Consider the following 72089-nt stretch of genomic DNA (forward strand, 5'->3'; position numbering starts at 1 on the left):
TTTACTCCTTTGTTGTTTATTGTTGCTCAGCATGAAGTTCAGAAAACACGTTTGGGATATTAGCAGCAGCTTTAATCTAACATTAGCTCTGCACCAACAGAGATCTACAGAGCGTTGTTCCATCAGACTAATGAGCACGGACCAGTGATGGCAGATCAATGATTACTAACGTTTCTCTGTGCGGGATATGACTCTAGGTTCTATCAGCTGTGGCTGTTTGACTTGAAGTCCTCTCCTGAAGGACCAGGAGCTGGATGATCCTCTCTTCAACATCTGGAGCTGTGGATTTACAGGCTTAGAGGCTCTGAGTGTGTCTGGCTCCAGGTCGTCTCTGGTTTTAGTCCTCCAGCTCTCTGAGGACGACTGATGGAGCAACAACTCATTAGCAGCCTCGTAGATTTAGTCTCGTTCAGGGACCCTAATGGATAGATTTATCTCATTTCATTTGGCGCTCCATTAGATGCACATACAGTAGAGCTGTATGCTTCTGTAGAAACACACACATCAACCACACACTTCATTTGTTACAAACTGTCTCTAACAATAAAGACCAAATCGTGAAGAGACCACTTTGACTCAGAGCAGCTAACAGCTACTGTATGTAGTGAGGTCAGAGTGATCACTCCTTAATAAGATACAAACTAAAAACCAGTCCAGGTCAATAAAAACCAGCTCAAACAATCAGCAGGCCTCAAATCCCAGTAAAACTGTAAAACAATGAAAATAGGAAACAGAGTAAGAGCGTTTAACACTCTTCTCTCAACCCAAACACAACCTGTGAAATGCAGCTCCAGCATCAAAGACACATCTGTGAACAACCACATTAAAGTGACTGAGTAATATTCAGAACAAACTGTTAAATTCCCTCATGAACACACACAGAAACACACACAATTTGTTTGAAATGATCCGTACACAGCTGGGGAATGAGCTTGAATGAACTTGTAGTGAAAATGTGTTTCTTATAAATTTCTTTCAGCGCTCTGAATGAAGAAATATTTTCTTGATGTTAAAATACATTCAAGATCTTCTCCACAGCTTCATGTATCACACAAAGGTCATGCAATACTTTCTGCTTTATTGAAAAAAAGGAGAAAAGAAAAGAAAAAAAGTGTAAGTTTTCTAAAAAGCGGCTCTTTTCCGTCTTGCACTTCTTACAAATGTCCTCTTTTATATCAAAACCTACCAGAGAGTGGAGTTCAAGCTGTTTCTGCTAATATCAGCGTTTCACAGCAGCACAGGACGGCCTTTTCCTCTCAGATCTGTTCAGGACCAGAAAAGAGGGAAGTGAGCAGATTGAGCCTTTGTGGCGTTTTCCCAGAGCTCAGCTTCACTCACTGGATCAAAAGCAATCACATCGACTTGTTCCTGTTAGCTTAGGAAATCACTGCCTGTGTCATTACACCACAGAAGAAGCTTACAGTGCTGACTTTAAGGTGTTAAAATCAGTTTTTATTCTGTTTTATTCACTTTGAAGGTGATAAACTTGATCACATTTCACAGTAGAGGTTCCTTATTTGAACTCCAGGTTGTGTTATGAAGGTTTTTACAGCAGTTTATGAAGCGATGGATGAAAACAGATGATTTTCAGTCTCGTACTTTAAGGGAGAAAAAGCTCTTTTTTAAAAAAGGCAGAACAAACTGAAAAAAAAGACTTATCAAAATATGAGTTTGTCGTTATTTTTCTTTGGTTGAAAAGAACAAAACTATGAATCAAAGAAGTGTTTGTGTCATAAACCTGAAATTTTCCTCATCCCCTGCAATCTTGCTCCAACATGACACACAGCATGTGATTATTGTGTCAGATCATTTGAGTCAAACACCCTGTTTGTGAAAATTACCGTTCACGTCACAACAGGAAAGAAAGAAGATGCAGATTCATCAAGTGGTGGCTACAAACTGCCAAGTGTGTGTTGTTGATACCGTTTGATTTCAGGCTTTCTCTCAAGTCCTTAATGTGTGTTTATGTTTCAGAGGCTAAAGTGATTCAGTCGACCAGTGTTCACTGAATTTGTTCTGGTTTCTAAGTTACTCCAGGTGTTTACTTTGTGTGAAGTCTGGATAAAAACGTCAGGGACACGATCATTTGAAACTCAAAGAGTGAAATTTATTATTTCTGCACATTCATGACTGTGAAGTTAAACAACACAGATGCAACAAATTATTCTATTTACTGTGAACATTTGACTTTTTTGCTCGTAGTCCCAGAAAAAATGACACAATAAAAGCTGAAGTAAGATAACTGTCTCAGCAATGTCTGAGATCTCAAGTGAGTTTTTAAATTATAACCAAAAAAGTGCACTTATTAAAGTAAAGCTTTAATGTTAGGAGATACAGTACAACATTTAAAAGCCAAAACCTTGTGCACTTGTCCACTGTGTCTCTCAGCTCTGGTTTCTTCATGACACATTAACATTCAACACAGAAATCAGACGAGCTGTGGTCGCCTTCTCCCTGAAAGCTTTCCAGATATTTCATGCTCAGATGAGAAATAAAAATCTCTGCTAAGAGACGTGCTCAGAGGACAAAACACAACAAACAGAAGCAATTTTTCACCTGATGCTGCTTTCAGACCTGCAGCATCACCCGTCTGTGCCTTTCAAACCAGGACGAAAAAAAAGATTGAAACAAAAAGAAAACAGAAACATTTATCAGACGTCAGGTTTGATCAGAAATGTCTGACATACTGACCTAAATACATACACAACATTCAAAAGCATAAAGAGAATTAGTTTCCATCCAGCAAACACCTGGCCTTAACTCTGCTCGGCTCCATTAAAAGAGATTTAATTTTCTGTTCAACAGATTTTCTGCTGTTAAACTTGGAAAAGCCTGAACCTCACAGGTTTGGGTAATTTTAATTAGTGCACATTTCGTTCCAGACACTGTGACTGATCCGTTTTTTACCGACCCCATTAATTGAGCAGTAGACGGCCTGAAATATGGAGGAAATAATTCCTGCATTAATTTGAGACAAACAACAACAACAACCGAATTAAAGAGGAACCTAAAATGAGACTTTTATCTTGTCGAGCACTTTCTGTCGCTGAAGTCATCACACAGGAGGGCTGAGTCAATTCCCCATTCAGAAACTAAATGTTTTCTCTTGAAGTTTGACTCATAAAGTGTTTTTAAACACAATATCAATAACTACATCCTGCTGTAAGTATCAGACACTTCATCTCACAGCAAGCAGCGCTCACGCTGAGCTTCCAGCAGCACAAAAAGGAATAAAACAATCTTTGTCATTGACGTGAAGTTTGACAAACTGAAAGAGGGAACTCATCAGCTGTTGTTGACAGGAGTGATGATCAGTGGGGCTGAATTTTTGCCGCTATCTCTCCCACAGGGGCCAAAGTACGGGTAAAGCTTCTCAGTGAAGCTGCATCCAGTGAAGGAGAAGATGTGAGCTCTGGCGTCCACGTCGTAGAAAGAAACTTGTCCTTCTTCATAGTCAACAAACACGCCCACCTTTGGAGGGATCTCCCTCACATGCAGGTTGACGGCGGGGCCGGCATTGGCCGTGAACTCGTTTCCTTTTCTCAGCCAAATGGTCCAGTATCCAGTCTTGGGGCTCAGCCTGATGTCACCCTTCCTGTTGATGGACTCGTTAGCCACTCCTAGATCCCACTGGGTTTTCCCTTGGACCTGGACTTCAAAGTAGAACTTTCCAGAACTGAAACTCTCTTTAGCGAGGACATTGAGGACGTGGTCGAACCTCCCTGGCTCGTCTAGGCCATTCCTCTTGCGGTCTCCACACTTGACTTCTTTCCCGTCCTCAGAAATGATGAGGGCGGGGTTTGCTGAGTCAGGATCCAGAGTCAGATCCACAGCATGACACTGCATTTTCTTCAGGTCAGGATCACACAGCAGCCTGATCTCTCTGGTCACTGTTGTCTCCAGCTTCACCAAAGTTTCAGACACAGGAAACTGGTCGCTGTTGAGAGTCACCTCAGACCAGTCCTGAACCTGTGGAGGAGTGAAGGAAAGAGACAGGACTTTCTCCAGGAATTCAAAGGGGTCGTTGAGGCCACAGACCTGATCAAGCTCAGAGTATTTCTGCTTTATTTGATCCATTTCTTCCTCCAGGTCTTTAACAAAGCCCGCTCCGTCTCTTTCCATCTTTTTCTGCCTCCTCTGAATGACCTCACTCAGCTCAGCCTGGCTCCTCCTGATGTAGTCCACCAGCTCAGTCATCACCTGCTGACTGTACGCCAGCGCTTTCTTTGCGTTCTTCCTGCCGGCCTCCACTGAGTGTTGGATCTCTTGGAGCTTCTTCTGATCCGTCTCCATCATCTGATCCATGTCCTCCTTTTGCAGTCCCAGGAAGGCCTTCCTCACTTTAGCCTCCTCCTCCACACTCACCGTCTTGTGTTTTTTATGCTCACTGTCCACACACTCGCTGCACAGAAACAGGAGATCCACCCTGCAGAACTCCTCTAAAGGCTCGCCGTGCTGCTCGCAGATCCTGCTCTCCAGGTCCTTGACAGGGTTGATCAGCTTGTGTTTCTTTAGGGGTAAAATGTTGTGATGAGGCCTCAGATGTTCTTCACAGTAAGACATGAAACACGTTAAGCAGGACTTGGTGGCTAACTGCTTCTTCCCTGTACACATACTACAGAGCATGTGTCCACTTCCTGCTTGTTCAGGGGCGCCCTGTGGTTCTTCTTCACCCACTTTCTCCTTCACCTTTTCAACCACATCAGCGATGACGGTGTTAACACACAGATCTGGTCTGGTTAAGTACTCCTTTTTACACAGTGGACAGTGGAAGACTGGTTTGTTGTTGTCCCAGTGGCCTGTGATACATCCACGGCAGAAGGTGTGACCACAGGGAATCGCCACAGGTTCAGTGAAGATATCCAGACAGATGGAGCAAGAGAAATTGTTCATTACATCCAGACTCCTCGCACAAGCCATGTCTGGAAAACAGAAAGTGAAACCGCTCAAAGTCAGAGTGGCTAAAGTTTGTCAAAACTCATGACCAGCTTTGCTGAAATCACTGAAAAATAGTTACACTTTATTCGAAGTGGTGTGCATAAGACTGATGTGACATCTGCCATTAAGATGAAGGAGGACTCTCTGTCCTCTTTTAATTCTTTTTTAAAGACAGTTTTTTATCAATGTGCTTTTACTGGAGATTCTATAACCTTTTTCTTTCACAGTACCTGGGCAGGATCAAAAATCCGTATAATTTGTAGTTTTAATCTGATTTAATGTTTTTATTTATTTCCATATTTTTCTGATGTTTTCCTTTCCTTTATTTGGTGGTAGTTTTAGCCTTTTATATTATTTTCTTTCTTTTAGTTCCTCAAATTTCTCTTTTATTTCTCCTCTTTTATTTATTTTAATGTTTGTTTCATTTTGTACAGCACTTTGTAACATTGCTCTTAAAAATTGCTATATAAATAAAGTTGATTACTACTACTATTGTTCAGATATGCTCATGAATGCTGTCTTCAAGTGTCATTTAGTCAATTTTGTCACCTTTAACACAAGTTTGACATTGTTTGGAATGTCTTTTATAATAAAAAACTCGACATAAACTTTTCATAACACGCCTTTTTATTATTATTAAACTTATAGAAACTACTTACCTCTATCTGTTAGCATTACATTAACCTATTGTATGCAGTTGTTGTTGACATTGGTTGTCATTACACTGTTAAAACCGTAACATCAATGTTTTCTTCAACCTAAAGTAAAGTGAGACACTTTGGACTCGACATTAATGCTAACAGATGAAGCTAAGTAGTTTCTATTAGTTTAATAATCAGGGCTTTAATGACATGTTTATGTCAAGCTGCTATAATAAAATCATCCCAAACTATGTCAGCTTTGCATTAAAGGTGACACAATGAACGACACTTAATGACACCATTATCATGATCATGTAATCCTCCTTTATCTTAATAACAGGTGTCATGTCTGTCTTATCTATACCCCTTCAAATGAAGTGTCACCAAAATAACAAACATTACAAAACTAAACCAATACGTGTTAGAATTTGCAGTTTTACCTGATGTTTGTAGTTTTCAGATCTGTAAAGAAAAGTGTAAGCACACGTCTCTCTGCCTCCTTTTGGTTTCACTTTCAGCTCTGACGCTCTTCACTTCAGTCTCCTCCCACCTCCTCTTCTGACTGAGGGAGGTTAACCCTTTGTGAGCTCAGTGCACTTCTGAACCATGTTTCTCTGTTTCTCTGTCAGAGCTCAGCTAGAGAAATAAAACACGTCCCTAATCTTCACTTCAAAGGTTTGTATACAGCCATGTGAGCTGTGACGTCTTTCAGGTCTGTTTTGTTTACTCAAAGCACACCGTGAAGAAGTGAATAATAAACTGTAAAAACACTGGTCCTCTGAGGTAACAGAGCTGTGGACTCAGTAGCTCCTCTTCATGTGTGAAGGGCTTTGTTAGGGCTGAAATAATCTGTGTCGGCTGCACGCAGGATTCTCTGCATCAGCATCAGCAGCGTTCACATGTGACTAATTGTGTTTACACGGCTGTATGAGGGATTTCAGACTGACTGTGGGTGTGTAAGCATATTAAATCTGGTGTGAGCGATATGTTGTACTAAACCTGTAACTGACTCAAATGAATTCACTTCCATGCAGTTTAATAAGTCAGCTAAACCTCATACATGTGTTTTAAAACAGTTAATGTGAGTGTGTGCTGTGTGCATCATGTCTCAGTGGTTCAGTTCTCCAGTTTCTGTCAGTGTCTGCTCTGGTCTTTCCTGTGTGAGTGTGAAAAGCTTGATGCTGACAACATAAAGAGGTAAAGCAAAGGGAGCAGGCCTTTGAAGATCCAGTCATATAACACAGAGATGAGTCTTAGTTCAGCCCTGTGAATTATAAATGTTCCTTACAGTTCATGCACTCTGAGTAAAAACCTCCTGTGTGTGACGTTCTCATCTGAAACGATCAGTGTGTTGAGTCACGTCTCATTCAGGCCTCACCTCCACCTCTCAGCGACCATTAAACATTCAAATGACATTTGGATCAGACGAGGATTCCCTCTGATCCTGGTCTATGTGGAGCTGAAGGACCTGGACCTCTGTTCTGCTCTACAGGATCCACTGATAAGTTCATCAGAGGATGAGAGAGTCAGGCCTTTTTCTCCTCCTCTCTTTTTCTTCTGACTCCTTCCATCCTCCAAGCTGTGCGTTCTCCCCTCATCCCTCTTCTCTGACCCACTGGGCTCTCTCTGCTTTCTTCTCCTCGCTCCCACCTTGAATACATGAATAAGAGATTAGAGGAGCTCAGAGTGTGAGAGGACACTGATCTCCCTCTTTTAGAATCGAATGCTTCCTGCGAGGTGTCTGCTCGGTTTTTAATGGAGAACAAGTGTGGAGTTAAGCCTGGTCTCCTCTAAAGCCCACAAGTTAAAACTCTACAGTGCTAAACTGGACCATGATGCACTGCTTCTCCAGACATGCAGACTGAGGAGGTCAGTAAATGTGTGTTTGAGTCACATGATCTGTTTATATTTATCTAAATGAGGTCATTATATCTTTGTTACAGCTTTGTGTCATATTTCTTTATTTGGTGAAAAGCAGCTCTGTGAGATCTGGGGGCCAGTTGTTCAAAGGTAATCTGATCGGATTTTGGTGATCGGATTAGATCAAATGTTGAAAATGGGTTGTTCAAAAGGGGAAGAAGGGTTTTGAAATTGGATTAGATCACGTAGTCCAATCCCAGTCTTCAGTTTGTGTTATCCAAACTTTTCAGTGGGCTCTGGATCACGTTAATCCAGAAAAACAGGATTATCCTGATCCCAACAGGGGGTAGGGTTTCAAGGTGGATTTCAGAAAAAAAATGTAATAAAACTTTTAAACTTTTGAATCCGTCAAAGTAGTTTTTACCAGTTGCATCTGTAACCACACGTCCAGTCAGTCCCTCATTATGACAGAACCAGAGGTTGGTCTGGTTCTTCAACAGGCTCAGGTGCATCATTAGCATCATCACATAGAGGGACATTAGACCTGCAGGGATTTTGTGTAGAACAATACATGCAAGTAATATGTGTATTTTGTTTTCCCCTGAACTTTATTTAATTTGATAACTTTTGAACATTTAACCTTTAAAAAAATTAACAAGTTTTCAAAATATCCCCCATGAATTTGTATATAGTGTTTGTTTTTTATTTGTTGTTGCTCAGATGAGGGCCCATAAAATAACTCATAAATAGAAGTGGATGTTATTGTTATTTTTGTGTTCTGTCTCAGAATAATTAACACTAAAAGTTAGTCTTGGCTTTTCTAACTGTTGTTCTTTACAGAGCTGGTAGCCCACGTTATGATTTGTTGTCCCATCTAGAGCACTGGTAATCCAGATTTGGTAATCCCGAAAACTGTGTATCTGGATCGGGGTGATCTAGTCCAATGTTGCTTTGAAAAAACGGCATAAAGCTTGGACGGATTACCTTATCCTGGATAGCAGAAGATGAGATTTCCAAATCCAGATCATTTTGATCCAGAATAAATTCTTTCAGCAACTGGCCCTGGATGATAAAGCATGGCTATAAGATTAAAATTGGCATCTTCAAAAGACAAAGAAAACTCATTCTAACAGGTCTCCAACCAACTGAGAAAAAGGTTGTGTCTGAAACTGCAGCTTTAAATACATCCTGGGACAAACCACTGTGCTCCTGACAGAGGTGAAAATTAAAAAGACCATCAAAGCTTTTAAATCACCAGAAACATCAAACTTCAGATTCAGTCTTCAAAATGTAAAATTACTGCACAGAACATTCATTCATTTAAAGATGATCTGACTTGAATTGTTTAAACCAAAACACAAAAAGAGAAATCATCCCATCCTCCCCCCGTCCAGGGTCTGACTTGGTACAGTCAGGATTACCAACACCTGGTGGAGCACAGAGCAGTGAGATCCTCAGCCTGAGGAGTAGATCTCTGAGGGAACAATGCAACAAGAAGTCAAATATTTCAGAAAGAAAAAAGTCCAACAGGTAGGCAACATTTTTAATCTGATGGCAGAGATTATGTTGAAATAATCCTCAGGAAAAAGTGATTAAAGAAATCAACACAAGCAAAGAGAGGAAGCCAAACCTGTCAGATTGTGTCTGTGTACTGTTCGTTTGTTATCTCTTCAGCGTAGTGAGAGGAGGAGGACGCTCACCTCTGTCACCTCTATCATCCTGGTCTGTTCCCTACCTGCTCAGAGTGGAGGGTTGTGTTATTTTCAGCCTCTGGAGGAAAGATAAATAATTAGTCAGGATGAGTTCCTGTCTTCATCCATCAGCCTGAGGAAGACGTCTGCCAAATGAGAGTCCTCTCTCTGCGGTGTTTTTGTTCCTCACACACTCAGCTTTAGGTTTCACTCTTTCATAGGAGCACTTTGAAACACTCAGACACTTGAACAAGGATGACTCCATCTTTGTCAAAAGGTGTGCAGGAGAAAAAAGCTTTTTCTTTTCTCTTCTTTCATATTTTTCTTAAAGCAGGGCTTTTGACACCAGAATAAAATGAGCACAGGTTTTTAATTCATAGATGAAGAAAAACACAAGTCAGATCACATCCAGTTTCAGGTGATTAAAATTTAGACTGCAAAGTGCCATCCTCTTCTCTCCTCTCTGTTATCGTGTTGTTTATCACGGTGGATTTGGCAACAGGTGGAAGATTTTCAGGCTGTGTAAAGTTATTTTGGAAGAAAAGATTAAATAAAGGAAACACACAGTTCAGGAGTTTTTCTACAATCATTAAGAAAGACTATAAAAACTAAAGTAGTAAATAAATATTAAGTGACACAGCAGGAAAGGTGTGAGTAGAAGAATATGTTGAGTGTTTAAGTGTTTTCTTCCTCATGTCAGTGTGTGAGGTAACTCTTTAAAAGCTGAGTGTTCAGTGAGTTTTATTCCTGCTTCTCTCTCACAGTGAAATCAAACCGGACATTTTGCTGAATCTCGAGTGGAGCCTGGAGATTTAAAGAATCAGAGAGCTTATTTCTAAATGCAGAGGCTGTTAAAGCTCTTTTATCTACACTGTTATTCATTAAGGCTGATGTCACTGTTGGATTTAAACCACTGTTTGAGATGGCCTCCAAACACCAGAGGAGTTAGACGCTCTGATTGGCTGCTTCAGCTGCTGAATTATTTATTTGTGCCGTTTGGAAGACTCAGAGACTGAGACAGAAAGTTTCAGCAAAGATTAAAAGATTAAGACTCACTGAGGTCAAATATTTTTAAAATATCAGATATTAAAACTTTAACATGAGTTTGCTTTTTGTGAAGGCAACATAACATGACGTGAAACATTAAATACAGTTCAATATGTCTCCAGTGATGGCAGCAGGGATTCAAACCAGGTCCTCTAACTGTAGAGGGAGACCAAAAATGTCGTTCATTGACCAAGCTTAAAGAAGCTTTGTTATTATTGTCATTAAAGTAACATTTCTGATGGAAAACAATAAGACCCAGCATCCACATATGGGGACGTTACATTTGTGCCTCTCAGACCCATGATACATCATTTTTTTAGACTTTGACCTGGTGGCCACGTTTAAGGACGCTGCCCACATCATCTTTAAGTAAAATCACAACATTACATTACATTTTAGTGAACACAAAAAAAGAAACAACGCATTTAAGTATGATAACACTACTAACAGACAACTAACAGAGAACTCATAACACAAATTATCAAACTAACCATACAAAGACCAAGTTTAGTTATATTTATTAGGTCTTACAATGCGCTGCCCTGTTGTGGCTGCCTGTAACAGCAGCTCTCTCTTCCTTGTCCATTTCTTGTAATTTTTTTCATCTGACAACATCAACCTGTTCTTCCATCCATCGTTATTGGGAACGTAAGATCTATCTCCAATAAGATGGACGAGCTAGCCGTGCTAACCCAGCAACAGAGGGAATACCAGAAGGCAGAGTAGCATCATGCTATTCACAAACATGGCTAATGGAGACTGAACAGACTGCTGAAGAAGCTTAGTCCTGGACTCTGTGGAGGTGGAGGCTGGCTGACTGGGAAATGATGGACAAGCTGCTATCATTTATCTTGTTATGGAACTTGTTGCACTTTCTATAAACTTTTACTTTCTGTGACTCCCCCTGAATTTCCCCTCGGGGATGAATACAGCATTTTCTATTCTATTCTATTCTATTCTATTCTATTCTATTCTATTCTATTCTATTCTATTTTATTCTATTCTTATCCCAAATGGCAAGGTGATTTAAAAATTGCACACCAGACAAAAGCTTGGGTCTTAAAGGGTAAAAGAGTTAGATTTTTATCAGATTTCTTATCAAGCTGCTTCTCTGTCTCCTTCTCTAAACCTCTGCTCTCTCCTCATTTTGTAGCAATCACATGTGAAACCTTTTCTTTCTGATGCCTCTGTCTGTTTTTCTCACTCCCTCTCTCCAACATCAGCCACATTTAATGACGGGGAGCTGCAGCCTTTCCCCGGCTGTCACAGAGGGGGTTTTAACAAGGTCCTGCACTCTTTCTGCTCTTTCCTCCTCATTTTACCAATGCTCCCACCACTTTCCCTTTTAACCCTCTCCCTCCCAGTAATGTCACCTTTCTCTGGGGAAAAGTGAACAGATACCTGACTGGTGTGGAGAGAAAGGCTGTTTGTTGTTGAGTTAAAGAGGATCCTGAAACAGTCCTCGTCCTCCTCCAGGGCTCAGAGCAGAGAGATTTACAAACAGACTCTGAAATCAGCTCATTACTAAATAAAAAAAAGACTTAAATTACTTTTGATTTGCAGCAGTTTTTATATATGTTAATGTGTTGATAGATAAATATCTACTGCTGTGATGTACGTCAATCAGGTGTGTCAGTCAACATGAGCAGGAATGTGTTTGTGTGTTTTTACAGATGAGTGGAGATCTGATGTCCTTGGGCTTGAATTTATATTCATAACCAACCAGGAAATTAAACAGGACTAAATCACCTCAAGCTCCTTGCATCTCAATTATAGACAGAATAAAGGAGTCATTGATCCAAAGCAGAGGAGACACTCAGAGAGGCTGAAGATCTCATCAGTCTTCATCGTCCTCCTCCAAGGTTTGGTCAAACAGGTCTTTGATTGACTTTAAGAAAGCGGCAAAAGCAGACATTTAAGAGGACGAGGAACACGGTTTATAATCTGAAAGCTCTTGTTCATCTCTCTGTAATGATTGGATATTGTACTACACAGCTCTCCTTGAACAGTTCAGTGCTTGCTGTCGTTCATTGTCTTTAGTCTTCAGTAAAGAGCAGGACCGGTCTCTCCTGAGCTTCACTCAGTCCCACCTGATTAATGAGACAGAGGCCAAAACCAGAGTTACCCTGAACCATGTCAGCCCCCCATCACCTCCAGTCCCTCCCTCTGTGGGGTCAGCAGGTGTGATGTGTTCAGCTGTGCAGACGCCCCAGAGGTCACCCAGCATCTCCCACATGTCCTGTCAGACCCTCCAGCTCTGCATGGATTACTAAATGGTCTGCAGGGTTCATGTTCATGAGGTCAAGGGTCATTAGAGGAAGTCTCATTTTAAGGAGGAATATTTGTTGAAAACAAACACACAGAGACACAACATGACAACAAGGAGAAATGTAACCAAAGCAGACCCATCGTCTCTGATGTAGGCAGGCTGTGGCGTTTTCTACGTGTTTGTACCCAGAGGCGCCGTCATCTCAAACATCCACGCCTGATTCCTCTTTTCCCTGTTTCTCTCTTATTTCCCTCCTTTGTTTCTCGCTCTTTACTCCATCTCCACTGTGCCATCTGCCTCCTCTCTGCGTCTCTTGTAATGCCACAGACGCTCTCTGTGAAAGATGGGGGAGATCACTGAGGATTTCTTTCTCTCTGACCCCGCCGTGCCCTTCATCTTCCTCTCACAGCTTGATCTTTCACACATAAGTGCTTTTTGTTGTTGTGTGGCAGCCAGCTCCTGGCCCATGGCTCTGCTTGTTTCTCCCAGCCCCTCTCATTATAACAGAGAGAGTCACTCTGCTGGGAATAAACCAACAAATCTGCATTTCCTCTGGGCTGCATTATCAGTTCACACTTAGCATAAAGCTTTTATCATCTCTCAAATCTTGAAACAGGAGCTTTGTGATCAGGGGAAAGTTGTTGAAAGCTGTTGTTTATGATCATATCTCCTCTACTACAATATTTCATTTCAGCTTTTTTCTTGCTGATGTTGCAGAAGTCTGGTAGATTTTATACAAAGACTTGTTTTGCTGCTTCTGTTTCTCCTCATCAATTTAAAACGACAGACGTTGATCACTGGGAAAGAGTCCAACAAGTGTAGAAACCACCATGTTGACCAAAACTTCCTCCTTTAATTATGAATGGGATTTTCTAAATTGGTAGAAATGAACATTAACAAGAACCTTTTACAGCCTGGCTCTTATAAACCTCTGTGATGAGTTGTCTGATTATAATAATCCAGTGAACTAATCCATGCCCTCCATGAAGCTGGATCCTCACTGTGTACAGTCGTCTAATCAGCTGATCTCTGGGCTCCTCCACAGTGGTAACAAGTCTTTTTGAAGTGTCAGTCTGTATATATCATGAGTGCCGTGGGGTATTGTGGTGTCACCGTGCTTACATCAACACGACACTCACTTTGTTCAGCTCCTTTTAACATTCCCTTGTTACAGTTTATGGCTTTCCTTTGCCCTCAGGTCTTTGTGTAATTAAGAGGGGAGTTGGTTTAATCTGAGCTCACTACAGCAGATGATTGGATGGTTAACTCCTGAGAGCTGCTGGACTGGAGCAGTGATAACTGAGGATGTAAAAACAATCATTAAGACGTTCAATCCAGATTATTTGTGGCTCATGACAAACAGGTGATGGGTTGTGAGAACGGTTATGGAGATGCTGTGAAGTTTGACCCTTGACCTTTTTAACATCCGACCAGTTTTCCTCCACAATGGAGATTTTTTGACTCACAGCATTTTCCATTTTATCAGCAACCTGCAAAATTTAAACAATGAAAAAAAAAAAAAGTTCAAAAAGAATCTTTAATGGGACGCCATCTCAGCTTCCTTTGGCTTCATATTTACCTTTTTTCCCTCCCATATCCATGCGATGCCTTGCTCAGCTTTCACATGACAGGTTTATTACCAGACCACCATTTCTCAGGGGATGTTTCAAAGACAACAGTTTTAGGGTAAAACCCAAAAGTCTTATGGCACTTCGGCCTCGTGTTTACACGGAAATGGCATTTTAGCCAACCTAAAATGCATACTTCGGTGGAGATCTACCAAAAGTTGCTTCTGGACAAGACAGTTATAGCGCCAACTACAGGCCTGGCATGCTTACTACAACGTTTTCAGTCCCTCAGCATTCCTGTGTAAAAGCAGATTTTTTTCCTCTATGTTTTTACTTCGTTTTAGCGTTTTTGGATGAAATGTTGTCGTGTCAACAGGGCCTCAGTCTCTACTTTCGACCTTCCTGTTGTGTTTTTTTGTCTCAGACCCTGTCTCATCCCTCCATCGGTGTCTTCCTCTTCTGTCTCTGCCAGCTTTCATTCAGAGCTCCACTCATCCATCCCCCCAGAAGAAGAAAGGTCGACCATGAAAAACAGCGACAGGGACTCTGTTCCTGATGGGTTTAATGGATAAAGGAGCTGATCCAGGCTATATACCTCATGACTTTCACTCACCTCATAGAGCGTCAGGTGGACCATCACTCTGTGTTGATCGTAATGGACTACTCTGATAGATGGATGTTCCTGCTCTCTGATCGGCAAACTGCAGGTTAGGACGACACACGTTCTGCGTTCAGGTCAGATTGTCGTGTTTCTCCGTCAGCTTTGATGAAACGTGACAGTCTGGGACACCGCTGTCTCTGCTGATGGACACTTGTGTGTGAGCGTGTGTGCTGATGTTGTCCGCAGGGACCACAAAGTGCCACTCACCCTGTCTGTTCAGGCTGAGCTTGTCAACATGGCGTGAGAGAGAAATGGAAACCTCAGGCAGCTGCTTTAAAAACATTTTAATGTTTTTTATTTATTTGTTGAACAGCATTAAATCTAATATGAAACAAACAATGAGGCTGAAATTCTGGGCATGACGCTCATAAGATCAGAGCTTGAATATGATCTTAAGTCAAACTTGTATTTACAGATTTTAAACCCGGTGTTATCTCTTGAACAGTTTGATTGTCTCCTGATCTTCAGCTGTTTTCTCCTTTTCTCTCTTTCTATACGATCACAGCTCAGCACAGACGTATGTTTATCACTCCTGACAGCTCCAACCTTCCCAGTCACAACTTTCCATCCCCATCTCTTATGATGGATACCGTGACGATGGTATGGCTGCTTCTTCTCTCCACCTTTTGACATTTTCCCACACAGCGTCTCTCCTCCTTCCTCTGATTGGTCGTCTGCTGTGCTGTAGTTAAACTCTCTGAATGTTTATGTTTACTGGAGCACATTGATTCCTCAGGATAGAAACAAACAGTTGACTTCACTGCAGCTCACCTTTCTTAGTTCCTCCTGCTCTCATGTGGCTGCTTAATTCCTCCGTCTCTGTGTCGTTGTATCTGGTACATTGTGCCGTGTTGTGGCCCTGAGGCTCTCTGCTATTTCCCAGAGAATCGTTTCTTTACCGTGACCCATTTTGAGTTTCTCCATCTCGCTGCCTGCTGAAACCAGAGGGCTTCCTCCCTTTAAATAGCCGTTCTATTCTTCTGGTTTTCAACAGAGAGTTTATATATTTAAAGATATTTCTGCAGATGAAAGAAGCTCAAGATTTCATAACTTCAGACTTACACACAGAGAGAGTGTCTTTGTTGGATTTTTAACACTTTGTCCCAACTCTTTTATGTCGAACTGTGAACTCCTCATAAACTCAAAGACTCACTTTGGTTGAGAAGATGAACAGATGAATAGTTAAGTTGATATCAGGAGACATGACGACATCCTCTGCTGTGTAGATGTGTTCATCTATCTTTCTCTCACTTTCTGTGACAGATGAAAGATGCTCCATGACTACTTACTTACACCCACAGTGTGTGTGGTGTGTGTGTGTGTGTGTGCTATACCAGCTCCTCTATTCGACTCCACTGGACTCTTATTTCACAATGAATCAATATCTGAGGCGGGATCTCGTTTCTCACGTCTGATTTTGTCTTTCCCTCGAACTCCTGGGAGCTGGAAAAACCCAGAGATAGACGGTATCAAAGAGACATTCAGTCTGTGCTGTTGCTGTGTTTCCTTGTAAAGTTGCGCTGTGAAACATGATGAACACCAAAGTGAAGGTAACTCTTCCCAAGGTCTTACACAGGGTTTCAGCATCAATCTGCATCGTTCCCTTCATGTCTGACGTTAAAAGATGGAGAATACTCTGCTGATTTCACTTCTCCAAGGTGTCACATTTATCCAGCTGACACCTGATAAAAGATGATTCATGCAGCTCTCCGCTTTGATGAGGCAATATCACACCGAACCGATGGAGGAGAGTCTGACTGTGAGGATACAGAGCTCTGAGAAGAAAAACACTTTTTAGGTTTGTTCTTGTTCTGGTTCCAGTGAATCATTCATTTGGCTACATGTGTTTTCTCTTTACCTCTTAGTTTAAGAACAGGACTTACAGATTGTGTAAAGACTCTCTCTCAGTTTCACCCTTTCACTTAAACTTCTCCTGTTTACACCTAAATTTGCTCTGCAGAGGTATCATTGATTTCATGGTTTCTCTTGACTTCAGCAGCTTCTACTTTTCCTCACGTTCAGTCTTAACTATTTGGATCTAAAGTCCCCTGAATATTCAGAAAATGTGCAAGACTACTCATGGCTTTAGAGAAGATATATTCTTTTCTGCAGATCAACATTACTTTATCTCTGATAACAACTTTTCAATCAATACGTGTTAAGGATTGATGATTTCTTTTTGATGTTCTGTGAAGCAGAGAGTCAAAAACATTTGCACAACTCTGCTCCAGACATGTGTCCTCTGATTCTTTGAGCAACAACATGTTAAATCCTAAACTAACACCAATACCAGGTGGAGTGTTGTTTATGTGACCGTGCTCCAGGTTTGGCCAAATTATTTTAATCATGCTGAGGGAACCAACTCATTCAAATCACCCTACGAGCACAACTTCACCATGAACACTTAAAAAAAAATGGACAGCAAATTGGCACAAAGCAAATCAGAGGCAGAGACAAAAAAAAAAAAAGATTTTCGAGCAATATGTTTGTTTTGATAAAAATGTTTAAATGAGCAATAAATCACTTAAGCTGTAGAAAAAATATTGGTTTTATTTGAAGATCTCTTTGTAAAATAGATACGATTTAAATAACATCACTAACTTAGTTTAACTAAATACAGACTAAATGAACAAAAATCTAAGGGAAATATTGCAGACTTAGAGAGAGAACGTAAATAGTCACTCGTGACCAGGATGGGGGTGTAGAGGACTTACCATTCACACGGTGCTCAAAACCCTGCACTCACTCAAACACAGCAACCAAAAAGAAACAAAACGTGCTCCGTGAGAAAAATGAAAAGTGACAACCACTCACATACAATTAAGGGAAGGAGAGGTGCAGGTGGTGTGAGGCCTGTACTCGCAGACAGCCCCAATGCACTACGAAGACGATGCATTACTAAGATTGCAATACTCCCAAACAAGCAAAGAAAGAACAGAGGACTAACAAGGTTGTTTCTGTAAAGGAAGAAAGCAATTGACTTAACCTATAACAACAAGAACACTATTCTAAAAGGACTAAATCAATCAATACAGAAAGCAAATCATATATTGAAACAAGCTAAAACATATAGAAATAAAGAAAACTAATGCTAAAGCAACCTAAACAAAACAACAAACTAGCCTTAACAAAGCAGCAGTGGCAATCAGTCTCAGAAGAGCAGCAAACAACCTGAATCAGCTCCATCTACCCAGGGCCTGAATCCCACGTCTGTCACGCTACAATTTCCAGCACCAAACTTAAATAAGTCAAATTCAGAGGAGCAAACAAAAGCAGCAGCCTCCAATGTGCCCGTACAGCGCTGTTTATATGGAGATATACCTGGCTGTAAATTGAGGAAGTGGGAGGTGCCGTCACGGACTGAGCTGTATGACTGAAACCATGGAAGACTATTACGTACAAGTCGGCTGCCGGTTGTATTTACTTTCCTTTAGCAACTTTTTCACATTTACTTTTTCTTCCTCGTCCCATTCCTCAGTCTTCTTCCTTCTTTAATCCAAACAAAATGTTCACACCAGTCAGGACAAAACCTTGTGTTTCCCAAAGCTCAAATTAAGTCTGGGTCATGTTGCTCATCATGAACCTCTCTTCACTTTTCCCTCTCTGTCCCTGAACTGGACGTCCTCCTGTGCTCTGAAGCTCTGAAGATTTGCTGTTTGCTCTCTGTGTGTCTTGAACCTTGTTCCTCTATCTGTAGGACAGTGTTTCCTCTCTCTGAGCCGTCCTGCTGACATAGAGTTACACTTACAAGAAACACAAGTCACGAAAACAAAACTGTCAGCTTCTGCAGACGTTTAATTGAACACTGTGTGAACTTCTGTCTCCTGTCCCGGTGTGGGAAGCCATAACCTGTCAGCCTGGACTGGTTTTTAGTTTGTCTGCAGGAGATCTGAGAGAGACGGGGTCATCCTCTCTGCAGCTGGACTCCTTCGGCAGCACATCAGCTCTCACTGAACCATGAACACAGCCTCACAGCAGATCCTCAGACTTGAAGAAGAGTTGTTTCTCTTATTTTTCACAGAGTTTCTGCAGCATGTGTATAAGTAAATGTTTTCTGCTGTTTGTCGTCATTTGCTTTGATTTTAAAGCTTGTTCTTTATTGCCATACATCACTCACTGAACACAGAGAAGATGCTCTGTGATGCTGATGGATCGCTGCGTTCATTCAGACAGTAACTGCAGAGACATAAACTCATAAAAACATTTTATGGGAACAAGCTGCAGTATTGAGAATTGACAGAGTGAGTGAAAGTGTGACTATAAATCCAAACCATCCTGTGGCCTCATTAGTTTGACTTTTATTCCTTTGTCCTCTGGAGCTTTTCTCAGGTGTCATGAATCTTCAGAAATATTTGGTACATAGGTCGATGATTTTTGGTATAAAACCTCTTTGTGTCACATGTGTTTTTATTTCACAGTGATCACATCAACGTGAGCGATATTTAGGGTCCTCGCCCTTCCCTCCGCACTTTGAGCTCTAATTTGACCCCCTAAATGTACTCAAAAACTTACCAAAAATGGCACAAACCTCAGAACCACGAAGGAGTTTGAAATCATACCAAACTTGACCCCCAACATCTCATAATTTGCTCTTTAGCGCCACCTAGGCACACTTAAACGGCTCTAGTTTCTGGTACGAATGATGTGCAGACATCAAACCAACGTCAAAATGTTTGTCTCATTGAGACGCAAAAATCCTACACTGACACTTCTGACCTATTTCTAACAGGAATCCTCATATTTGCCTTTCAACATAAAACTTGGCCCCATTTTTACCCCTTTTTCAAAAATTACGTCCTCCAGAACCGTAAATGGTATCAGCTTGATTTTTACTCAGATGGCAGCCTGCTTTTGCTTTACAAAATGTTCTTCGGGATTTTGTTGTTTCTGAAACGGTTTTCAAATGACAAGCCCTCAAAGTCGGTGAACCCCACAGAAGCCCTCTCAGCTCCCTCCATTAGAATACATGGGAGAGCTGTTTTCATCTCTACCCGAGCTGCCACATTTGGGCCTCTACACAAAAAAGTAAAAGTCATTGAGCTTCGAAAATTACATGGATGGATTTCTGTCAAAATTGCCTAAAAAAATATGATTTATTTCAGCAATTTCGGTCAATATTGTGGCATCTGTAAGGAGTTGTTCCTAAAAATTTTGTGAACTTCACTCCTCCTGCAGCAGTTGGAGATGATGTCACACACTGATCAGAAGCTCAGTTGGTCATGTGACTCACTGAAGGAGGGAAAACGCTATGTTTTTAATACACACATTATAAAGGGATGAATCCTTGATGGAGGGCTTTAAAAGGGCATGACAAACCAGCACAGTGTGATGATCCATCAAACGCTGCTTGCAGGTTAAATTCTTTATCATGATTGGATTTATTACGATTTGTAATCTGACAGCTCTGAAACATGGATGAAACTGTTGTTTTTCTATCTGTTGTGGGATCAAGAAGTTGTTAAACAAGCGAGCCTTTGACCAATCTGTCTACCTGCTCTGCTGTTGTGTTTTGTTTCCATCAGGACAGAATCAACAGCTTGTTCGTTCTTTGTTTACTCCTCTGAAGACTCGAACGTGTCTGAGTGACAGGCTGATTTCTTCCTCTGCTACACGTCGTTTGGGGATTGTTTTGACTGAAAGCAAACTGAGGCAGATTTTTTGACAGCTATTGTTTGACTTTGTCTTTGTTGTGGCTGTTTCAAAGTTTGTATTCAGAGCTTTCAGCAAACTTTCTTTTTTTCTCTCACGCTTCAGGGATTTTTTCTTTATCTGCTGAAAAGTCACTGAACGCACCATGTGTCACATATCATGAAAGTCTGATCAACTCAAGTGACTTACTGTTAAGTTATAACCCGAGCAATCTTAAAGCTGAAACCTGCTTCCTCAAATCACAGTTTGAGACCTGGATCACATGAGTTTTTTCCCTGCTCCTGATTACTTCACCTCTGATTATAGAAACACCACAGGAACTTTCTCCAATTACTTTTTCCAGGGGAGGCCTCTCTAGTCAATGCTGGAGTAATTACCTGAGTGCCCATCATGGTTCATCCAATATCTGCTCATACTGAGCTGTGACATATTTAATAGCTATAGTGAAAGCTTCTTTTATTGCTCTTCTGCAGGATTTGATTACTATTTGATGCAGCATATGCTTAGAGTTGGCTCCTGAGAGACGAGTTGGAGGAGTTTTTCATTGGCTGTAAATAAATCCATTCTCCCGTGTCCATCATCTTTATGTGAGGAAAATGAAAAGAAAACAAAACAGAGAGAGAAAGCTCACCTGGAGGATATGAGTCAAACGAACTAAATCTGGAATAAAACAGAGAGATATCTGTGTGTGTGTGTGTGTGTGTGTGTGTGTGTGTGCTGATTCCTTGCTTCATTACGCCCTGATGGCCAGCAGCTGATCGTCTCTGTCTCCACTAACCAGCCCGTTCTTCCACTTTCTGCTGCTGGGTGTCATCCCTCTGTCGGGCTGGATGCTGAGCAGCTCCAGAACCTCTGAGCCCCTCGTCTTAATTACCAAACACCTCTGTGACCCCAGAACCAGTTCCAGACCTCTGAACAGGCTGCTGTGTGAAGACAACCACTCGACAGCTTCTTACACAGACTTCACACTGACTGACGGTAACGAGAGCACATCGAGGTTTTAGGGGTCTGACTGTGTAACGTACACGAACAGAATGACCAAAAAAATAAACCAACCCAAGTCTTTCGAGTGGAAGGTAGTGATCAGATACAGTTTCATGTTCTCTGTATGTCTGAAATGATTCCTGCCTCTGTCTGATGAAGATAACTCTGACAGGCTGAACGACCTTCAACTGGAAACAGTCTGAAAACATGATGTGGAGGCTTTGGGTTACTTCACATCAACAGACCGTCTGTTTTTTTCCTGAGTTTGATAATTCATCAAGGACTCTTCCACTGCTCCTTCAGTAATGGATGCTTTTATCGTGTTGGGGTTAGTTTGACTGTAGAGGATGAAGACATGTTTGCTGGCAGAAAACTCTCAAAGATGGAAGAAAATGGACCAAACATTCGTGTTTATCTCAAACCAAATAATGCAGCGCTGATTGTTGGAAGCGTACAGAGCTGGAGGAGGAGGAGGTTTGGATATAACTCAGTCTTTTCTCTTCCAGTCTCTGTTTTCTGTCTCTCACCCACACACAGACGTATACACACACACACACACAGATTTAAGTAACCTACATATCTGAACCTGTCTGTCCCTCCAGGCCGAGAGAAAAGAGTCTGATTCAGTGTTTGAACAAATGATGCATAATAACAACACAGAACACAAAGACAGTGTGTGTTAGTCTCTTCTAACAATGACTACAGGGTTCAAAGGGTTGATGTTACAGTAAATACACACATTTATTCAACAATTGATTCCACTCTGACAATATAAATAAATTTAGGTGGAAAAAACAGGCCCTACCAAAAAAAGATGAATTACATGTGGAGAAATATTTCATTCAGAGAGTTTTTCTTTGTCAGGAAACAAGTCAGTTGTGCCATCGTGCAGTCCCTGCTCTGGTTGCAGTGATACCTTCACTCTTTGCATCAGACAGTCAGACACAATCAGGACTCTGTAAGTCTTAATGTCACTAAATCAGTCTGCAGGCTTTAGGTTGAGTGATTAGACTGAAACTCCAGCATGGAAATAACCAGAGAGGAGGGTTTTTATAACGAGAGCCTGAGTTAGAGTCTATTAAAATCACTGTCCTGTTCTCTCTGCATGTTTTGTCTTTTCACCTGGGCTCTGTGTCTGAAGATTCTGTGATGGTCTTCATAATATTCATAAACACTCGTCACCCTCAGACCTGGTGGAGAAAGGAAGAGAGAAGTTACGATCAGAGTTGGGTTTGGGTTTCTTTTTTGTGATTGTGAGTGTGCTGATAAGACAGAGTTTAGTTTTAGAAAAGTTGCTGGGCTGTTCTTGATTGAAACAGATATAAAACTTTTGTTTTATTACAAACCGCTACATCAGACAGGAACTGTGTGTGTGTGTTTGTTTCCTTCCGGTAGTTTCCACAAAGACTCTCTGCTCTCTGGTTTCAGTGAAATGATTGATCGTTCTCTGTTGGGATCGTCCAAATTTTGTGCTGATGTAGTTTCAGGTTCCTGGTTATGCTGATGTCTGTAGGTGAAGAGGATGTCTATACACACACATCACACATAAACACACACAAACACACACTCAGCAAGGTCAAAAAGCCATCCACTACCAGAGGGCAGTTTTGCAGTCTCTGCATTTTATTGTGCCTGCTGTGTGTTTTCATGATTAAGATGCACGTGTCTGAACAGCCTGAGAGGTTTGTGTTTGCATGTAAATGATCAGATGTCACCTTAAATACATCACACCTAAATGAAATAATACAGCAGCCATTTAGGCTCTGCATCTATACACTGTTATACAAACTTTTCAATTTCTCCTCATATTAAAATGCTGTGTTTATAAAGTCATGTGTTTCTTCATGTTTTTCAGGGTCTATAGGTCACTATGGGGCGCCGATTGTAAAGTTGCACACTGTATATCTAAATTTTGAATGCTATTTAGATATGTTACAAATAAATGTCCCGGTTCTAAATATTTAGTTTCATTCTAAATATTTAGCTAAGACTAAATATTTATCAAATATTTACAAAACTTTTGCAAAGATTTCTAAATATTTACCCAGATTTCTAAATATGTAGTCAAGATTTGTAATTCTTATGCAAACATTTAAAAATATTTGTTAAGAGTTCTAAATATGAAGTCAAGAATTTAGCTAATTTTTAAATATTGAGCTAATGTGCAAATTCACCCTCCCATCCGCCAAAATAGAAGTGCCAAAATAAAAGTTCAAGGAGGCGATTTTGAGAATGTCAAACTCCACCTCTTTGACGTCGGCCACAGGATCTTCAACAGCGCCATCAAAGCACTTTGAACGTTTCTTTTCTAAAGGCGGATTTAACTGACTGTGTTTGACTTTCTCAAAATCTGCTTGGCTGGACCACTTCAACCACGCCTGGTGGCGGGAGAGTGAATTTGCATATTAGGTAAATATTTTGAAATCTTTGCTCAAGATTTAGAAATCTCTAAAAAAGCTCTACAAATCTTTTCTTTTTATTTAGAAATCTTGACTAAATATTTAGAAACCCTGGTAAATATTGAGAAATCTTTGCAGAAAAAAAGTATAAATCTATGATAAATATTTATTTATTCATTCCTTCACTTTCTTTACCGCTTATCCTGTTCAGGGTCGCGGGTGGCTGGAGCCTTTCCCAGCTGTCATTGGGTGAGAGGCGGGGTACACCCTGGACTGGTCGCCAGTCAATCACAGGGCTGACACATAGAGACAAACAACCATTCACACACACACTTACACCTCGAGACAATTTAGAGTGACTGATTAACCTGGTGAGCATGATTTTGGACTGTGGGAGGAAGCTGGAGTACCCAGAGAGAACCCACGCATGCACATGATAAATATTCAGTCTTAGCCAAATATTTAGAATGAAACTTAATTTTTTTTAAAAACGTTGCTAAATATTCATAAACGGGACATTTTTTTTATGACATTTATAAATACCATTCAACATTTAGATATAACATTTATCATTTAGATAAAACATTAAACATATATTTATAATATTTGAAGAATATATTTCACAGAAATTTCTCTAAATCTGCAGAAAAAAGTGATGTTTCAGAGCTAAATGTGGAGAAATGTTGTTATTTGCAGTTTGTGCAACTTAACAATAGGCGCCCAAAGGTCAACAGCATATTTAAGCTCAAATTCATAAAACCTGTTATTGTTAAGTTATCGTTTCACTCTCTTCTCTTGATCATTTTCCTCTTCCTGTTCTCTTCCAAACTCAGTCCAGCTTCCTCCTCGTCTCCTCCTTCAGGCTGGCAGTTAGCTGTTGAGAGCTCACTCACTTTGAACAAAATGCTCCCATGCTTCTCTCTCAACTGGGAGGTTTATAACTGATACGCCTCAAAATGGCTTCATTTCCCATCAGCCCCAGCTCCCTGAGGGAGCGTTTAGCAGAGCTAAAGGCCAATCAGGAGAGTCCAGGAGATCAGTAAAGCTTGGGTCTGAAATCAATCCTCAGAGTTCACGAGCTCATGACTGTGGGGCACAGGAGGAATCAACTTCCCATCGACCGACTCATTTGAACCAGAGACTCTCTTTATAAAGCACCAAAAACCGCTCATGGTCTGAAGAAAGGAATATAAACCTTTCATGAAAGACGACAAAACAAGAAAAATTCTGTAGCTTCTACCTGATTCACTGCCCTCACTTTCTTAATGAAACAATATAAAGTGTAAAATGATGATATTAGGCTGAAATCCTGCTGACTTCTCTCAAAAGATCAGTGAATACAAGCAATTAGACTCACTCCGTGAGTCGTCATTTCACCATTTCTGACACAGCGGGAATGTTAGTTATAAAAAGCTCAGAGAAAATAACAAGAATGTTTCTGTGCTTAATTAAATTTTCTGTGTTATTTGGCTCTACAGGCACATGTAGCTCCTCGTTCATGATGAATATTGAGAAGAACACTGAGCAGAGCTGAATGTTTTAAACAACCTGTGCTGTATCCCTGTGTTCATTTTCAGAACAGGCGAAAAAAGGTTGATTAACTGGAAAAGTAAAGGGAGTGATGGTGAGACTGGGCTTCATTTACACTCTATTCTTCATGACCCACAGCAGTAATTACTCTGACTTTCATGGAGCCACATGTTGAACTGTGGTAACATGGAGAAAAGGAAATCAATCAGTGACAACCAGCTGAGATGAACGTCTCTCTGGGGTTTTCTGACGTACAGGAAGCGTGTTGGCTGCGTGACAGCTGTGGAAAGACTTGATTTTCATTTCAGTGTGAAAGAAGCTCTGTTGGTTATCAAATAATATCAGGTTAAAGGGAAAGTTACCTCCTGTGTGATCTCCTTCACCTCTGCACCTTTCTCTCAGCTCCTCTTCAATCCAATAACACCTGATGACCTGGGTTATACCTCCTCCTCCTCCTCTCCATCATGTGACCCACTTCCTGTGTGAAGTCAGTAAAGATCCTGTCTTAACTTTGACCTTGTTATAAAATTCTCCTCTTGAGTCTCCAGATTAAAAGTCAGACAGTGAGTCTGTGAATGAGACGAACAGTTTCAGAGAGTGAAAGTGGCTTTTTAAAGTCTGTGAATTGTTTCTGACGGATGATGTGAGCGGGATAAGAGCATGATGAAATGAAAACAAATATCTTACAGATCAAATAACATCAAGGAGATTCACAAAACTCCCTTTAAAGAGGAAGATTGTAAAGTTTGATGTCTGTGGTTGAAGTTTTTCTCACTTTTATCAAGGTGTAAAAGAGTTTGATGCTTTTTTCAGCTCTGTTGTTTCTAAAGAGCAGCTGTAATGAAAAGGAAAACTTTTAAAATTACAGTCATTATGACTTTAGTGAGGTGAAAAATGAATAAATTGACTTCACCTGAAAGGCAAAAATTCTTTTAATCATATTTCAGGAACCAGAAATAAATAAAACCACTGGCTTTAGTCATGAATGCTATTGTCGTCACTCAAAGTCCACTTACTTTCTTTCATTCTTCATTTTCTTTTTCAGATGTTTTTCTTTCTTTCTATCTTTGAAGTCCTGTCAAAATTAGGTAAAGAGAGACTTGACTAAGGTAGCAGTCTAATAAAATCACAGCCACATAAAGTACAAAAATACAAGAAATAAAAATTACTTTAAAATCAGCTCTGTAACTTCTGAATGGTTGAAGTTTTACATCACTTGATACAAGACTATTACAAATGGGAAAAAGTAACCGAAACTAAAATATCAGACCAAGTTTTCCATTTTTTAGACAGTAATGTGACCTTTACACATCGTCCCGCTCCAAATTATTCAGCCCATGGTGTTAAAGTTCATAATGTGGAATAATTTCTGGGGAAAAAAAAAAAAATCAAGTGGAGCTTTTTTTATGGAGAACTTGTGTTTAATACAAAACTGGGAATAAAAAACTAAAATAGAAAAATTGAGGCTTGCTGTGTCACGATTGGCACCCTTTGCTGTAAATCAGTAAGAAACACATTGTGACTCACTTATGGTAAATCACATATGAGAACCACCTGTGCCCCTGTGACTTGAATTAGCCAAACATGGTTACTTCTGCGTTTTAAAAAGCCATCTGTTATCTCCTGTTCCTCCGTCATGACCGTGAAGACAAAGGAGCTATCTGAGGATGTATGAAGTACGATGATGAGCAAACACAAGACCTCCAAAGGGTCTAAAGCCATCTCCAAAGACCTTGGTATCCCTGCTTCAACAGTGCATAATGTTATTTAAGAAGTTTGCCAAGAATGGAAATGTCAAGAAACTTCCTGGACGTGGAAAGAAGAGAAAACTCACGAGAAAGTCTTTGAAGTTTGGTGCAAACATCCAAAGAGCCAACCTGGAACAGTCTGAGGCCGTGGTTTCAACAAGTACCACACATCAAGCACAAAACCAAGCAGCTCTTTATGGGCCAAGGCAAGGACACCACTGCTGAGGAAAAGACTTAAAAAGGATCAACTAATCTTTGCCAAAGAGTACCTGGACAAACCACAATCCCCTTGTTGTTGTTGTTGAAAGACACAGATATTTGAGAGTACTTGAGACCTCTGATTAAAAGATCCTGATGATATAAGTTTGGTACATTTCTATTTATTTTTAAAGATATTGTAGAGTTTAGGAAAAAGTAACAGTGAGCAGGACTGTTAACAATATCCTAAAAGTTTGATGTGTGAAGGTTTTATTTCGTAGTAGAGCTGAGTAAGATGACTAACCAATAGTTGTTGTGATATCTGCTAAAAACAGCCTAAAGTCACCCTGTAAAAACTTTGTGACATTTATTTTTCACTGTGTGAGAAAATTGTTTCTTTCTTAGTGAAAAACAGAACAAAACTCGTTAAACTGACTCATCTGATGCTTTTCTGCTCTTTGTAATCCAAAGTAGCTCCTCCCTCACAAACACACAGCGCTACTCTCTGACTTACTCGGAGCTGGCACACGTCTAGTTTGCTAAAAAGAAGAAAATAAAGTGGAGAGTGGGCTGATCACAGGAACAATAACAGCATCACTGGGTGAGAAATGAGACGCAGGAATTTATTTCCAGGCTCAGTCCCAACTAGGCCGATCTGAGACCTCCTTTCTCATCTGAACCAGCTCCTCTCTGCCAGCAGGACAGCAGGTTGTCTTTTGTTCAACGCTGAAATTATCATGATGACTATTGTGTTGTTAACCTGCTTTAAATAATCACTGCTAGTCATCCTTCCTCCTGAATCACCTCTCCTCTGAGTGCACCGACAGTCTGCAGGACAGGTGATGTAAGCAGTAAACACGCCTGTGAAGCTTTCGTCAGGAACATTAGCACAGCAACAGCAGCACAAAGACCGAGTTATCAGACATTGCTTGGCAACATTCAAACAGCTTTTAATGAGTGGGTCTGAGCACAGAGGCTGTTGTGTCAATTTTAAAAGAATATTAATTAACAAGATGAAAGAAAGCAGGCTCTGCAGCAGGCTGGAGGGAAGGTTTCCTCTTTGACAAAGCATGTGTACAAAATGAGACGCCAGAGCCGCCGTGATCGCTTCAGCTGAATGTTTGGAGTCAAACTGTGAGCGGCCGGTGTGAAACGTCTGAGGTTCACACGTCATCAGACATTTCACACAAGTTTTAATTTAAAGTCATGAGATGAAATCTGGAAGATGTTGGTGCCTCCTGTGGACAAAGAGGCGTCTTTTGTCTCTTTGATGAAGTGAAAGTGTTAAACAAGCTCAAAAGATTTGACATGGTCTATCTGATGATGTGCTTATCATTCCAGCTCATAGTCGAGGTCTAAGCCCCTAACAGACTCAAAGGGCTGCAGCGACACTTACTGTTACTGTCATTGGTTATCATCCAAATTTTTGAGAAATAAATAAAAACCAAAGTTCACTTCAATCATGAACGTCTGCTGTAAGATGAGGAGGATTCGGCGTGTTTCTCTGTTCAGACCTTTGATTTACCTCCACGGCTGCTAGCTTCAGCACTCTACCAAAACATTCACAGTGGACAGATGGCTAATTTCCAACCCCAGAGAGTCAGAGTGCTTTGGTATTTACACAAAACTGTAGAACAGTGTGAGAATATCTGAACCAGGCACTGAGAAATCCAAACACAAAGTGAGGCTCTACTTCTGTTAATCGCTGTCAGGGAGGAGCAGGACAGGCTTCTGGCTCGGCCGGCTGCTGCTGCTCCATGATTTCCAAATCTGCCAGCGAGGGCTCACACAGTAAGAGCTGTAAAAGCACTTACTGTAAGGGTGTTGAAATGAACTCCAGATGAGGAGGATGAGCCTCTGGTGGATGCCATGATGTCTTCCTGTTGACTTTACTGCAGGGGTTTATCTACAGGGATCTGAAAGTGTTTGATTTTCTGTGTAAGGCTTTTAGGACTTGGCAGAGAACATCCAGCCTCAGGGTTTGTGTAGCAGCTGATGTGTTTGTGTGTGTTGTTGTAGTGGTTTAGAGGATCTTCAGTTTTTGGATTTCAGAAAAAAAAAGTCTGGACTTGTCCTTTCCTCTGAGACAATGCTTTATGTAAAGGGATTTTCACATCAAAGCTCTGTCATTACAGAAACTAAATCCTGACTTATTACCTTTGGACCAATAAAATGCAACAGATTTACTGTGAGGTTTGTTTCAGAGGATGTTTGCTCACCTTTGTTCTGCAGCCATCAATAATCTTCTCCAAAGTAACTTCAGAAATCTCAGCTGTTGCTTTAAACATTAAAAGCTTTTGGTCTTTATATGTATGATCAGAAAAGTTAAAGATCTGATGAGTTAAACCTCCATCTTTGTTTTTCAGAGTGTCCAGATGTTTGAAGACGTTGTCCATTAATATTTTGAGCTTTAGTGAGCTTCAAGTTTAAAATAATCGACCTGATTCTCGTAACAATGAGGCCATGGTTTAGTCTTTAGTTCGGAGAGGGTTTAGGTCTGTGAGGGTCAGAGATGAAATCACAAATCCGTCAGTTTTATGTGGCACAGAGATTTTGTTGTAACAGGAAGCCAAATCTTGTCACTCGTAAAATTTTATTCTGGACCTTCTTTAACCCATCCTAAAAAATCTTTTGGCTGCACATGAATAACAATAAAAGTGGATTTAAAGTCTAACTCATCCCACTTGTGTGTCTCTCCACAGACCTGAACCGTTACATGACAGTGGCTTCTGCCTCCATGACGATGTCCATGTCAGAGCCCAGCAGCTGGGCAGCAGCCATGAACATCCCGAGGTCATCTCTGATGAGCTCCGATGGACGGCTGCTCACGCCAGGTACCACAGAAAACACGCTACACGCTGCCAAACAGGTCACACTGTGCCACACAGAGTCAACTGTACCACACTGTGAATATATTGATGTGAGAGTTTCTCTCCCACAGCTCATAAAAGCTTCACATGCTGTACAGTTGAAGGTAAAGCTGCCTACATGTTCAGAGGTGGAGAAACAGCTGTCGTGAGTTACAGAAGTTTCTCAGTCCTTGGCTTGAATTCACAGACTGATGAGGAAACCGTGTAGGAGGAAGGATGAGTAACCGTATTTCCTCCCCCTCTGGTGCCCCCAAAGTGCCCTTGAGCAAGTTGTTGAGCGATGAGCATCAATACTGGAGCTGCTGTACTTATCTCACTGGGCAGCTCCTGATGTGTCAGTGTTTGGATGTCTGAAGGCTTCTCCTCTGCATCCACTCCCCCGGGCACTTCTTATCAAAGATCAGCTGAGAGCTCATTCTCCTGCTTTAAGGCTGAAACATGACAAATGTGTCCTCAGGATGATGACGATGATGATGATGGTGATGGTGATGATGATGGCGTGGGCCTGTGGAGGCCATAACTCATCCTTGTCTGACTGTATAAAGTTCAGCTGGAGCTCAGGGTGTTTACGGTGTACTGAAGGATTTCCCTCATTGTTTGGATCTACACTGAAGAGTTAGTAATCCTCACCCAGCCCCATGTGACCGATGATTTTAATCCTGATTGGCTGAGCATGTACATGGAGGTTTTAGACAAAAACCTGGCGATCTGTGCCCCTGTTTCTGTTTTTATGCTAAGCTAATCCATGTTAATCAGTTACATGTCACATTTTACAGCCCTTGATGTCAGTTTTATCAATCGTCTAAACAAACTTTGATTTAAAAAAAAAAAAAAAAAAAGCCCAAAGAGCCAAACAGTTTGAAAGAAAGCGACTCTGACAGGGCTGAGCCTGAGAGCTTTGATGAAAAGTGGAGCCCTGCTGGTTTTGGTCGTCTCAGGTCAGCAGCTGAAAATAAACCATCATGTTGTATTTATGTGTGTTGGAATATCAAGTGTTCAACATTTACAGCATCATGTTTTGAAGATGATAATATTTGTGTTAGCTGAACCTTTCTGTATAACCTCAGCATGCTGAGAGTCAACACAAGTAAACACGTCAACATCCAGATAATCCCTGTAAGGCTGCTTTCTTTGAGCGAGGTCCATGACCCCAGCTGAGGCCTGAGCAGACTGCTGGAGCTGAGGACTGAGACTCAGGGGAGACGGCCCTGTCCTGAAAACACAAACACAATAACACACACAGACAGAAAATAAAGGATCTGTACAGAAACATAAACCTGGTGAGGTGGGTGGTTTGTGTTCCTCTCTATAGACAGTGACACAGAGACAGCTCATATTATTAAGAGGAGAATACAGCCCTGTTGTTTATGAAGAGGCTGGAATGTTGCTTGATATTAAAATTTGATTTTAGTTTTATATGAGTGAGTTAATTTAAAGTTATTACATCTTCAGAGCAGTCTGTGTTTACAGACAGTCCCAGACTTAAGAAGGCAGTGAGAGAAACAGCAGAACTGGGTTTTTGATTGGCACTCTGAGCTAATAAAGAGCTGGATTCCTGCTAATGAGGCGTTTCTACACCACTGAATTCAGAGGAGCTGGTACTTTCTGACAGTTAAAGCTCCTGTCAGGCTTATGATGATTATGAAATAAACTGAAATTAATGTTGATGGCTTTAAATGACCAATAAAATAAAAACAGACCAAAGGAGACAGAGATGATCATTTCAGTAAAACTGGTTTTGATGTAAGTGATATGAGGGGGAATCAGACTGTAACTTTCAGCTTCCTGCAGAATCAGTCTTTAACTTGTTGTATTATTTGTTAGAGATATGTTTGACTATTTAAAGACAACAGGGTGAGGTTTTTAGGTTTGCATGTTTTAATATGTAATCTGCAGAGAGAGCAGTGTACACTTTGTCCACAGGGGGCGCTGACATCAGCACAAACACAAAGTTTCTTACAGGAGCTTTAAAAGTTAAATTATTTGACAAAGAAAATGATTTGCAAGGAAGAGGAAATATATCAAATTCACATTGTAAATATCCCTTTTTCTCATCTTGACCTATTTGAGTCATAAAAGAAGTTTCACATTTTTATGAAGCTTAGCAAGAGTGTTATGAAATCTGAACAATCAGAACAAGAATGGATTAATTTTTTCTAAATGAAAGTTCGAAGTCCATCAAAACTTTTGCATCTGTTCCACTAACAGTGGCAGATGCTGGTCAGTCAAGGAGGGGAAGCTCATTTTCTTCCGGCCTACATCATAAATTTGTTTATTTATTTAAAAGTAAATTCTACCCTTTGTTCCTTTTCAAGAAAATGATCTGTGACCCTGTCCAGGTGACAACCAGGTGTTTTTTCCAGAGATTTTACCAGTGTTCTCTCAATGGCCACCAGAGCCAGACTGCTTAAACGGCCTTGGCCCATTGTGTTGCCGGTGTTGATCGCTGGCTCATTTCACTGTCAATCCAAAAGGGATTCGGCCTCAGACAGATCATCCAATCATCATGTAGAAGCCCAGCGTCCAGGCCAGCCCACTGCCTCATAGACCCCAGAGATGCTGAGCATCCGATGGGTGGGACAAAGCCCAGCGTTTATCCAATGACTGCCCAGTTTCCCACTCTACACCTTCCCGCTGAAGTCAGAAGACGCTCAGCGTTTGACTGCGTTAAAGCGCTGAGACGCTGCGGGGATGAATGAGAAGGAGGTGGAGCCAGTTACCCGTGATAGGTAGCTCATTCTGAACAAAAGATGAAGGGATTCTAGCGTATATTTTGTCAATGAAATGTACACACAGCAGAACATATCACCATTTTTTGGGGGTCTTAGAGCAATCGCCACTGCCCACTAGTTCATAATTACTTCACCATCTTCACAGCCTCAGAAAGATCGTCAGTGGTTTAGTCTCTGGAGGAAGTTGTGTGACGTTAGCCTCCTCTGTCTCACTCCTTCAGGGAAAAGTCGTTTCTCTCACTTGGTCGGTCGATTTTGTTTCTCTTATTTATGACACCAGCACCTGCTTTTCATCTGACTCTGTGCATTCACGCATAGGATTATCTGTGAGTCCATATTTCAGATTAATGTGGATTAAGGTGGATGTTCCCTTCATTAATGTGCTTCATCTATTGAACTTAACGTGTGGTGTTTACTGCTTTGCACCCTGAGCAGCCTCTGCCAGCTCTCCTTTCAACAGCCTCATAAACATCACTGACAGAGTGTGGAGCTGTCCAGCATGATGGAGAGGGAGGGAAACACTCTTTTTCACACACTGAGAGGGAGAGGTGTGTGATCTGTACGGCGTATAATGAAAGAGGCTTTAGTTTGATCATTAATCCTGATAAGGCCGTTTGTGAGAGGTAACATGAAGAGGAAAGAAGGAAAAGTCAGAGGATAGCTGTGTTCGTCCTCATGGATCATCTGGAGAAGCATCTGGTGTTTCCTTCCTTCCTCCTACCTTCCTTCCTCCTTCCCTCTTTCCCCCTTGTCAGCCTAAATTATCAAACATCTTCATTAATGTCTCATTAGAGCTGAGTCAGCCGCTGTAACACACAGTCACATTTAACACTCGCTGCTCATTTGGTGTTTTAGAGCTGAATGTTTTCACAGCTTCAGCTGCTTCACAGTCACTCTGAAAAAGTAAAAACAGTTGATGGGATGAAGCGCTGCTGCAAACTGAGAGTGAATCTTTTCATGACATTTACAGCTACAGGAGCTAATTGGCTGTTTGAAGCAGAGAGAAGGCGATGGTCACTTCAGGATACAGCTCAGAGCTTTAATGTTACAGAAAAGATCTCTGTTATATTGTCTCTGAGCTCATCTGTAGATTAGTGAGGTGTTTCTGTCTCTTCAGAGCTCAATGTTCTCCACCTGCAGACAGACAGAGACACTTCTGAAGTCCTCCTACATGTTCATTTTCTCTGACTCCTACCTTCACGGTCTGTGTCTCCTCCCGCCCATTTAGACGAGGGTCAATCAGAGTTGACGGCTCAGTGCTCTCTGAGTTATGGCTGTGCTTCCTCTTTGTTCTGCCTGCACTCACACAAGCAGCTGAAAAGACGGCAGCTCACTGTAAACATGACCTCTGCTGAGCTCACCATCCATAATCCATAGGTCCAGTCAACTCTGAGACACATGCGTGGTCAGGTTTCCAGTCTGTGAGGTCTGGACCTTCTGAACCTGTAAGACGGTCTGAAACACCACACACAAACACACATCTTCAACCTTGGTCCATAACTTGACAGGAGCTGTAAAATATGCACTCACAGACTGGTCATATGTTGTGTTGTCTTTGAAGTCTGGAAGCAAAAAAAACAAGAAAATCCCACCATGTTAGACCTTCTGACCCCATCCTTCTGTAGGAGCAGGTAACGATGTAATCTGTCTCACCCTGCAGCTACAAAGCTTTCAGGAGAGTGATGAAAGTATCAGTCATCACACTCTCTACCTAGTCCTGAGAAAACAACTAATTAGACTTGGCAGAATCAAAAAGTGGTGCCATCTGAGCTTGCAGCAGTTGCTCCGACCATAGACTGTAAAAAATGGCCATCATCTTGCCAGGCTTGAAGTAAGGTTGCCACAAAAAAACTACTTCCCCTGGTGGCTGGCTGCAGTATAGGTCCAAAAAGCCATCCCCCCAGTCATCCCAGATGGGCTGAGGTCAAACTTTAAAAAATTGATACATCTCATAGAAATGTTTCTCACATGGATTGTTATGGTGATTTGAAGATATTATTGGGCTTTCTTGTATACAAGTCCTCTTTTTTTCCGAAAATTTTCATTAGTTGTTAAAGGTTAAAATGATTAACGATGACTGACAGCTCCCGTTCTTGTGTATTTTTTTTCCGGGTTGGTGAAACATGTCGGGATTTTTGTCACCCGGCTCCACTCAGATTCTCTCATAGCTGCTACTGCGCAGACTCACAACGGCTGCCAACAGCGGCGACTGTGACAGAGGGTATTTTAGCATCAAAACCGTACAATGGTAAATAGTGGAGCCACGCTGTCCACTAGAGGTCAACCGATATAGGTTTTTGGGGGCCGATGCAGATGCCGATGCTTTCCAAATTTGGGCAGCCGATGCCGATTTGCATAGCTGATTTTTCCAATTTGATATTCAGGCCGATTGTTAAATAGATATGTATTTATCACATTTTTGTGAAACGCAGCAATTTCTGAGCAACCAAAAGAAATCTATTACAACAAGTCGTGTCCAGTCCCCTGAACATTTATTCAGCTTTCAAAACAATGAAAAATTTTGTCTGAGTAAACACACAATTTAACAAGCAGTAGTAAACATTCACACTCTTCTTAAAATGTCAAAAAAGAAATTTAAACTTATTAATATAATTTGAACAAAAGTATGTAATGTATCCAAGTGGTTTGAGGTGCTCATCTTTTTTGTGCCTGATCAAAAATTGCGTCATTTTATACAACGGATCAAAAATCGACTTTTTAAAAGAAAATACGGCCGATGGCCGATAGAGACAAATGTCCAAATATCGGCCTGATATATCGGTCTACCTCTACTGTCCACTCTATATACAGTCAATGGCTCCTACTCCTGAGGCTAAAAATTGACCAGCATGCTATACAGTTACTGAAGTCCATCAGACTGCTATGCATGAAGGGCAGGAAGGCCCATACACCAGCAGAGCTAGGGCGCAACACTGAGCATCCTTGAAAGAGACAAAGCTGTTAAAGAGGATGCAGAAGTATGGCACTCACAGAGAAGCTAATGAGCTAAAAGCTAATTCCTTCAGAACAGTGATACCTCCATTTCTGCTCATTGTGAAACAAACTGGATTACCTGAGGCTGGAATTTACACCAAGGAGAGAGATCAACTGCTGTACTGAGACATTGTACTAGAGCGGATTTGTCCTCTCTAGATGAAGCATCAGGTGGCCAGGGTGACAAAATCCACCTTCAAGTCAAACGAGGCTTTTAGTCAGACTAAACTCGAACGTGTTAAAAAATCATGATGTAAATACTGATCATGAAAAGTCACAATGTTTGTTGCTGTGAATTGATTTGCCTTTAAAGGAACTGATTTTTGTGAGACTGATGAACTCTTTTTGACCAAAGTCTGTGTCATTTTTTAAGTTTTTGAAATCTAAGAAGACTCTCATCCAGTTTGAGCTGTTTTGAAGACTGAAGCTCTGCTGAAGAGTGTATTAGATTCCTTCATGGTCAGCATTGGTAAATAGAGGTTGTGTTGTGGTTATTATCGGTGTATTGATTGAATGTTATATTTCTGAGTCATACATCAGAACCAGGCTAGCCTACATGACTGCAGGACACCATGGATAAGAACAAGGTCTCTCCTCCATCTCTACCCACGCTGTCAGATAAAATAAAATCTATCAGTCTGTTTTCTGACCTCACAACCCCAGCAGCCACAATCTCAGGCACACAGACAGATCCTCATCTCTGAGTCTGGCAGGATTTATTCTCTCTGGCAGCTGCAGTCAAGACAGTTCTTTCCTTAAACTTTAATAGATTATTTGTAGTTGTACGTCTTGCCAACTTTTTGCTACATATTTTCTTCTTGATATTATTTTCTTTTCACAGTGTTCTTCATGCAGAGTAGAGGAGTGGTGTGGGGTCCATAAAAATGTCAAACATGTGAATGGACACTAACACCCCCTACAGTAATTTTTGCTATTTTGTAGTATACATTGTTCAGTTGTTAAAATATGAATAATTTAGTAGTTTATTGTTGGTTATAACGAGCAAAGCTCACATAGGCATTTTGGGGCAGCTAAGGTGTCTTTGAGCGTGTCATTTAGTAGACCAGGATGAAATGCAGTGTGCAGCCATATACAGCTTCTGTGCTTGTGTTTCTGTATTTTTGTGAGTGCAAGAAAAATGTAATTCCAAAATCTATTGCATGCCTGGAAAGTCATCCATTTGTCCAAGTGTGCAACAGTTGCTACAGAAAACCTGAATACTGACACTGGATTCATGAAAACTAGCTTCTTTGCCTAATTTTGGTTGCATAAAGAGAAAAAAAATGAAGGTGCAAAGAGCTCTCTGAAGGCATTCGCAACCTGATTGTTGCTCAGCATCAGAATGGAATTGGTTACAGACTTATATCAAAGCACCTGAATATTCCAGTCAGCACTGTTGGGGCCATTATTCGCAAGTGGAAGAAGCACCACCTTACCATCAACAGGCCACACACAGGAGCTCCTTGAAGATTTTTGACCAGGGAGTTAGAAAGATAGTCAGAGTACTCAACGAGCCAAGGACAACCCTGAAAGTGCTCCAGAAAGACTTGGAGGCAGCAGGTACAATTGTTACAGAGAAAACAATAGGCAATGCACTCCACCGCCATGGCCTCTATGGATGCTAAGCCGGCAAGACTCCATTCCTCAAGAAAAGGCATGTTGAAGCTGGTTTAAAGTTTGCTAAACAGCATCTTGGCAAGCCTGTAGAATACTGGGAGAATGTTGTCTGGCCAGATGAGACCAAAATTGAACTTTTCGGCTGTCATACTACAAACCATGTTTGGAGGAGAAATGGCACTGCACATCACCCAAAAAACACTACACCAACAGTGAAGTTTGGAGGTGGAAGCATCATGGCATGGGGTTGTTTCTCATCTCATGGTGTTGGCAAACTTCATATGATTGATGGAGCAATGAATGGAGCCATGTATGGGGAAATTCTCGATATGAATCTGCTGCCATCCACCAGGATGATGAAGATGAGACGTGGCTGGACCTTCCAGCAGGACAACGTTTACGACTTATTTCCCCCACTGTATCTCATCTGATAAGCCACAGTAATATCATTTAATATGATCACAGCCTGCTGAATGTCTCTGACTGTTACAGACCACATTATGTTATTGATAACTTGTTTTTCAATATGCCATTTATGAATCAATTACTGAAATTATAGAGCCGCACAAAGGATTTTTTAACCCTCCACTCCTCCTTCCATGTCAACCCTGAATGATTTCCATTTTAAATGGTTTCTTCCTGCTTGGATCATCATTTGAAATGCTGTAAGCTCTTCACCTGCTGCTACTTTGCAATCACTCACCCTGAGCTTCCATATTCACTGAGAAAATGGTTTTGTTTAGAGTTCTACATGCTGCCAGCTTTAAAGCTAACCTCCTTTTGATTTCATACATCATTCCCCTTGTTGTTTGTTTTTCTTCTGCTGCTCATTCACAGGTATCACTGTGGTCATTAGTCATGCTCACATCAGGAATAGACCAGTTTTATTGCTTTGTTTACAATGAGTGTAACTCAGCCTCAAGCTGAACAACATTAAACATTCAAAGTCTTAAAAATGTGCTTTTAATATGATTTGAAAAAGAGTTCTGTTATGTTTTTTTTCTGTTAAAGAGATTTCTGTAAGCTTCAGGGCAAACCTCTGTGTGTGTTTACAGAAATTCAGATTATATTGATTTGAGAGCCGGGTCCAACGCCTCGCTGTGAGGTCAGACCGAGCTGAAGGCTAACTTTTATTCCTGTCTTCAGTTCCTGATTCTGCACCAGCTGCAGTTAAAATGATGCCAAATCAATTTAACTCTTCATTATTATTCACTTCAGAGGAGAGATTCTGTTAACTCACCGCACTGCAGGACAACAAGGGCGTTTATGATTGGTTTTCATCTGAGGAATAGATGTTTCCATTACAAGCAATAAGAGCATTGATTGGCTGGTTTGGACTCTGATTGGAAAAGTTATTGGATGGAGGCCACAGAGCAGCTGCTGATGAGACTGTGGAGGATGCGTGGAGGAACAACCAACCTCTGTGTCTCGCTGTTTCATGCATGTAACCACAGCATTTTTTTATTCTAATGAAGCAAAATGTTCCCAAGAGAACAATCTACCATGTTTTGCTCTGTTGTGTTTCGTTTACATGCATTGTAAAACATGAACATCCAAGCAAAAACACAATTTCATACTCTGGTATCAGACTTATTGCAGTGATTGGTGAGGAATCATTTTAATTAACTGAGGTTAGCATCCTACACGGTACAGTGAAGGGAAAAATGAAATGTGCAGAAATTAATGATGGAAATTCTGCTTCATAAAATATTAACAGGCACAATCTGTGCAGGATAAATGAGATCAAGTCATTTAAAGTGATATTTGTCAAATTAAAGAGAATTAGATGAAGAATTTTTCATGGTTATTTGAAATTGATTGACTCTACAGAGATATCTGCTGGAGATGAGGAGGGAAATGGAAATGTAGATGGGTTAACGTTGGCAGGATGGATGAAAAGGCTGAGTTCATGAAGGTTTGGGCCTGTCTGTTCATGAGAAAAAATTACCCATATTACCCAGCATGTCTCACAGCTGCTGTCAGCGTCCCTCTGACCGCCACCCATGGCTGGCTCTGCTGAGCGGGAACATTTAGTGTGAAAATCACAGTTTGAGGATGAAGGAAGGGGAGGAGAGGTTGTGTGAAGGCGGGAAAGGGAGTAGAGCAGAGATAGCTGGAAGCTTTTTGTGGTTAAATTCATTTTTCTTGAATTTAATTTCATGTCTCTGCTTCTCACACACAGGCAGGGTTGAAATCTGGTAACATTTCACCAACCTAATGGGAGGATTTTACAGTAGAATAAATAAAGCAGCAGATACATGAGCTTGCGGTGTTATGTACAGTGGTGTAGGAAACCGATGAATGCATAAAAAGAGATCAGAAACACACCGACACTGGGACCAGCAGGCATGTGTGGGCAGAGAACTAGGAGCTTTCTCTTGGTGTTTCTGTTGGAGGGCATTGTTCCTGATCCGGAGGTCTCTGGGGAGTTTTCCTCCTTTTTCTTCCGCACTGACCCTCAAACCCTGGGTCATCATATATTTAGTGATTAAACAAAAACATGGCTACTGGGCTAGTGCGCCAGTGTTGCCATGGCAGTGAGAACTGGAGAGGATGAACATCCCTTGGGAAAAAAAAACGGTAAATAATAACATCACTCGAGACTACTGTTTCTACGAGGTAACCACACACACTGAGCCAAAGAACTGCTGTTTCTGATCAAACATGACTCCATCATGGCAATCACTGCAACATGTGGTACTTTGATAAGAAGCGATTTAATATTGAGAACGTTTTTGGTGTCACTATTGGAAATGTCTACTTGTTTTCAAAATAGGAATCACTAAATGATGCTAATATACAAGTGTCTTGTGATTGGCCATCAGGGCCCTTGCCTAACTCTACCAACAATGGGCCCATGAAAAACTACTGATCACAAGCAAATTCCGTCAACAGTCAATCCATCCATCCATCCATCCATCCATCCATCCATCCATCCATCCATCCATCCATCCATCCATCCATGTATACAAACAAGACTATCCATCCATTACTCAATATGTTAACACATCTTCCATTCATCTATCAAAATATCAATCTATCCTTCTATTCATCCATCCTCCATCCACTCATCAACTCATCCATCTTTTTGTTCATCTATTTAGCATTTCATCCACCCAAACATGTGTTCATCTATCCTTCCATTTGTCCTCTCACCCATTCATTCATAAGTTGACCTAAGGCTAAGTCCCGTCCAAAAACACGAGGAGCCAATCACAATGTGTATAGTCTTCCAACACACTCGGACATTCTCTGCCTGTACACCCACTGGAATACATAGCAGAAGGTCAGTTTTTGCTTGGTGTTATAAGGTTTTTCTGACAGTTTGAGCTTAAAAATGGTCAAACTGTGTCCATGAGGTCCATGCAACTCTGACACAAAGTATCCTGAGAGGCTGGGCGATGTACTTTTTCATCCTTTCATGAGCCACATCTCAACAGAGAAAAGTGTCCTCTTTGGAAGAATGAAAGAATAAAATTAACAAGGTTGTCTGCTCTAAGGTTTTATCGTCACTCTGCCGGAAAAAAAAAAAAAAAAAAATGCTTAAGTTATCTTTAACTCTTAAACTGCTACTGCAGTCTAACGGACTGTTTGGGGTTGTCTCTGTAGCTTTAGCTAGAGTTAGCCTACCATTTGCTCTTAGCTGTGTTGTTCATTGTGTCTTTTCAGGGTTTTTTGGGAGTTCATCGGCCTATTTTGTTCCAATTTTTGCACTTTGGTGATGATACGTTATTTTGAGCTGTTGTCCAAAGGGCTCTTGTTAAGCTAATGTTAGCTTCTGGAGCTTAGCTTCATTAGCCTATCTGTATTTGTCGAGATAACAAAGGTTGGCAAATGTACAGGATAATTCAGTGTAAATACTACCAAACTAACACATTTTTGCCATCACCAATGCTGATCCTCTATTTTTATCTAGGATGGTGATGGCAACAAAATGTGGTTGATCACATTTGATAATGTCAGGATCTGTAAATGTGAATCTGTGAAATGTCTCCGACCATGTTGCCTGTTGTAGCGCCTGTCACTGAATGTTCATTGTTTGTCTGAGTGAGTGGAGGGGGCGTGGCTTTGCCATAAGTCATCTACTCCATCTACTTATCTTTCCATTCATTTGTCCATCTCTTCTGGAATGTATGCATCCATCCAACCATCCAACCATCCATTCAGCAATTTTCTTCATCCATACACATGTTCATCCATCCATCCATTTTATCTCCATCCATTTATCCTTTTGCCAACCAAGTCATCCAACCATCCACCCCCCCATCAATTCATGTAACTATTCATCAAATGATGCATCTATAAATCCATACAACCATCCATTCCTCAATACATTTGTTGGTCAGGTTTGTTCATTGGTTTGAATCAACAATTTTCACCCCTCCATCACTCTACAGGAAGTCAGAAGCAGAAAATCTAACCTCTGCAGACACTTTCCCTTAGTCACTGTGATCAAACCTGAGATCTGACAGGTGTGGTGTTATGGGAGTTTTCTGGCCGTTAAACAGATGCTGTGGATTGTTATTTTATTTGACAGAGGGCATAAATAATGAAGCTATTTCCTAAATTCTTGATAAGCCTCTGCCTGTTGAGTGACAGCCAGCTGACAGAATGACTCATTTATAAACTCAGCATCCTGAAGCTCAGAGGTCACTTAATAAGGCATATAAAGTTCTATAGCTATCTTTATTTCTGTTCCAGTTATTTTTTTATGTTGAACGACTGGGGATCATATTCCTGTAAAAATAATCATCACTTTTTCAAACCTTTTAAATATTTGAGAAATAGAAGAGTTCAAGAAAGAGTGAAGTTAAGAAACAAGTAAATAATCATACTAAAAGTCGAGCCTACAACTTTTGAGAAAAGTATTTGTGACACTTCATAAAAATCAGTCTTACTTTATCAAATTATCCCACTTTTCACAATTCTTTCCTATATGGATTTTTGTGACAAGTATACAAAGCATTGAAACCACTGTTGTTTTCACACCTGCGTCACTTCTCTTTCTTTCTCATCTTTCTCTCCTCCTCCTCTTCACAGGAAGGAGTAATCCATCGCCGTGGCAATCAGACAGCGTTTTCATTATCACCATCCTCCTTTTCCTTCATCACCTGGTCAAAGATGGATGTCAGGGTCATCAACTGGAGACAGAGAGAGGGATGACCCACCACAGCACCACTGCTCTTCATATTGATGTCGTCATAGCTCTGCAGTAGTGTTAACATACTAACATTCTGTCTTTGCATCACTTTTGTTGCAATTATTGGGGTCCTCACCCCAAGGAAGTGGGCACTATTGTATTCTGTCCGTTTCTTTCTCTCTTCTTATTCCGTCCTCGCTTTGAGCTTAAATTACACCCGCTAAACGTGCTAGAATCACACCTCACAATCGCAAAAAAGTTCTATGTGATACCAAATTTGACCCCCAACATCCCATAATAACCTCTCTAGCGCCACCTAGCCACACTAAAACGGCCCTAGTGGCCAGTAGGAATGTCATAGACATATCAAACCAATGCCAAAATGTTTGTTATAATGAGATGCTGACCTATCTCCAACAGGAAGCCCACAATTTGCCTTTCAAAATAAAATTTGGCCACATTTTTACCATTTCTGCAAAAATTATCTCAGAAACCATAAGTGGTATCGCTTTGAAATTGGCTCACATGAGAGACTAGACCCTGCTCTACAAAGGATCTTATGGAAGTTGTTAGTTAGGACCTGGTTTCCAAACAATGAGCCTTCAAATTTGGTGCACCCTACAGAGGCCTTCTCAGCTTCCTCCATGTAAATACATGGGACAAAAGTTTTAGCTCTATGCAAGCTGCCACATTTGGGCCTCTAGACAAAAAAGTAAAAGTTGTACAGCTTCAGAAATTACATAGGTGGATTCCTGACAAAATTTCCTACAGTATTGTATATTTTTACTCAGACTTGGAAAAAAATTGTGTCATCTTTGAGGAGTTGTTTCTAAAAAATTATGTCAATTCAGCCCATAACTGAGCAGCAATTGTGTGATGATGTCAGACACTGATTACGAGTTCCGTGCAGCTGGTCATGTGACTCAGCATAGGAAATAATACCTAGTATCAACCATAGAATGTAAAAAAATGGACGTCCGCTTGCTCAACTCAAAGTGAGGTCTCCACAAATACTGCTCCCCCTGGTGGCTGGCTGCAGTATAGGTTAGAAAGGTTAAAAAATCCGGCTTTCCAGCCATTCCAGATGGGCTGTGGTCAGACTTTAAAAAATTAATACACCTCGTAGAAATGTTTCTCATGTCGGATTGTTGGGGTGATTTGAAGATATCATTTGGCTGTCTCGTATTCAAGTCCTCTTTTTTCTGAAAAGTTTCGTTTCCATTAGTTATACAAGGTTAAAGACGAGGCTTTACGTAACATTTAATGATGATTGACAGCTGCGGTTCTTGTGTATTTTTTTCCGGGGATTGTAAAATATGTCGAAAGGTAGAGTCAAGAAGTGATTAGACTCTCGAAAGAAAAAAAATATAGATTATTTTTGTCACCCAGCTCCACCCAGATTCTCCCAGAATCCCTCATCGTCTCTACTGCGCAGACTCTGGCACAACTGCTACAATGGCTGTGCCTGTGACGGGGGTATTTAGGCTTCAAAACAGTACAATGAAAAATGGTGGAGCCACACTGTCCACTCTATAAACAGTCTATGGTATCAACAGTGATACCTCTAAGAGGGCCAGAAAGGGATGAAACTTTCACAGTGAAGGTGAAACAGGCCTGAAGGACTGGCGAGAGCGCGAGGACCCGTCCAACGCTGCTTGCAGCGTTAATATTAATTTTTGTCTCTCATTAAGATCAAGTTTGTGAAACGTGCACACAACAACCTCTTTTCCCTGCTGCAGATGCAGATGAGGACAACAGAGATTTCTAAGCAGTGGTTTGGTGTGACTGAAGATTGAAAATAGACTGACTTCTCTTTGTGGAGCCTGATAATGATATTCCACCATGCTTCTCTCCTAACTCCAGACTTTGACCCCCATCTCAGCCTGATGACTGGCTCTGCCCTCATAAATCCCATGATGCCCAGCCAGAGACAGTCGCCTCCCTCTTCCATGGATGGGACTGTCACAGAAGCAGTCTGAGAGCTGCATAATATTCCTCCAAACCCATACTTCTGTAGTGGTTATCAGTGCTTTTGCTTTCCAGGAGCGCTGCAAGCTTGATCAGACAGCCTGGGGCATGTTTTATTTATCAATGTGCATTATCTATGACTTATCTGTTACACTCAGACATCTCTGCAGCAGATACTATGTGACGACGAAGAAGAAGTGAGGGTATTTCTTCCCTAATGTCACCTTTAATACCTCTCAGTGCTTCTGCTCGGATAGAGGAACTCATTTACATTCATGTTTCATCAGGAGAGTAAGAAGACAGGGAGGAATGAAGGGAGGTGATGTGTCTGCGTGTGTTTGCAGGTGCGCACTTGTGTGAATTTCTAATTAGACGAGCGACCTCTGTGAACACTGAGCGCGGTGCTGCTGTTTTCAATATGTCAGGCCAGAGAGGTGATGGACTTTGTCCTCCTCTGAGCTGAATTATCACTGAATCTTCTCCTAATGTGCCTTCTCCTGCTCAGTCTCTGCGTCTCTCTATCTTATACAACATCTCATCTCCTCCCACCTCATGTTCCATTTAATTACCTGATCACACCTGAGGCTTCCACCTACTAGATCCAGGTCAAAAGGTCTGTGCAAGGCTCTTATTAATACAAATGTATATCTACAAACTGAATCTCTTCTTTGCGCCCACACATGGAAAGTCATGTGCAAAGTTTTTGCATCAAGTTACAATTCTATAGTTTCACTTATCAGACCCTTTTGTCCAAAGTAACGTTCAGCACAAGCAAGAATTTTGACAGAAGAGAAAACCTTGTTAGCGCGACAAAGTACTATAAGTTATTTGGCTGCAGGTAGTTCAACCTTCAACAACCTTCAATAACCAGTGCTAAATATTCACTAGGAGCTGGGTCGGAGACCTTCTGACTCATTCTACCCCTGAGGACAAAGAGGTGAAGGGTCAGCCTAAGTGCAGAAGTGTTCCCTGAACAGATGAGTCTTCAGACATCTCTTAAAAGTAGAAAGGGACTCTGCAGATCGTATAGAGTTAGGTAATTCAGTCCACCATTTGGGCACAACAGAGGAGAAGAGTCTGGCTAGAGATTTAGAGCCGCGCTGGGAGCACAAGGCGTCTTTTACAAGCAGAGTGTAGTGGGAGAGAAGGAGTGTAGACCTGGATGAGGGACCCCAGGTAGGCAGGAGCTGTTCTTGTCAATGTTTTGTAAGCCAGAGGAAGAGCTTTGATTGGAGCTGCCACTGGAAGCCATTGAAGTGAGATCAACAGTGGGGTGGCGTGCTGTTTCAGGCTGGTTGAAGACCAGACGTGCAGCTGCATTCTGGGCAATCAGCGGAGGATTAAATGAACACGCAGAGAGGCCCGCTAGAAGAAAGAGTGGTCAATGCATGAAAACACAAAGGCCTGAAAACCAGAAGCTGTGTGGCCTGTTGAAACAGGTGATCTGCCTGATGCTATAGAGGGCATGTGATGAATTAAATCTGAAAATCTAAATTACATGATAGTTTCTGGCAACCAAAAGCTTGACATCATTGTTTGCATTAGTGAACTGATGAATATTCATTCAACATAATGTGTAGCCTTCTGAAACCCTAACTTGTGTTAGCTATGCATTTTTTTAAAAAAATTGCCCCCACCTATTAGGGATAGGTAGACTCTAATAAGTGCTAAACCTGAATCTTGTATTGCGTTGCTGAAGGAGTGACTTTAAGGATGGGTACCTTTCACATGTGAAACGATTCGGTACCGATGCCTGGTACCTGGCAATCGGTATTGGTACTAAACGGTACCAATTTTTGGTACTTTTTTGTGTTTATTTGGTAAAAAATATCAATTTGTTTAATAATAAAATCTCAAATTTTTTTGGTCAATTTAACATATTTATTCTTCACTGTATCACCTTGCAAAGCTGTATTCATGTCCATCATGGAAAATCACCAACTCTTCCAGTCCATTATATATATGTATAGAAATGTATGTATACATTTACTGGATACATTCACATTTATATACATTTATTGAATTTGATACTTTTGTATGTATAAGTATCAAATTCAGTACCCATCCTTAGATGACTTATACCAAGTCAATCCTGAAACCAGTGCGATGTCGACTGCAGCCTCGGTAGAACTGGTTTCACTGTCTTTTTATGTCACCACGAATGTCTGTAAATGTCATCTTTTATGACAGATGGATTAACTGATATTCATTAAAACTAATCTGCAGATAAATCAATAAGTGATCATGAGATGCAGCCAGTTTGGATCACGAAAGGTTGAACAGCCAATGCAGGGAAAAAATGCAATAAGAACTTTAAATCCTTTCCTATATCCTTCTCTTCTTCAGGGATTGCTCCTAAAGGTGCCATTTCCTGTGAAATGGCACTGCAGATATGTGAGATTTCATATTCCAATACCTTTCTTTCCTTCAGAGCATCTTTTTTCCATATGCTTATGTATATCTGCCTGTAATGCATCTGCTTGTATAGGACCATTGTTGGTAATATAACAGCAGTATTATCCGGGGTGTTTTGATGAGATGATGGGATTTATAGAAATCGCCATCTATGGGTTTCTATCTTTTCTATAGAGGAACAAAACTCCTGAAAATGATGTGTGAGATACAATTCAAATTTATTTCAGGGCTCCTGGAAAAATCGGTGTGTATGTGTGTGTATGTCAGTTGCAGAAAGAAGGTGGAGAGCGAAAGTGGACAGAGCATGTTTACACTGATAGGGCGTAGATCACTCAGGAAACAAACACTTCAAGCCTCTTACTGGAACATTCAATCATTCATTTTCTTAACCGCTTATCCTGTTCAGGGTCACGGGTGGCTGTAGCCCATCCCGGCTGTCATTAGGCGAGAGGCGGGGTACACCCTGGACTGGTCGCCAGTCAATCACAGGGCTGGACCATTTGGAACAAAAACAGAATGGGTCCTTGGTTTGTATCCCCAGTCCTGGTGCTGAAATCTCAACAGTTGGCTGATGTCTTGTATGGTAAACAGTGGCATGAGATGGCTGGTGTCCCTGTTTTACTTTGGTTATGTCAGCCCTTCGACTTCAAAGCTCGAATCATTGTGATGTTTATGTCAGACTCTGATTGTTCTGATTTTCATTCTGCAGTATTAATTTGGTCTCAATTTTAACTACGCATGATTTTTTAAGAAATCCTGGCCTACAAGCCTGCAGTGCCAATGCCATGTTTCAGACACTTGTGATTTGTTTTTGTTTTTTTCTGACAAAAAAAAAAAAAATGTTTAGTGCAACAAAATAGAAATAATACATATGCATGAAAAGGAAGCAGAAAGAAGAAAATATATTGTTTTGTCTGCCCCTTTCCTAAAAAAAAAATACAAATCACCTTGTACAGAAATAAAAAAAATAGCTGCAGGCTAACACGCTGTATAACACTTCAGCACTTCAGTACCAACAACAACAGCAAAAAAAAAAAAAAAAAAAAAAAAAAGAAAACACAAAACAAAAGGAAACAGAAAACAACCCCCCCAAAAACAAGGATCCATAAATAAGGAATTCCCTAATGTAAAACCAAAAAGGATTTGTATTTTTAACTCTTTTTTTCAATATTTACTTTACATATTAGATTTAATAGTAATTTAAAGATAAACTTTGATTTTGCCTGTTTGGTGTCCTTTTCCAGATTGTTCCATAAGGTTATCCCTATTACTGTGATAAACTGTTTATTTATTCCTTTATTTATTTATTTTTGCAAATTAAAAATCATTTTAAGTAACAACAACTTTCTCTAAAAAAGGAAAAAAGCAAAAAAGCAAATTCCAAATGTTGTTTGGTACCAGTCATGTTCAGTAGTTCTTGATAAAGGAGAATCCATTATATAAGTGAACTTAATTTTCTCTTACTTTGCTCAACAGAGACTCAGAATACCAAAGACCATACTGAACACTATCTTTTTTCTTTTGGTTTGACATTATACACATAAGATCTTTCAGTAAAATTAAATGAAATTTAAAATTATCGGGAAAGTAAAAGTGTGTCAGCTACACTAAGTACAGTCCATAACCAATCATGTTGCTTTCAATCCAGATTTTTTGTTTCAGTAAAAATCCCTCAAGCAACTTTCTCAGCCTCAGAATATCTGCTGTCAATCTTAAACTCTTTATTTATTTATTTATTTATTTATTTAAAGCAGTTTAATTAATAAATCTGCTGCACCTCATAGCTTTTCATATCATTCATGAATGAAACTAACTGCCGTCTGAATAAATCCGTTTTCCACAATATATCAACAACTAGAAATGTAGAGAAAAAATATCCTCAATAGGAAGTTGCTCTCCCACTCTTCTGTCACACTTTCTGTCTATAAATAATTAATCACGATCCTCCTGTTCACTTCCTCTGGGAGGAAGATTCTGTCTCCTCAAAGGACAAAAACCTGTGAGTGTCTGAAGGTTTTTCCAGCAGCCTCACACGTCAGACAGAAAACGCATCAGATTCAAGTAGAGGAGGAGTGAGAGCTCCTCTCTACAGCTGACTGTCTTTGATACTCAGTGTGTTCAAGTTTAGCGTTCAGCCTCCTGTTACGGTCTGACACAGAGAGTAAATCTGACAGGAATCAATTAAAAAACATTCTGCTGCACTTTGAGACCTGAGCTGTGTCAGCGATCGTGGCACACATGAGGAGGAACTTTACCCAGAGTTCATTCTGATCCTGAGGCTGTGTGAGGAGTCAGGCTGTGATCAGATCCACATTACAACACAACAAGCTGTCATAAACTCTCAGTGTGTGACCCCAGGTTAGATTCTTTACCAGTGTGAGCACTTTTTCACCCTTGTTGAATTAAATCTGGCTGAAAGGAGCCCTGCCGATAAAAAAAAGTTAGTCACCATTTCATGCCTTTACTTTGACTTCTGAGTCTTTTCTGAGTCTGATAAAAGACAGAATAAACAGCAGAGTCAATGGGAGCAGATACCGCGTACACAGCTGAGGTTAAGGACTCCATCTCCTGTGGGCCATTCATACTCTAAATTTAAGCACTCAGGCAACATGTGGAGCACTTAAAATAAAAGCATCCATCCTGAGATGTGTTAGGATACAGTACAGGACACATTAAGCTCAATCTTTCACTTCAACCCTTTCTCCTCATCGTCTCTGCGCACATCTCTGTGATATTTCTGTCATCATTTCATCCTCACTTTCTTCTTCTTTGCTCTGTTTGTCTCCTGCCATGCATTTCCTTCCTTTATGTCACCTTAAAGTGCAGCGCAGACAAGAGAGGGTTGAAAAGTTTCCTCTCAGATGAAGCCAATTTACTCCCAACATGACAGCGAAGCACCTTTTTCTGCCTTTGAAAGAGGCTGAGGATGCTTTCTCTAAAAGACGAAGAAGGTGTCAAACCGTCCTTTGAGAGCACTAAGAAGACTTTCAGACATTTTTACAGAGGATAAAGGTTTACAGAGTTTTCTCGTTGGTTTAAGTTTGTGCTCAATCTGAAGCCTGTGGGCATCTTTTAAGGAGTCACACCAGGACACCACAAGCTGACATGCACCTTTTTCCATTAACAGGTGTGTATGATGTGTGTTTTAGAGAACAGGAAATTGGAAGAATGGGGGAAGATGCACAGAAAAGCTGTGTTTGATTTCAACTCAGTGTGCTGTGTGAGAGGTCAAAGATTGAGTCAGAGCTCTGTTTCCTGAGGGATTTGATTTTTTTCCCATGTAATAAATGTGTGTGTGTGTGTGTGTGTGTGTGTGTGTGTGTGTGTGTATGTGTGTGTGTGTGTGTGTGTGTGTGTGTGTGTGTGTGTGTGTGTGTGTGTGTGTGTGTGTGTGTGTGTGTGTGTGTGTGTGTGTGTGTGTGTGTATTTGTGGTGTGATGGGGATGGAGGTCAACAGGTTTCATATTGTGGCTGTCACAGGAAACAGGACCTGAAGCCTTTTCACCTCTTCACATTACACACAGCTTCCAGCTTCCACCTCCCTGACCTTCAAATGAAACACGTTGAGCTGCAATATGAGTGAATTTAATAATAAAATAAGAGTGATGAACTTTATTTATACAGCACCATTAAAAAGAAATCATTTACTAAGTGCTTTGACACATAATAAACATGGCAATTTAATAAGACATTCAATATTTAAAATATTTTAAAATCCAAAAAGTTTAATTATTGAAATTAAAGAGATTTAAAACTTGAATAACAAAAACCATACAAAATATAATTTAAAAAACATATTAAAACATAACTTAGAGGAAAAACCTTATACTCACAAAACAGATACAAGACAAAAGCAAGCATTTATATTACATATCTTTATCCCTATTTTTTCAGTGCATATACCTACATTTCACCTTCAAATCCTCCTCTCTACGTGCTCACATTTCTAAAAAGCCTCCAGTATGGATTTTATCCTTCTTTCAAAGCCAAATGTTTGGTAATACAGTCACATCTCCAGTGTATCTGGACAGAAAATAAAACATTTTTAAGACACTTTCATGAAGCAACAATGTCAGATTGTTACCTTGTTGTCCTTTCGTTTTGTCCTCATCAGCAGACGTCTGTCAGAAACTGTAAGTCAATGCTAAACAGTGCAATGAGCCGAGGCACGTGTTAGCTGACTGCAAACAAAGACAGGGAAGCTCTCACCTCGCTGTCCTAGAGAGTGTGTGTGGGTGAGAGTGTGTGCTGGCTGTGGGTATGTAAGTTGGACAGCAGCCCTGAGTATATGCCTGCTCCACTTTTAATGCTCATATTATGACCAAGGTCAGCGGACGAAGGCATTTGGGCCGTGTGCCCGAGCAGGCTGTGACACGAGGAGGACGAAGCCATAAAGCAGCTCTGATGTGTTTTACCATAACTTAGCTTCAGGCTCTCCAGGACTAAAGATACAACACTGGATAACAGCTCCTCCAGGACCCATCATTTCACTTTTGATGTCCGACCTTTGAGCACAGTTTTCTTTTTTCTTCTTCTTCTTAATTTATGACAGACCTCCTGCCTCCAGCCAAAAGGGGACACCCTCCAGGGGGGTTTGATATTTCCTTCTGTGGTTTGCCCAACAATTACCCAGAGGATTCTGGAGAGCATTGGGATATGATTGCCATCAAAAAAAAAAAAATACACCAATGTCTTTTATGTATTATTATTATTATTATTATTATTATTATTATTTATTTTATTTTTTTTACTTATTTATTTCATTTCATTATTATTATTATTATTATTATTATTATTATTATTATTATTATTATTATTATTTATTTTATTTTTTTTACTTATTTATTTCATTTCATTATTATTATTATTATTATTATTATTATTATTATTATTATTATTATTATTATTATTATTATCAATTTGTTGATTTATTTAAATGTAATTCTTGGGGGGCTTTTTATGCCCTTAATTAGAGAAGACGGGGTAGAGTGGGAAACTGGGTGAGAGTGGGGAATGCCGTGCAGAAAACAGGCCACAGGCTGGATTCATGGGTCTGAAGTTAGACTGCTTAGCCCCAAATTTATAATTCTTTTGACACAAGTTTAACATTAGGACCATCAAATATTACTTTCTTTGCTGAATTCTCACTGCTGTGCAACGCAACCTCTAACAACCCCCTGCTGTATTTTGAGGTGTGTTTCAGATTACTTCGAGCTTAAAGGTCAGAGGATAACAGCTTTCTTTCGTACTTCCCCTGAACAATATTGAATCTATGGAGACTTGTATTGTTAGCCAGCTACTCAAAAAGCAGCCATTCCTCTCCTTGGGTCCACCAATCTTTTACCTCTGGAGGGGAAGAATGATGGGCTGTTAACCTTTACTCTGATGGAAATGAAGAGCCTGATATCCATCATTTTGAGCCACCAGACTCCTGCCTCATACATTCACTCAGGACAATATGACAGGTGGATGAAAGGATAGAGGAGTGGGTGGAGGGTTTGCTGCAGGACTTACAGATTGTTTTGAAGTGGACTGGCTGACTCATTCAACTCTGCCAGCCTGAGCAGAATCAGTAAATGTAGTCCTGCACATTTCACATGGCATGAATATCGTCATCTTTTCAAATCTTTGTCTTTATTTTCAGCCTTGCCATTTGGCGCCTGACTTTTCCCTGACAGATTTGATTTCATTACCTTAAACAAACACAGCTGCTTCCTGCACCTGCTGCATGAATCCTCTGTTGTGTAAATGAAGTAAATTAGCTGCATTTCAAACTACCTGTGCTCCCTTTACCTTTACCAAACTTAATATCCATCTGATGTGAGTTAATCTCACACCTGCTGTAAAATGCACTGCTATTGTGTTTCTGATGACACACCATGGTTTCATTATATTGTATAAACTAATTGTGTTTTCTCATTTACTCACAAGACACAGCACACGTAGTTGTGAGGCATTCAGGTCAGTTATAATTAACCTTGGTTACATAGGAGACTACATGTATGTAATGATGTGTCCGTTCTGTGTACATCATGTAAATGGATTTTCGTTATATCACTGAAAAGAACAACACTGATTAACCTTTCGATAAATAACAGTCCTTCCTTTATGAGACTCTGTGACAACATGTGTGATTAGTGCCCTGCATGTGTTATTACATTAACAGCACTCTAATCAAGTCTAATCCAATCCAATTCAATTCCAATGATGGGTTGAAAAGCCGCTTGTGTTGGTTCACACAGCCCACGACGGAACAACTCAAGATTCAAGATTCAAGATTGCCTTTATTGTCTCAGAGAGAAATTTGTTTTGGGCCTTTTGCCCCTACTGCAACTATATACAACAGTACCATGACTGTAAGTTAAGGACAAAAAAAAACAATAACACACAAAAAAAAAGTAAATATAAAAAAAGTTAAGAACAAGCAAAGTGCCGACCGGTGCAAATACGCTGATCATCCAAGCTCATTGACTAGTTTGATCGCCATAGGTATAAAAGACTTTTAAAATCTGTTAGGTTTACATTTAGGCACTCTGAACCTTCTGCCCGATGGTAATAAAATGTCCCCAAATTCTCGTGGCACATAAAAAGGTCTCAGGTTCAGACATACCAGTTCAACGTCGGGGTTGCAGATCGACTCTTTAAAGGTGAACTGCAAACACCATTGGTTGCTGATATAGACACAGCTCCCTCCGCCTTTGCTCTTCCCGGAGTTGGCGGTCCGGTCGGCTCGGACCAGCGAGAAGCCATCTAGAGACACATACAAGTTGGGTACATCATCCTGAAGCCATGTCTCAGTGAACACGAGTAGCCGTGGCTTGCTAGCTCGTCCCTGTAACCTCTGATGTACTCCACCTTGTTTCCCCCTCTTGCCCGTCCATCTCCTGCCTTCTCCGGACATCGAACCAGCAGTTCCCTTGGTAACTGGGAGGCAGCTCTGTGGCTGGGTAGGAGAAGCGGGAGCTGTTCCTTGGTCTAGCTTAGCAGCTAGATAAAAAGGGGAGTACAGGCAGCAGTAATCAAAGTCAGAAATCACTTGAAAACATTGAAGACGCCAGGTTAGCAGGTGGCCCAAGTTGCAGCCAAGCAGAGCCACCGGAAGCGTACTAGTCATTCTGTAGATCACACTAAAGAGGACACAGGAAGAGGGTGGAATGACTTGCCAGACGTGATAGCGCTATTCCGATCTGTAGATGAGTGTAGCCCAAAATAACATCATTCTGGGCTGGAATTTCAAGAGAGCTTTTCAAGGAGGTTTTCAGAAAAAGGGGGCTAGGAAAGAAGGGGGAGGATCAATCCTTTTTATAGTAGAAATACAAAATATAAAATAAAAAACATGGAGGCTAGTTCTATCAGATGCCAGTGTTTTAGCTTGGTTGTTTGAACATTTGTTTCCTAGAACAAATTTAAACATTAACTTGTGTTTTATTGGCTGTGCCTTGTCACTTTTTGTGCTTCTTGTCTGTAACTTTGTGTTTGCTGCTGCCTGTTTGGCCAGGTCTCCATTGAAAAAGAGTTTTTTTTAATCTCAATGGGACCAACCTGGTTTAAATAAAGGTTAAATAAAAAGATAATAGTAGGTGGTGTTGTAGACACAGTAGGGACATGTATTGTTGTTAGTAAACCATATAAAAGTAGATTATGCATGATACAGTATGTCCCCTTTAAAGACATGCAACAACAATCACAGGCTTTTGCACAGGAAATGTAGAATAAATAAACTTTCATTATAATGAAGTTTTTAAAAAAAGAGTTATTCCCTTATTTTTAACAGATTTCAGTGAACTATTCAAATTCTGAGTATCTTTTCCCACACTATCCATGATATATTCAAAGTGAATTTTTAACTACCATCTCTCTGTTCTCTCTGTTTAAACCCTTTCTCAAATACAACAAAGAGAAGAAGACTCAGTGAGTCATGTGACACTAGTTCATGATTCTCTTTCACTCCTTCCACCAGCGTCTCCTGCACAGATGCTTCAGATCTCTTTTTGTGGATCTCTGGATCTTCTCAAAGCTCATTGAAAAACACCAGGCATGCAATAATAGCCTCTAAATTATTTAACATGGTAGGGTGTGTGTGTGTGCGTGTGTGAGTGTCATTTCATCTACCTCCTACCTGCAGCTATACCTCCATGTATGAGCCAGAGGATAAACCTGTGCGGCTTTCTCATAACTGAGGGTTAGGGCTTACCCCTTCCCCTGGGCCCTTTGTTTTAAGAGCCCAGTGAAAGGGGTAAAAAAAAAAAAAAAACCTCACCTAGAAACAAGAAGCCACTCGATCCCCGCTCCATCATCACCCCTAGATGCTCACTGGCTGTTGTAGGCAGAGCAACTGTTTATTCACTTCCAAACAAAACATATTTTTACTGTTTTTACAAATTGATGATAAAACTATGTCAGATTAGGGTGACAAACTCACAGCAAACAGACACCACCATGATGCACCACATCACATAAATAATGAGACAGCTAAGTCTTGACAAGGGAACGCTAATCTACCGTTGAATGGTTTGTCAACTGACGTACCACCAAAAAACGCACTTTTAAACTTAATACCATCACTTTTACGGATGGTAAAAGGCTTCCAGGTTTGTGAAATAGCAGTGAGTGGACAGAAGAGATCAGCAAGTGGACAGATATTGGGTGGACTAACGTTTTCGCAAAGAAATCCGGCTTGTACCCAGAGGGCAATTTAAACACAAAACTGTCACTTGATGCTCATGACTGCACAATTCGTGGACACTTACCAGACCGTGACATACCAGGACGTAAACGTGTGTCAAAATATCAGAAACTCAGTGTGAAGTGTGAAGTGTGACCCTGTTAACTGGTGACTCTCAATCATTAATCACTGATTCTGTCCGCTGAGAGTCACCATTTAGCATGGTCGCGATTTGCTTCAAAACACCGGTTGCTCTGTGACGGTCAAAACTTGATAGACGTTGCCTCTCTTTTAGAGTATTGTTTCTTGAAATTGATCACAGAACAACCGTACATTTTATGCTGATAACAGGCTAAATTAAGTGTCAAAAAAAGTTAACTCATCTGAATGAATGGAGCTAAGCGCTGCTTCTGCTGTCAAGATGTGTGCACATCGTAATCCCTCTGTAGCGATGTTAGGTAGATCACTATAACGAGCTATTTCCAAATGAAACAAACAGTTCAAAACATGGCTAATATTATTGTGAAGTAGCAAAGGATTGGATATCTAATAAAAAGGATTGATTTAATGGGAAATTTCTCATACCCCAGCCCTGCAAGTTAGGTCTCGGTTTGTCTTAATTTCAAGGGCTGCATAGCCCTCCCCCTTGATCTTACGGAGAATTGGGACACTGCTTCACTACATGTCTCAAAACCAAGGGCCCATTATCTCACAAAAAAAAAATCACACATGAACCTGCACACACATACACATTACTATGAGCTTTGCTTACGAAGATCTCTAATCAGGAAATACTGAAGCAAATCAAGACCCCAAAATAAGGAAGAGACATCAGTCTTCCACTCGCATCATCCAGGCTCATTCTCCGTTTCCTCTGATGGAAAGATGCTGTTGTGTGGTTAGAAAGAAGGCTGGCTGATGTTTTTCTGAGCTGTTTTCTGATTATTTGCTCTGAATAAATGTAACACTACACACCCATCCTCTCATAGATCCCTCAAACCAATCAAATAACAAAACCACAGTGATTGTACTCCAGTCCCTCACACAAGGAGGGTAATGAGCTTTGAGAGTCAGATGGAGGATATGGAGCTATCGCTATAATAATCTCACTCTGTGTTCACAGAGAGGGAAAAGCTTTTGTCGGAGTATCAGTGTGTAAAGCTGGAGATGTGGTGAGAGCAAAGACAATGAGGATATTTGCTTTCTGAAAGACTCTTTAGAGGACAAACTGATCATCTCATCTGCACGTTATCTGTGTACATCAGCCAATCTGTGCTTATCTCTGCTATATGTCTGAATCAGAGCAGCGCTTGATGGAAACTGATATTTCAACCTGTCACCACTCTTACAATCTCACCTATCTTTATCCTCTTTTTTTTTTTTTTTTAATTTAATTTTTTAATTTCTACTGTCTGTCTCTTCCACTCAAGACTTGAGCTCTTCCTGAATGTGTTCAAAGTAGGGCTGTCATACCATTTTTTTTTTATTGTGGTTGTCTCTTTTCCCACGATCGCACCGCTCTTTCTCTCTGAACTAACGCGATACATCCTCAGTTTCAGCGTGAGCTGCCTGAACTTTTCTGACTTGCAGCGTCTCACTTTGCTTCTGTCATCTCACATCTTCTTCTCATATCCATGCTGAGCTCTCATCCAAATAGCACACCGCTCTCACCCACAGTAGTTTACGAGCATGATTTTGATTGACAAGCTCCGCCAGACCCCGCTAACCTTGCAGAGCAGATGGAACTGCCTGATTCAGTTTTTTTAATTCTTGCCAAGCTCCACTGACCAATGCATTCACTCAGCTAAATCCTAACCAGCTCAGTCAGGGAAGAGCTGCAGGAGCAGCGAAAGTGACGAGCAGACGTGACGTCAGCAGACTTTCGTACTAGTCAGCGTTCCTTTGATTCTTAAGTTAACTTCACTAAAACGGCAGCAGTCGTCTAACGCCATTATCACAGCTGTTTCTTGTGTTCCTGTAGTTGTTCATCTATTGTTTCTCAGCAGCGGCGCGCACAAGCTACGTCATACCTTGGCTTGATGTGGATTGGTCTGTGGTAAGTGTGTCAATCAGAACGGTCGTCCAATCACCAGCTGCTGATTTTTTTAAAGGTCCCGCTTCTAAAAACACATCCAAAGAGCTGCTACCCAGATGGACTAGTGAAATATTTCCGTGGCGGATCCATGAAGCTGTCCGTCTGGTGTGTCAGGTTAAAAAAAACACAATTTACTTCTATAGACGCAGTAAGCAGTTGTGATCGAATTGACATCTATAGACATCAATGGCAGCGAACACTGACATTTTAATATTGGTCAGTTAAAGGACCTGTAAATGGCAGTGGCACGTCACTTTACACAATCACAGCTAATCAAACCAAATAAAGCCAAGGTGACAACAGGAATGGAGACAACGATTGTGAGTGAGGTAAACAAGTTTTTGTTTTTCGTGAAAAGTCTCTACTCAAGGGATAACGAAGACACGGTCATTTGTAGCTTATGTAAAAAAGAATTTTCACATCATCAAAGCTGCTCCAGCCTGACGTATCAATACAGAATGATCACCAATAAAATGTGGATTTACAAATCTTCTCTTCTTCGTGTATTCATTTGATTAGTCATGCACTACAATTTTGTAATGTCCTACAATTCAAATTCTTTATTTGGGGACCCCAAGCAGATATGAGATTTAAATTAGATTAATTAGATTAATTAATTGCAATTAATCAGATTTCTTTTTTAATTGCCTGACAGCAGAGTTTTATTCTCTGATTGTGTGTTAGGCTTTGAAAATGGCAGACGAATGTAGCTGCTGCTTCGCTATGTAAATGATGTAAGAGGGGGGTCATATCTTTCTTTAGTGCTGACTTTTATTGACTAAAAGTTAACTTTCAGCCAAAATGTAAACTTGTTCAATGTTCACACATCAAAAACACAAACTGATAGAGAGCCCTGAAACATGTGCTCCATGCAGAGATCAAAATGTGTTCAAGCTGAATCTAAATGTAAGTAGAGTCAGCAGTGACAGTCATTTAAACACACTTGACATTTCATTAATGTTTCCTCACTGCCTGCAGACTTTTCTCCCTCTGACTCTGACACGTCTGCTTCCTCCGGAGAATTCAACCTGACTTTAAAACTTGTTAATCATTTTTCTTGACTGCCGGGACTTGTACTTTAATGTGAAATATTTAAAAGCTTTGTGAAGGCTGGGTGTGGATCGATCAGTGCCCAGAGCACACATGAGGCCAGGGTGAGCAGCAAGGGCCTCTGGGATGTGAAAATGTCTCATTGAGCCGTGTGGATTTTTAATGCAATCATACATCTGAGGCAGGAGATCCTTGTTGATCCCTGGGTACGCTGCTGTCCTCTCCTTCCCTCCTGGAGCAGGGAACACTTGTCTGAAAATAGCCACAGAGAAACCAAACCAGGAAGGAATAAAATGACCACTTTCTGCTTTTTTTTTTAAACCCTAAGAGAGTATCAACTAATCTGCATTTGTAGCTCAAGACACATGTTTTGATGAACTTTCCCCTTTTCTTGTGATTGGATAAGATTTATCATTTTATAATTTCACTGAGAAAAAGCAGCTTTGACGGCACTATATGAACTCAAACTAAGGCAGTGGAGGATTTAAAAGTTAAATGTTATTTCAGCATGAAAGCAGCACTGTTGGCTGAGATATTTCACAGATTTACAGCGACTGTCTTTTCCTCCTGCTGCTGTTCAAAGAGCTTCTTGGGCATCACTGTTTATAAAATGCCCCTCTGCTGCCAGAAAGTTTACTTTCATCTCCTAAAATTTGTATTTTCTGGTTCATTTCCTCCAAGTTTATTATTCCTATCCCATCTGTTCTTTCTCATAAAAGATCTGCTGAATTAAAGGATGAATACAAAGAATTTAAGAGGGCAAACTTTTCAAAATGTGGTGTTTATTTATCATAAACCAAGCTAATGCACACTTAAAGTTTAAATAAAATTTGTGTGCGAGTAATGCCTCAGCTGCTAAACCCAAACTCACTGGCCTCTGGCCATTTTTAGTGATTGAACACGGCTAATATTCCTCCAGATTGTCTTTTAATAATGTCACTGCAGGCCATAATGTATGAAGAGACCTGAGTGTGCCTCCAAACAAACACAGCACGTCAGGTATTCATGAGACAACACCCTGATTCAATATCTGTGACGGTGATAAATCATCATTAACGTGAACTGTCTGATGGACCCTAAGTGTGTGTGCGTGTGAGTTGTACTGATGTGTGTGTTTGTGTGTGAGGCAGCAGAGGACAGGACAGCCACCACAGAATAACAACAACAGAGATCAATAAAGTCTCCAGACATCATCTGATTATTCAGCAGACGAAGCAGGAGCTCTGCTGAACACCAGGAGTTTTGTAAACAGCAGCGACGCGACACCATGTTCACATTTAGAGAGATCTGTTCACCACAGATATCTACAGGAGAGACTGGAGCTGACTGATTTCTCTTCCTGCTCTTTACGTTCAGCTTATAAATCTTTTTATTTAAATTTTCTGCTGTTTTCAGTGTACCTAGATCTCATCCCCATCCTCATTTTTTTCTACCCAGACGCTCCTGCATGTGACCTGGAGATAACCCAGAATGCAACTCTGGAGATGTCTTGAGCACACATTAGAGCGCATCAACTTTAATTCATCCTGATAAAAACAGAGAGGCCAGAAGAGCTGAGAGTTTAGATGCATCCTGTCTTCTTCTGTGAAACTTTCACTCTGAAATGTCTTCATCATTTAAGCTGATGTTGAACTCGTTTGACTCCTGTGAGCCTTCCATCATCAAATACATTCAGAGGAGATTTGAAGAAGCAGCTCTTTCTTTGCTTCTTTTGACCCTGAATCTTTCCTTTGTCCCCTTTTGACAGACAAAACTCAAACTGGCAGAAACCGTTCTGTTATTGATTCTGGCTGATCTTTTTTTCTTCCTTTATTCTTATTCACTTTTTCTACTCATCCAAAGTTTCCCCTCTCTTTTCAAATGACTGAGTTTGTAAAGGGTAACCTTCCCCTGCCCTGCAAACAGCAGCTGTGATGAGATTCATTTTTTTATTCTGCCACTTTCTCACTGACTCAGTCTCTTGCTCCTCTTCTCAAAGACCCATTCAATATATACGCCAGATGATCAGCCCATTCGACTTTGGAGGAGGGCTAGCAAAAGATGCTCCTGTAGATATCACCAACTACAGGCCTGGCATGCATCCTATGGCGTTTTTGGTCTCTCTGCATTTGTGTGTAAATGCATGAATGTGTTCAGCATCAAAAAGCCGTGTGAGGTATATGAGTCTAGGTCCAGTTTGCAACAAAATATAACCACAGACTGGGAAAAAATAGACGTCATCTTGCTCGGCTTGAAGTGAGATTGCCACAAAAACTGCTCCCCCTGGTGGCTGGCTGCTGTATAGGTAAAAAAAATCCATCTCCCCAGCTATTCCAGATGTGCTGTGGTCAAACTTTAAAAAATTAATACACGGAATAGAAATGCTTCTTACATCTGATTGATGTGGTGATTTGAAGATGTAATTTGGCTGCCTTATGTTCAAGTCCCCTTTGCTCTGAAAAGATTCATTTTCATTAGTTATTGGAGGTTTAAAACAAGGCTCTACACCATATTTAATAATAGAATAGAATAGAATAGAATAGAATAGAATAGAATAGAATAGAATAGAATAGAATAGAATATTCTTTTATTGATCCCCCTTGGGGGAAATTTTTTTTGCCACAGCAGCTCACGAAAAAAAACAAAGTGCAGTAATGGGATAACAATGAAAAATAGAATATGATAATAGAATATAAAATTAGAATTTGAAGAAATATGAAGAAATAAAGAAATATAGAAAAGTAGAAAAATATTACTATTTACATATTTATATTGGAGCAAGATATATACAAAGATTGTTTTTTTGACAGTGAAAATTTACAATGAGAACTGGTACGGAGTGCACAGGACATGTATTTATTGAATGTTTGATGTCATTGACAGCTGCCGTTCTTGTGTATTTGTTTTTTGGGGATTGTAGAATACTTAAGGAGGAAGAGCCAAGAAGAGATCAGACTTTTCAACCGGTTCCACCCAGATTCTCTCTGAGTCCCTCATAGGCCATGTCCACACGTAGCTAGGTATTTTCAAATATCAAATATCCCCCCCTCGTTCCTTTTTACAGATACTTTTGTCCACATGCAGCTGGCAAATTTGCCAATGAGTGCAGCTTGAGGCACGTCGAACCCATATTAAGCAGTGTTTTCCAGACGTAGAACCCATACCAGCCAATCAGAACGAGCCCCTGTCATTCAGCTGTGATGTTTAAGAACTGGAAACTTTGCATGCCAGCATCCACATGACACACATCGCCATTGCCTCTACTGCGCAGACTCTGGCACAACAGCTACCAATGGCGGCGCCTGTGATGGGGGTATTTTTGGTTTCTAAACCGTACAATGGTAAATGGCGGAGCCACGCTGTCCACTTTAAATCTAAAATATGCTTTTTACCTCTTTCTTACTTGCACATTAATTTGATATGAGGCGTTTTTCAACTGCATGAACTTTTCTCAGGAACTAGGAACCTTTTAAAGAACTCTGCATTTCAACTGCAGGAACCAGGGTCTAAATTTAGCTCTGGGGTAGATTAACCTCCTTCCTGAAAAGTCTCTGCTCAAGGAATAGTACTTTGAAAAGGGTCCAGGAAATTTTGCTTGCTGGTCTCAGTGGTATAAAGGAACCACAGGCTCCTGGAACTTATGGTTCCTGGAACTTCTTGTCAAAAAAGCACAGAATGTCTATTTGCTTAATTACTTTCAGATCACAGTCTGTGCAAAAGAAGTAGGAAAAGATGATAGAGGGGAGCTGGTTTTGTTACCTTTGGTGTTTTGTTTTTGGACCTACCATTGAGCCAGATGCACATGATAAAAAACACTGACTTTAAAGCTGGATAAGGAGCCTCTAGCTTGTGTTTTTTTCAGCCTTCAGTGAGGCAGAGATCAGATAAGGACGGTATTGATTACTGCACAAACTCATATTAAGTCGCTGCCCAAGGAAAACCAACAGCTCTACCACACTCTCCATCTCACGGCATGTGTAGCCTGAGATTCCTCACTGAGAACATCATGTTACCAACATGTTAAACATACATGTACACACTGACACAGATACACCATGCAACAGGAAAAGAAGGAAAGCTGTTTATATTGCCTTTAATCTGTGTGTTTTGCAAACCTGCAGCTATTATCTGAGACCTGTGATTTGTTTTTCAGGCCGCTGTGAGCTCATGTGTCTGTTTGCACACTGTGAACAGCTTGTTGCATCATTTATCAAATCCACAAAGCACGCCCCTAATGTGTCATATTGTTATTAGAGGACGCTTTTGCAATTCTAGAGTTTATTTTTCAGTGTTTTTTTTTCTTCTTCTTTGTATCAGATCTATCAACATGGATTCTCTGTAGAGCTAATAACAAGAAAGCATCTCCCAATACAAAACCTAAAGGGCGCTTTTCCTTCATAAAAGAGATTTGAAAAGATTAGCTCCATTTCCTGCTCTGCTCAGCTGACTTATCTCTTATTGTGCTGCTTCTCTCTAATATCATATTACAGGCTCTCTGCTGAGGTAATACAGGCCCAATGCTCTTTCTTTCCCTCTCTGTTCATGGGATTTATGATCCAATAATTTCTATGCTCCAGAAATGCCTTTCTTAAATGAGTTGCAATGATTAGATCTTAATTTACTTACTCAATTTCCTACATTTCCCAGAATTTTATGATTATGTGTTTTTGAACACAGGGAAACCAAATTGTCCTCCAGAGAAGAGAATAGAAGAGGATCAAATGGAGGACAGAGCAGAGCCGTATCCTTAAACTTCATGGTCACAACACAATCTGTGACAGATAAAACTCTAGTTTTTTTAGACCTTGAGGCTCAAACAAACAGTTTATGAAAACAAAGAGCCTCCAGCGGGGACAGATCTATTGCCTTCCTTCATTAAAGCTAAATATATATATACCATAAGAAGAGCAACCTACAGACCCAAGCTCTTTGCTGATGATCAAATATTTTTTGACAGAGTTTTATATGCCTCTTACGTGCAGTAAATGGACTTAAATATACAGTATCTTATCAATGTATCAATTGTTAAGATATATATATATATATATATATATATATATATATATATATATATATATATATATATATATATATATATATATATATATATTACCTTTAACTATGGTTAGATGTTGATATTGTAGTTATTTTGTTAATTATACCATAGCAGAAACATCATTTTTGATTTTTAATCTTACACTAACAGTTATATAATTTATTTAAATCTGGAAGAAAAGACTTATTATTTTTATAGCTGATGGAAAAAATACACTCCCATATAAACCACATATGTTTAGATTAAAAGGAAATCAGTGGTTTTCATTGCTTAATGAATTTGCAGAGGGACACGCTGCTTTTATAACTGGAAATAACATTATTTGCCAGTGTTTTCTGTGTTATAATTTCACTTCTATCTCAGGCCTGTAACGTTAATTTTGTTGTGTTGTAGTTTTAAAGCCAACCCATTCCAGTAGGTGGCGGTAGCTCACTGAAACCTGCCACCCGCATTCACAAACAGCGTTAGCGCTGTGCATTGTGGGAAACAGTGTGCCAGGTAGACTGGTCTGTTGCGTACTGAGAAATTTTCCTGGATCAGTAGGAAATCCGCAGATTTTTGGCATACTGCAGATTTTGCAAGTTTTCGCAAACTGCCTACTACGCACTGAATTTTGTCCAGAAAAGTAGGCACTGCTAGTGTAGTAGGCCGTTTGGAAAACAGCCAGAGACTTTAACGGCAGCGGGACAGTTAAAACAGGTGTGGAACAAGACATAGGTGAAACACATGAGGGGCAACCAACAGGATGAAAACACAAGGAGATTTGAGGCCTTGTATGCACGTAGCGGGATATTTTAAAAAACAACACCCCCCTACCCACCCCATTCATTTTACTTTTTCATCCACACATAACTGCCGGAGAGTGCAATTTGAAGCATGCCAAACCCATCTTTTGCAATGTTTTTCAGACATGAAACCTATGTCATCCAATGAGGATGAACCCTATTACTCAGTTGTCACGTTTGACAACCAAATCTTCATTTACTAGCGTCTACATGAAACTACAAAACCAAAGTTTTCAAAAATCTTTGCTTTGGCCAAAGTTTCCAGAAAACATCATTTTCAGTGACGTAAAACTGCGGTTTCTTGTGGACGACAGGCCCTTAACATTTAAAAATATATAAGCCGTTTCCCAAGTACCCCAGGCTACGTGTTGACAACGAAACAGGGAGCAACAAAGTGAACATGAAACAAGAGACATCACAAGAATAACTGAGATTAACACAGGAAACACAAGACAAGAAACACAAAGAATAACCACAAAGAAACACCAGAAGACTGAAACATAAGGAAACTTTAACGCTGAAATCAACAAAAAGCAAACTCAAAGCAGAATCATCACATATATACCAGAACTGCATGAAAGCAATATTACAGGCAAATTATGCCATGTGTGACTTTCATGTTTTTTTCTGCTGCCACCATGTAAGAGAGTGCATGATGAAATATAAACATGCCAGTTTGAGCTCAATTACCCTTAATGAGAAAAGTAAGCCAACTCCTCATGTTGATTGCTCTTAAATAGCTGTTTGCCAGACTTCCCTGTGGTGTCAGAATGATGCAACTTTCCCAGGTCTCTTTGGAATAATATCATATTTTGGTATTATGCTGCTTAGTACGACCACTAGATATTCTATCAACCACAGCACTGCACCTTCAGTCGTCAGTTGTGTTTTCCTTTATTTGGGGTAAAACAATACAGCAGCTGGTGTAGATTTTTTTTTCTCATGGATTTAAAACTTCAAACCTCATTAAAATGACGCTTTTGACAAAATATGATTCAAAAGCCCTTGAAACACAGATTCACAACAAACAGCCACCTGTCTCTTCCTGGAGTCGAGCCCAAGGTCTCCAGGTGCCAGACATGCAGACATGTATTCTCTGAATATTCACACACACACCTGAACCAACGGGGATGAAGGACGACATCCTACAAGGATGCGTCCTCATCCTTCATTTGACAGAGATAAGAAGTAGTATGAAGGTTGAATGTAGCATTTTAGCCTCATATAGGAGATTTATACCCTGAGAGAAAAATCTGTGTAAAATAACACATTTGCTTCATTAAGTCAGTCATCAAAACATCAACAATAAAGCATGCCATCCATAATGCAAAGATAAAAGCTTTATTCTGCTGTTGTCTGTGTCACACACAGATGGTGAAGCAGTTTGTCTTATTACAGTTACGGCAGAGATGGTTACAACACTCAGTCTGACTGCAGCTCTGGGAATAATTTAGGAGCTTCCTCACTTCCATGTTCAACACACGAGGCTAAACAACAGAGGATCTAAACAGATTCCCAACCTGTGCGCTATAACGTCTGATGTAAAGGCTAATACCGAGGGGTTAACAACCATGTGAAAAGGTCTTTCCTAACAGAGGGGAGTTAAAGAGTAAAATGTGACAAATGTAAAAACAATGTGATGTGGACAGCTCGGGGCAGCAGCTCTGAATGCTTGTTAATGTCACAGATCTATTTCTGGAGAGTTATTAGCATGTTCAGAGATCTGCAGGGGATAAACTCTCTTCTCTTTTGATTCTGTACATGAATATTCACAAAGAAGAACTCATTCACATTCAACAGTGAAACTGGTTCAGGAACCTGCTAGGACAAAGCTTCATTTGCATTTAGGAGCACTTATACCACATTAAGCGCACTTATGCTACATTATGTGAGGTGCTTTTGGAGACGAAAGCGTGTGTGAAGTAAAATACCGTCTTCACTGAGTCATTTCAGTAATTGTAGAATATGAAAACTTTGTAGATCTTAACTGATGCTGCTCCATCTCAACAAGGACACTAATGGAAAAGAGATTTGAAACCACAGAGTGTTTTTCTCCTGGTTAAATGAATGAAAATAACTAGTTGAAACACTCTTTTAATAAGATACCCGCTCCATGAAGATTACATTTTTATGAGAACTAATGTCTTCTTTTGTCTACTTTTACTCTAAGTAGTCCTTATTACTGCAAGAAACAAAAGTAATGAAAGCCTGTTTCACCAGGATAAATACAAAAAATAGGACACTTGCCCAAATAACAATAAAAACACAACTATTGTCTTTTTTCTTACTTTAAAAATACATTAAAAAAATAAATAATGCCGGGTAAGTATGAAATGATACAAAGCCAAAATTACTCATGATTTCTGTTTTCATTTATGTATTTATTTCATTTCATTTCATTCACAGAATGAAAAAGGACATGAGAATGGACTTGTTACATTGTGTTACTTAAACCCTGATAAATTAGCAGAAAAAAAAGTGAAATCATAAAGTCAGATAAGAAAAAGGAGCTGGGTTAAATGAATACATGTGCAGTATCTTATTATTGCATGCCATAATAATCTTGTCCTTTATTTAAAAAAAAGAACAAAAAAAAAACAAAAAAAAAAAAACAAACAAACAAAAAAAAACATTCCATTTTCTGGGTTTGATCTGTGTGGCTTTGCATTCTGTCAATGCTGTTTTTTAGCAAAGCTCTTGAGAAAATCCATCAAATCCTTCATCTCTGACATTCAAAATAAGGCATCACACATATTAGAAAAATATATCCTCTCCATGATCTGATAAAATCAATATGGTCCTATATAAAGGTCACATATGCTTCAGATTTGACATTTAATAATGCTGTGGTCAGACAACATCTGGTATGGATTTCATCATATATGAAAAAACAGGAATGTGTCCACATGGTGAGGTGTTTTTCGTTACGACCATTACTGGAGACAGAAATGTCTTGTTCCGTCATTGGTTTTAATAGAAGAGCTCTTAATGAGCTATTAATAATAGGTTGCCAGGCACTGCCCTGTTGGTTGTGGCTGCCTGTTGCAGCAGCTCTCTCTCTTTTTTTGCCTGTTTCTTGTAATTTTGAGACACTTTTTTCTGTTTTTGCTCCAGTGTTTATTTGGAGATCCTACATGTAACCATGGCTGCATTGTTTACATGTGAAATCAGCTGTTAGCAGCCTGTATCATGTCAGTGCTAACTGGTGCAAGGCCTGATGTCTTCCCTTAAGGTGAGGAGAAGGGGGTCAGGACAACGTGCTGATTTTCAGGTGTGAGCTAAGAAGTGACGGCATGGACCTGTCCTTCCATCCATCGTTATTGGGAACGTAAGATCTTTCTCCAATAAGATGGACGAGCTAGCTGTGCTCACCCAGTGACAGAGGGAAAACCAGAGGGCAGAGTAGCATCATGCTATTCATAGTCATGGCTAACGGAGCTAACACTTGACATGAACACCACATTGGAAGAACTTCACCTGCTGTAAGCAGACAGGATACAGGAGACAGAGACTGAACAGACTGCTGAAGAAGCTCAGTCCTGGACCCTGTGGAGGTGGAGGCTGGCTGAACTGGACAATGATGGACAAGCTGTCATCATCTATCTTGTTATGGATCTTTTTGTAATTTCTATACACTTTTTTACTTTTGTTTTCTTGATTGCTGCTGTGACTCCTATATTTCTCCTCAGTGATAAATTATTATTATTATTTTTATTCTATTCTATTCTATTCTGTTCTATAAGGAGAAATGTGAATACATGTTTCCTTAAAGCGAAAAAGTCATAACTTCAGGTCCATTTTACATGACTCCCAGCTTTCATCTTACAATGTATTGATTATGGAAAGGCTACTTGTACAAAGCTGAAGCTCTGTACATTCCGTAGAAACCCAAGAACTGTTACAGCTGGCATCTTTAATTACATGTATTTATCATGATGTGAAAATGTTCTTTATGAAACATCCAGAGTTCAAAAGCATATTAGAGAAGACTGAAGTAGTGAAATGGGGAAGGTGGTTCAGAATGCAGGATAAGAACATGTCTTGAGTCAAAATAGTCTCAAAAACAGACTGAAAAACAATTATGATGAAATCCAGATCCTGATCCTGACATTAAAAAACCCTGACATGGGGCCTCCTAATGCAAAACATTTTCCAGTCGATGTGATTGAGTCAGACCATGGATCTTGTGTTGTTTGGCTGTTACGCATACAGATGGCAGAGAGAAAAAAAGAAGCTCACTGTGAAAAATGCAGATTCCCAGGGTTTTAATAAAACACCACTATGTACGCCTCCAGGAGAGAACAATCCTGGTCTTTGTTTCAGTAGAAACAGATCATTCAGGTTTTCTTCTCTGACAGAAAATATTGAGAGAAAACTCAAACAAAAGAGGAAGAGGATGCTCTAACTGGACTTTCTCCTTGTCCTCTCTGGAAGCACTGAGTGGTGAAACGTTTCCTCTTCTGAGAGTAAAGCACCCAGCAGATCTCCCCTGTGTTTTTGATGGAGGGCAGTCAAGCTTAGCGAGACATGTCAGAAACTGGCTGTTAGGAACACAACAGAGCTGTGGGAAAAGTCAGGTTTCTCATTTCTCTTGCTAACAAGGAGACAATCTGAGGGGTCTCTGAGTCCCTGATCAGTTAACAGAAGCAGTCAAAGGTGGAGTCAGCTCTTTGTCCAACATCAGAAAACAGCAGGTCTGAATCAGTCTATCCAACTCTGTTTCATTTTGCCTTAACCCACATGTAGCAAACAAACATAACAATTCATGGTAGAGTCAGAGCAAATCCAAGGTTGATGGGATCATCAAAGTAGCAGAAGTTACTCTCAACTCATAAAGCTCTGAGTCATGTAGTTAACAAACAGTGAGTCCTGTAGGAAGATGCCTTCACTCTTTAAGGAGGAACAGCACAGAGAAAAGAGCAGAAATTAAAACTTGATGATACTTTACTGTTGGAAACACTGTCAGATTAAAACAAGAAAAACTGTGCTAAGACTGCAGCTCAAACCATAACAGATGATTCAGTCTTCATTTTTATCATCAAATCCATTTTATCACTATGAAATAACGTCCATTCCGTCTCATAACAGGTTTGGTTAGAGAAAATATTTATTTCAGCTATGAATGAGGGTAAGAAAACTTTGGGTGTGTTGGAGTGTGTTTCTGTTCTGGTGTTTCTCTGTAGGCATTTGTTCATTTGATGTGCCGTGCATGGAGCGATGACCTGTAATAAAGCTGCAGCATGCAGAGGGTCATGGGAATCGTGGTCAATTGCACCTGTTACCAGGAGTAACAAACTGAATAGCAGCCAGTGTCCTGGGGGGGATGTGACATTAGATACCTATTTACTTATTGCATGTATGTGTTGTCTGTAGGGACATGTATGCTCCTTCACCTGTAAAGTTTCAGGTAGTAGCAGGTTTCTGTGGCTGGTGGCAGATTATCAGAGACAGTTTTACATGTTGTAATTCTCTGACCTTTAATATTTGTTTTTTTTTCTCATCTTGAGTCAGCGTCATAATCCTTGATCAGTCAATAGATTAGATTTAACCCCTGGATTAAAGAGCTGGGATGGCCTCAATGGGCAAGAGTGAGGGAAGTGCCTCCAAACACAAGTTGACATGTAGACAGAGCGCACCTCAAGAATGAGTAATGTTAAATTAACGGGTTTTAAATAATCCATCATTTTCTCAATAACATAAACAGAACACATTTTTTTTTACTGCTGGGTTTATTAGGAGCAGGTCTGCAATACCCTTTTTTTAGAAGTGTAACCCTAAAGGCCTTTGCACATTGAGTCTGTTTTTTTGGTCTGAAACTTATGCACGTTTAAAAATAAATTCAATCCCATGTTATGTCAATCATGCTTGCACCCTCGATCCGAAACTTTTATTTGTCGTTACTTTTTTTCGGAACAGGTAAAATTTTGAGTTTTTTTGCATCTGCCCAGCTCATTTCCTGGGTAGTTTGACTATTTAGAGACCCTGTAGGCCACTTGCAACATCTCATTTGCAAATTTTCTGTCATATTTTCTCAACACATTTTGGGTGATGTTAAGATGATGAAGACTTGTATACGTGTGTGTGTGCACAATGGTGTGTATGTGTGCCTGTGCATGTTCTCATACTGACAGCCGCTGCTCAGGATCAATCGCTTGATCACTGCTTGATGATTCAGTTTTTCTTGCACTGCGAATTTTTGCAAATAATACAAAATAAACACATAGGAGACAGTGTGCAAGTTGTCTGTGCATGACGTTTTTTTGTCGGATTATGGATCCAAAACAACGCATCAGAAAAAAAATGGGCTCTGTGTGTACAGGCCATAAGTTTGTGTTGAAGCTCACTCACGGGTGGTGGGTAAAGATTGGGCTTCAGTTCTTTACCTTTTATTTTGCCAACCGAACGGCAAAAGTAGTAGTCATCATTCAGCATTCAAGTCTCTCTCATAGAGCTTGTCCGTCTCTCTTTTACGTCCTCCTACACACAACATTAAATAGGAAGTAAGATTTCAAGAGGATGACTAATAATAACATTGCGATAAGAAATATATTAAAAATGAAATTAGTGGTAATGTTGTAATAATAGATAAACAATAATCACTTCCTCCTGCCATGACTACCAGTAACTTTGCAAAATAAAAACAATCCGAAACTTAGACTACAGAAGGTTGGAGAAGAGCCTGAGGAATGATGGGAATAGTGGAGTTGAGATGGCTACAAAGAGCTACCAAGCAGGTGTTCGGTGCATCTATCTGTGAAGCAATAGGCAGGGGGGGAGGAGTGTTATGCACTGTATTTTTCCTCAGGCAAGAGATGCCTGGAAGGCTGTAAAGTCTTCGGCGATGCCTAAAAACTTGACGGAGATTCCCTGAAAAAAGTTGTAGCAAAAAGATCCGCCTGTTCCACCCCAAGCCTGCTGAGCCGTTTTATGTCACTGTGCATGTGTGAGTCAGAAAGTCAGAGTTTGATTATGTCTGATTGCATTAGTGGCCAACTCGTCCCTCATTGACGTTTCCTTTCATTTCTCTAATTGGCTGAAGATGGAGATGTTAAAGCAAGATGACACAGCGAATCAAGTCAGAGTGGGAGAAGGACAAAATCTAAGACCTCCCCACTTCACACTAGTGTTTTAAGACATGTTTCTCCTCCCTTTTCCCTCCTCTCTCTGAACTCCTCCTCTGACATGACTTATCATTAAAAGGCCAATCCTCACAGGGACTGTATATGTCACTGAATAAATCATCCTGACACAACTGGGTTAGAATATGAAGGCCGTTTGCTGCTTCACAGGAGGATTCAGATACTGTAAATGTGCACACTCTGATACATGCAGGCACACTCACTTAAAAGAGGAAGAATTTAAAGCCATGAAAACTGAATCAGACTGTGATTTTAAAAAGGATCACTCATGCAGGGTGAGCATTTAATCTTTTTCTGGTACATGTGCAAGTTTACGCGTGTGTGTGTGTCTGCAGTATAGTTGGCACATTTTTCCTCCTTTTTTGTGTCTATCAAAATGCCAACTGGTGGCTTAATCCTTT

The 72089-nt window shown here is 40.4% G+C and overlaps 1 protein-coding gene and 1 long non-coding RNA gene across 3 annotated transcripts; one reads left to right on the forward strand and one right to left on the reverse strand.

The window, feature by feature from the left end:
- Positions 1 to 2231: 2231 nt before the first annotated feature.
- LOC141793494 (E3 ubiquitin-protein ligase TRIM21-like) lies at positions 2232 to 8575 on the reverse strand. 2 transcript variants are annotated; one of them, XM_074674248.1, is made up of 3 exons: positions 8424 to 8575; positions 6958 to 7229; positions 2232 to 4922 (listed from the first exon to the last, which is right to left on the reverse strand). In XM_074674248.1, the coding sequence occupies exon 3, from the start codon at positions 4918 to 4920 to the stop codon at positions 3286 to 3288; it is 1635 nt and encodes a 544-aa protein (XP_074530349.1). In that variant the 5' UTR covers positions 4921 to 4922; positions 6958 to 7229; positions 8424 to 8575; the 3' UTR covers positions 2232 to 3285. The 2 variants fall into 2 exon arrangements, with proteins under 2 accessions (XP_074530349.1, XP_074530348.1); XM_074674247.1 differs by having other exon boundaries at positions 6020 to 7229.
- A 317-nt stretch (positions 8576 to 8892) lies between these two features.
- LOC141793998 (uncharacterized) lies at positions 8893 to 29950 on the forward strand. Its single transcript, XR_012598456.1, has 3 exons — positions 8893 to 8969; positions 14487 to 14721; positions 29886 to 29950. It is a non-coding gene; the product is annotated as an uncharacterized LOC141793998 (long non-coding RNA).
- The last annotated feature ends 42139 nt before the right edge of the window (positions 29951 to 72089 follow it).

The sequence above is a fragment of the Halichoeres trimaculatus genome, unplaced genomic scaffold, assembly GCF_033239565.1.
Source record: "Halichoeres trimaculatus isolate MK-OKI-2021-1 unplaced genomic scaffold, fHalTri1.1 fHalTri1_scaffold_7, whole genome shotgun sequence".
NCBI lineage: Eukaryota > Metazoa > Chordata > Actinopteri > Labriformes > Labridae > Halichoeres > Halichoeres trimaculatus.

Bases quoted from the DNA above. Each gene is read 5' to 3' on its own strand.
- LOC141793494 (XM_074674248.1), bottom strand. From the start codon at position 4,920: ATGGCTTGTGCGAGGAGTCTGGATGTAATGAACAATTTCTCTTGCTCC.